The sequence below is a fragment of the Camarhynchus parvulus genome, chromosome 2 (genome assembly GCF_901933205.1).
Source record: "Camarhynchus parvulus chromosome 2, STF_HiC, whole genome shotgun sequence".
NCBI classification, from domain to species: Eukaryota; Metazoa; Chordata; class Aves; order Passeriformes; family Thraupidae; genus Camarhynchus; species Camarhynchus parvulus.
This window is the reverse complement of record NC_044572.1, coordinates 137,569,603-137,630,550: the sequence shown is the minus strand read 5'-3', so window position 1 is coordinate 137,630,550 and position 60,948 is coordinate 137,569,603. Positions and strand designations below refer to the sequence as shown.

At 40.3% G+C, this 60,948-nt stretch overlaps 1 protein-coding gene across 1 annotated transcript; it reads right to left on the bottom strand.

The window, feature by feature from the left end:
• Window positions 1-21,101: 21,101 nt before the first annotated feature.
• On the bottom strand, window positions 21,102-38,258 carry MED30 (mediator complex subunit 30). Its single transcript, XM_030943656.1, has 5 exons — window positions 38,126-38,258; window positions 37,564-37,769; window positions 36,537-36,695; window positions 33,393-33,503; window positions 21,102-23,389 (listed from the first exon to the last, which is right to left on the bottom strand). The coding sequence occupies exons 2-5, from the start codon at window positions 37,735-37,737 to the stop codon at window positions 23,294-23,296; spliced, it is 540 nt and encodes a 179-aa protein (XP_030799516.1). The 5' UTR covers window positions 37,738-37,769; window positions 38,126-38,258; the 3' UTR covers window positions 21,102-23,293.
• Between the last annotated feature and the right edge of the window lie 22,690 nt (window positions 38,259-60,948).

Sequence of the window (60,948 nt, the reverse complement as noted above, 5' to 3'; positions counted from 1 at the left end):
CTGCCAGCTCCCAGCTCAGCATTATCAGTGTTAAAATATTTACTGCATGTGCAATTCTCAACAGCTCTTAACTCTGGCAAATGAAAACCAATTTTAACCGGAACACTCCAAAACACTTCTCTGCAATGAGGGCTATCTATCTGTCTGACAAATTCAGGATTGCTTCCCACAGCTGTTTTGGCATTAGAGCTGTTAAAAAAAAAAAAGAGTTGCAACAATTTTCTGCTTTATAGATGTTGAAAAAAAAATCATTCTCTTTGTATTAAAAGCTGGTGGTATCTTCATGCCAACAAATCAAATGAGATTTCAATTGCAGGAGCAAATAGAAAAATTTCTGCCTGATCAATAGACATTCAAAGTGTTATCAGAAATTAGCCAGAGGGAACTGGGATGGAAATGCCTGCTGATGTCAGCCACTATATGTAATGTCCTGTCTCAGGGCAGTTTGAACCCTGCAGGGCTGTGGATTGATCTAGATTTTAGGGCACAGAACCATAAATCCCTGTGGTCTGCCAAACCACTCACATGTGTGATGCCAGGCATGTGACTGAACCCTATTCCTTCGTACTGAGCACCCAGACACTCACTCAACTCATAGCTGGAACATCTGATAGGCTCTTTGAGGGTCCCAGTCAGCCTAAAATCTGCAAAATTCAGCTTTGGTTTTGCTTCCCACTTAGTTTAGCTTCATTGCTGCATTTGCAGGTTCAGTGTGTGTATGACCAAGCTGTGAAAACAGCAACCAAACAAAATGATACCCTAAGGTCTGATCAGTAGCTCTCTGGGATTTACTTCTTTCAGGCTATCATCCTCAATTTTAAATTGGAGCAGGGAGCACAGCATGGTCATTTTATTGATTGGATTAGAGAAAAATTGAGCTGGCTGATCTGTATGATGACATTATTGAGTTGTGTTTGCAGCTATGACAGAAACAAAGAGTTTTTATTGGATTACTGGAGCACAGGGAGAAAAGAGGAGAGAAAAGGCAATGTAGAGGTGAGCAGGTATTAGGCTTGGTGCCTCTGTGCTCAGTCTCTCCAGCAAGGGCTCTCTCTTTCCTAGCCTGTCTGCCCAGCTCATTGCTGGGCTGCTGCTGCCTTCCCAAACAACCACGTATCCAGAGAGACAGGAATTAGCTGCAGTCCCTCATTAGTGGATGCTCACATTACACTTGTTCATCACCCAGATAAGAATGTTTGTGACTTAAAAAAAAAAAACAACAAAAGCCATTTGGAGGTGAATATCCTCTTTAAGGGATATTTTTGCGCAAGCCAGGTGTTTAGAAATTGTGGTGTTGCATGACACCTACTGACAAGCAAGGCATACCACAGTTCAGTGTGTAGGCAGCTGAGTTGTTTAGTTTATTTTTACTGGTGATTTATTTTTACATTTGTTAAAAGTATATGATTGAAAAGGAAGGAATTGATATTTTGCACCATGTGAATATGTGACAGTGAGTGACTGGCACATATACATATATGTGTGTTTGTGTATAAATGTACCTTATCCTATATTTTCTGTACCTCTTTGCATGTTTAGTTTATAGACTGGTGTTAAAACTACCATGTCCAGCAGCTTTGTTGATTCCTTTTATTGGTGGCTGAGGAAGAATGTTAGTTGCAAATGTTGTACTCAGTACAAGAGAGCAACCTACAGGTTATGCTTCTGAAATGATCATATATGTTATTTATGTGGTGCCTGTCAGTCATAGAAGCCTCCTGAGAAATATTACTGAAATGAAATGCAGCTAAGACTCCATACTAAAATGACACAGTCTGATTCTCCACTGCCTTGCATACTGTGCCCTTAAACTGCTGAAATCAAACCACGTGGAGAAGAAAACAGTACAAGTATGAAGTGGCCTTACAAAATAAGAACATTTTTCAGTTGCTTTGCTCTGGTATGTTTTGTCCTAGTAAATGATCAGGAAGAATTCAGAGCCATGACTGTGCTGAGTTCCTTTTGGGGTTTTTTCCCAGACCAAAACACCCATTATCTTGTCAGTTCTCCTGCGGCACAGGCAAGAGGTCAGAGGGACACATGACCAGGTGTCAGATAGACCCCACCAAAGGCCATCAGCCTGAGTCAGGATTTCACCCAGGAGCTCTTTAAGCAGGAAGAGTTCCTGCATCACAGCTCAGCCCAGCTCAGCACTGATCTGCCAACTGAAGACTCTGAAGGAAATGGATCTTGTGAGGCTCATCAGCACAATTCAAACCTTAAATGAAAGCAACAAGCAAACAAATGAGTTGTAATTTTATCAGGTGGAAATAGAAATCAGAGGAGCTATAAGTTTGCAGCAGCTCAGACTCCACTCTTTAAATAAATTGCACAAAGCCACTGCTGCAACTGGAGTGTTTTTCACCTCAGAAGGCAGTAAGTGGGCCCCATGCCCAAGGAAGAGATATCAACACTGTACATTTTTGGAGATATCATTTCCATGCTGTGAAATTGCCTGTGTGCTAGACTTGTATGGATTTCAATGGGAAAGCTCACCATCAAACCACATGGCACCCAGCCCATGCAGAGCTTTGAAGAAGATACTAGAGATAATGTCAAAATTGCCATGAAAATGGGACCAATGGCTAACAATACAGCCAAAATTGGCCCCATAAGTCATTTAAAATGCTGTCAAAATAATTCTGGAGCTGAAAGAATCTCAACAAGCATTATTATCAGCTGCACTTTTCTTCTAAGAATGAAATACAATGGGAAAAATTGTCTTTGTGGATAACCCACTGCTTCAAGGTAAAAGGACTGCAAAAAATTGCTCCATTAGGATTTAGAAGTTGACACATCAGGCTACAAAACTCCATACAAACAACACAGCTCTCATTTAAAAAGCACAAAATCATACACAGTGATGGCATATTCATCCAAGCTCCCCAAACAGCTGTTTTCCCTAGTGCTGGACACATCTATGTATATCCCTACACGTGTCTGACTTTCACAGAAAATAGGTGCACTGAACACATTTGCTTCCTCAGCCTTGCTGAAAAACAGGTCCTTGCTGCTGCCCAGGATGATCCTAAATCAGAAGTTCTTGGAAATAAGCACACCGGCTTCCTGCTGGAGGAAGGGACCTCATAGCTACCTAGGGCTAGAGAACAGGCCCAGGATGTCCAGAGCAGTAACCAGGCTGGAGGGACTGGGAGTGCCCCCTCTGCTCCAGCAGGCACAGAACTCACCCTTAAAGATGCTGTTGATGTGATCAGTTCCTTACTTAAAGGATGCCAGTGATGGAGCCAGTGAGGAGCAGAAGCATAAAATTTAACAAAAAAAATGTAAAGGCTGGTAAAACTTTGGCATTGGTGAGATCAAATTGAAAATGGCATGATCCTGTCAGAGGTTTCTTGTTTGGTCACTGGAAGAGGTCTGGAAAAAAACCACCAAAAAGACGACTACGAAAAAGAGTTCTGCATTGGCAAGGCATCCTGCCCTGCTGTGCTTCATCCTTGCACTGGTAGGACCAGTTTACTCAGGAGATGTTCACCTACTTAAGTTTAAGTTAAAAAAAAATAGAAGGTTTTAAAGCCTCAGGGAAGAGTTTTGAGCTTAAATATATATTTTTAATTTAATGGTAATGTTTTTATACTGATTCTTTAAAATTATTTGAATGCCCATAGAATATGGTAGTGTTATGTTTACACCAGAGATACTGAGAACACAGCTCCCCTCTAATTTACTCAGTACAACTCCACAGACTTCAAACAGGTCATAGAGGAAGCAAAGGAGGGCAGAAGTTAACCCTGCAGATGTTTGTCTTGCTGGACTCCATTAGTTTATCTGCTGGTGCTCAGCTGGCACACGGCTTGGATTAGGATGAGCATTCCCCTGGCCAGGGACAGTTGAGCAGTGGCATTCTTTGCACAGGGATATGTTAGCTGGAGATGCTTGTCTTAGGACACAGCCTAAACAGTATTTTGGTATGCAGTGGTGGCTATCCCCCCGCCCCAAGGTAGTTTTACATAAACATAGAGGACGTGTGTGATAGTTAATTTAACTAACATGTTTATTTACTGGCCCGCTGTCTTTTTGTGTTTGGAAAAGATGACTCATCTGCTACTTGATCCTGCCAATGTTTATTCTGCTGGTGGGCTCCCTCTTTACTGAGCAATGACAGCAATCCCACTCATATCAGGCCTATTAGTGAACATTCTCTCACAGGATCAGGTCACAGGCTGCCAGTAAATAAAAATATCCACCTCCTCAGCCCCAGCTCGGAGAGAATTTCAAGGATGCTCATGTCCTCATGGCCTGTTACCAGGTCTCAAAGCACCACATTGGCTATGTCCAGTTTTTTTAGGGACATGCAAGGAGGGATTTTGATGTCACTCAGCTGAGCACACAACACTGAAGCTCTCACAGGACTTTCTGCCTCATGCTAGGTGGTGTTCAGGTTCCTCCAGTGCCCAGAGGCACATAAATGTCCAATACAGTGGCTGGCCAGCAAAGCAGGGAGTTGTCTGAGGCTGAGAGAAATAGAGAGAAAGCAGCTGCATGCACAAAAAACATCAAGGTTCCTGGGGCCAGGATGAGGGGCACAGCAAACCCACAGTGCCCCAGGGTGGGTCAGGGCACCTGATGAAGGCAGATTAAAGGCCTCTTCTTCCACCACTGCTGCTCCCTGCAAGGGCTGTACAGACAGCCCAGGACTCTGTGCTGAGCAGCATGGAGTGCCAGGGCACATCAAGGGTAACTGTAATTCAGTCACAGGTGCTTTTCTTTCTTGGAAACCTTTTGGGTTTGTGCCACCTCTGCATCACAGAATGGTTTGGCTTGGAAGGGACCTCAAAAATCATCTAGCTCCAACCCCTCTGCCGTGGGCAGGGACGTCAACCACTGGGTCAGGTTGCTCAGGGCCCCGTCCAACCTCGCCTTGAACACTTCTTAGGCTGCCCAAGAACATCTGGCCACAACCTGGGAGCAGGAATGGTCAGGGCCTGCCCAAGTAGGCAGTTTATACGTGTTTCCTTGCCTCTACCAGCTTTGATGCTGGTTGGCCTTTGTGACACCATGCCTCTGTTTATGTTTAATGTGCTGGACACCTGCAATTTCTACATGACCACTCTTACTTTGGGTTCCACACCAGGGAGAACTAAAAAGTAGCTGTTTCAGTTATTTCTCATTTGTAATCACAGGAGTCTGGCTCTTAATTGCCAACTACATCAATATCTTTGAAAACTTGCTGCCTTTAAGGATCCATCTGGGCCTTGGCTTTTTGATTATACAGATGTTAAGCACCTAAGGACTAAAATAGATATTTAGTACTTTGTTGTGGTGCGTGTGCTGTTTGGTCGAGGGTTCATGGGTTTCCTTAGTTCAATGCTAAATGTTAAATGTTTTATACGTTTTTAGCTTATTTTGTATTAAGTTCTATATGCCTAAGACGGCACCTGTCCCAGGCCTCCCTCCCCCACTTCTTCCCTCAGCCACCCCTGTCAGTCTTTTGGTTGCTTAGTTACTCCCACCTTTTTGTTGCAATTTTTATATCAATCTTTTAACCCCTCCTATGTTGCTATGCCAACCCCCTTGTCCGTCACCCTCTGCCCATTCCCTCAGCTCAGAACCTTCCATCTGGGGCCAAGGGTGATTGGACAAACCCCCAGGTCCCCACCCATGCTCTGCCGCGATTTGTTATTATATTTTGTCTATTATGTGATAATGTTCTGTTATTGGTCTGGGGGCGACCTTCTTCTTCCCCCTGGCCACCCTTTATAAGTTGTTTCAGTCCGTGCCCTTTGGGGCAGATCTGTGCAGCTTTCCTACGTGTCTGTACCCCTCACCTTCCCTTCAATAAACCCCCTGCTGCTGTGACCTGCCTGCCTCCTGTCCATCATTACGTGACTCTCATCAGCTGGTGCCAGAAGGCCTCACTTCAGTTGGGACTGAGGCAGCCTATCCCCTTACGCCGGGAAGGGCTCAGTCTGCATCTGACTGCTGCTGGTAGCACGTGGAACTAGCCAGGCTTTTTCTAAGTGCTACAGCAGTACTTGCAGATAACATCATAGGGTTTGTTGAAAAAGACCTAACAAAGATTTAGTAAACACCAGTGTTGTGCACTTTGGGGCTTTCTTACCTTGAACTTGGCATCATGCATCTACCTAGGTATCCTTGCAAATCTTTTCTTCCCAGTGGAGTCAGATTTGGAATGGGTTTTGGTGTCTAGAAAGATATCTAAGTCCACCCTGAGACCCTAAGTTCACCCAGGATTACCCGGCTCAGGCATTAGGCAACCTCCATTCTCCCAAGTCAGACTACTTGGGAGCCATGGGGTGCCCCAGCCAGTGTCCCTGGAAGGACTGGCATAGCCCAGGACCAGCCACGCTCCTTATAGCCAGAGCACCAATCACCTGAGCACCACAGAGGAGAGGACAGAAACGGACACAGGGCACCAAAACAAGCAAGAACTGAGAATAAGTTTCCAAGTTGTGCTGAGTGCAGCAGAGCAATGCCACTCCTATTTCACAGATTCATAGATTCATAGACTCATATCTGTAGATCCAAGAATGGTTTGGGATGGAAAGGACATTAAATATCATCTAGATCCAACCCCCCTTCCATGGGCATGGAAACCTTACTCTAGATTAGGTCACATGGACAGTCTTTTTTGCTCCTCTCCAGAAGCAGGTTTGGAAAGAGGTTCCTCAGCTGTAGATGGTGCTGGTCTCCAACCCTCAGTCTGCTCAGGCAGTCCCAGCTCTCGCCTCACTTTACCCACTGTGTCTCCCACCCTCCATTTTTTAATCACTCTACCTGCCCCAGAGAAGCCAGCTTTAATTGTGTGGCCCCTGTGCACAAGCTATATGTTTTCCTTTCTTTCCTTACACCAGAATAGTGCAGCACACAATATAATGGGATAATGTGCTAAAATGAGATGCCAGGGCTGTCTCTTCAGAGGGCTAGGCTGCCAAACATTACACCCACTGGATGTTAAATGAAGGTGATGACTAAGTGTTCACACAGTGGCTTGCTTTTGCTGAAGAGTTTGGCAGACTGACGTAAATTGAAAGCCTGCTGCGGGCAGATTTCCTCCTACTATTTTTGATTTCATGCAAATAAGAATTGCAGGACGCCAGGCAATTTCTACCTGTGACTGACATATTTAGTGTTGACAGTCCCACACTGTTTTTATATCTAAAAGTGTGGATTTAATGATACATGCAGGGCAGTTGCTGTTTGCAATATCTCATCACAGACCCATCTCCAGTTCCTCTGCCTCCCCTGTTCCCAGCAGGCTGCATCCAGCCCCATGGCAAGGCTTCCTTGGACACATGCACGGCTATAAAGTGTTGCAGTCTGCTGCCAAACTCCCAAAGAAAACACAACAGTGTAATATTTTCTGCTAACAAGCTTTTGTTCTGTGTGTTTCACTCCCTGATTCTGCTGGATAAAAGCTTCCTGATAGGATTAAGGGGTGGCTTAGTCAAACAAAAATTCTCCATCTTCCAGCTGATCCAGGCAAGGAAGCATCTACTGCTCAAAAGCATTTAAGCTAAACTGAAAAAGTCTAGGAGGGAGGGTCAGCAGGTGCAGGGCTTCTGGGAGAGGAACAGAGGCATCTGCTTTTGGGGTGATGGGGAGACAGTGGGAAACAGCCGCACAGGGGAGAGGAAGCCCCACGAGAATGGAAACTGGAATGTGTTGCAAGAGTCTGAAGCACCAGGTGCAAATGCAGCTTTGCTTCCTCAGCTCTGGGTCACACCCGTGTGTCACAAGAAGTGCAGGGTGGGGTGGCAGTCACGCCCTGCAGCCATCTGCCAGCAGCACTGCTGCCCCCCAGGCCAGGGCCATGCCTGGAGACAGGGGCTGGCTGCAGATACCTTTGGGAAAGCTCACTAAGCTCAGTCCTGGATAAATAACCTGTGAGCTCTTTTATGCTTGTCCCTGTCAGCCCAGAAATTTTCCTCTTTATATTTGAGTATACTATCCAGCCACCATGAAATGTGGTGATTTCACATCATGTTTTCCCCCCAGCAACCAGTTATGAAATAAAATCTCAAGGAGGAAAGGAGACTAGGGAGTCAGGATGGTAACCAGAATAGGTGACAGAGGTTAATGTTCTAATTTCCCTCACTGTCTCATTCAGACCAGGACTTTCCACTGCAGCAATTGCCCATTTGGAGGCACATGCCCTCTCCTTGCAGGTATTCTGCAGCAGATGCCTGTCTTTCCCTACCATGTTTTAAACAAGGCTGAGGCTGTGCCTCCCTGCCTACAGGCATTTGCAACAAGCTGTACGCACACAGCTTGGCAGTGGCACGGTGTGGACTGCAGCCCAAAATTCAGGGGTTGTCCTGGAGGCCGCTGGAAATCCATACATCTACCATACAGCCTCAGTCTCCACCAGGGTCCCCATGGAGGACTTAATACATAATAATTTTTGGTGGTTTTCCCCCTAGATGTTTGAACAGATGTGAGAGTGTTTCCCACAGTGATGTTTTGACTTGAGGAGGAGAAGGGAAACGTCAAGATTTTCTGGGATAGTGGTAACTAATGGATGGTGGACAGATCCAAACTTGGGGAATCTTGTCCACAATGCCTGTGGAAAAGTGTCTCTGAATGAGCTATCCTTAGACAGTTATTTAGTAGTGCACATATATCTGTGGGAAGCTAGAGGGACCTGAGGGCCACAGCTCCTAGCAGTATGAGGCATCCTGGGCACCTCACCTCTCACTTCATAATTCACACAGGCTCTTGAGACTTCTCATCCCCACAGGAGCAGAAAAGCAGGTGCCAAATCAGGCTGAAGGTGTCTTTATTGAAGTGCTTCAGAAATTGTTTCAGCTCTAACCTTGTGGCTGGCACAATGTCCAACAATGCTGTATTCACTTTGATATGTTCACAAGAGCACCTGTTTCCTTGAGCATTCAGGTTCCACTGGGAGAGAACAAGTGGAACAAAAATGAGAAAACTCATAGGTTGAGATAAAGATAGTTTAAGAAGTGAGGGAAAGAGAAAAAAACCAGTTGGATTACTCACCCTGTCCCAGAGGCAATCCAGCAGAGCAATTCAGCAGACCAACTTGGAAGCCAAAACTCCATTGTTCACTTCCTCTACCCATTTTTATTCCTGAGCATATCAATCACTATATAATATGGAATATTCCTTTGGCCATTTTGGGTCAGCTGTGGCTCCCAGCTCCACTGGAAAGCTGAGTCTGACTTCACCAAGTGCCAGCTGGTTCTAAGCACTGCAGTTCAGATAATGGACACAGGATTTCAGTACTAACACTCCATGTGCAAAAGATACACACAAAACAGCTAATGGTCAAACTACCTACACCTGGACATGGCTAAAATGTCTTTTTTATGGCTACATATTTCATAGGAGAACTCTTTCCTATATGTTTGAGCTGTTAAACCTAAACCAGCAAGTCAGGGCTACAATAATGGCACCAAAGACCTCAGTAAGTGTTTGTGTTTACAGTCCAGCTTCTGTTTACATTCTTCCCTTCAGCAGCTGACATCAAAGTGGGAAAAAGAAGTGGGTGGCCTGTCCCAGGGCTGGTACTAATAATTGCAATTAGGAAGCCTCATAAGAATACACCCAACATTTAAACAGAGCATCCAGTGTTTTGTAGCTTTGCTATACTACTTAACTCTGAGTGCTAATTTAACCAAAAAAGGTTGAACTTTTTTTTATCACAAACATCCAGTTTGTTTAGGCTTCTATGGATATCCAAGAGCTCATGAACAAAAAAACCCTGCACTGAATCCATCATGTTCATTATTTCTTCTGATCAACCAAGTTATAGTTTCTTTGAGAAAACAACATCATTTGAGCCCATTGCATGCATCCCCACCAGTGAGAAAACAGCTGCATCCTACCACCATGTCTCTGCCTATCTGTGCAGGCTGTCTCTCTCTTTATTGACATTCAAAACATTGACAGGAATCAGCCCACCTTGCCTCAGCTATGCCCACTAGCTCATAAACTTCATTGTTTTGTACCTCTCCTAGAGCCTGCTGCTTATTTTCCATGCTCCTTGCATCCACATACAGACAGTGCATTAATATTCTTCATCTTCTCTTGTTGAGCTACTCCAGCTTCAGTCTTACCTGTAGGCTGGAAGTAGATGCCAGATTATTTGAGCTGGGTGAAAATTTCCCCTCTTTCCTTCACACTGAATTTTACAGCTATCCAATAATGGTTTTGAAACTGGGGGTTTGGTACCCTGTTCTGGCAGAGTAACATTAAACACAAATTGCTTGTATCTAAAAATAATACATGATAATTTTGTTTTCTGTCAGAACCTGGCACACTGCATTCTCTAAAGGGGAATGAATGAATATGTGAAAACATTTTCAGAACAGTTGCTTGTCTATAACAAGTCAATATAAAATCAAGATAGAATTTATACTTTATCTCTTCATAAACACTGAGCTATGTTTCAAACATCATTCAGCATGAACCTTCTGGAGGCCCAAGAATGAAGTACTTGAACTTTCTAGAGTTTTCTATTCAGAAGGAGACAACACACTTGAATATTCATCTCCTGGACAGCAGGCACAGACTACAAACCTTTCAGAATTTCTTTGTGGAGAGAGGAAATCATGATTGTCTTTCATTTTGCTCTCAATTTCCTGAGAAAATTCTGGGCATAGCAACACGTAGCAATTTCCTACAAGGAGTTCTACACGTTAATTAAATCTCCTGAGAGTCATCTGTCCCAATCTGAAACAAGAGCCAGACATTTGCCAAATTACATCATTTCACCATGAGCAACTTTTCTAAGTCTCACCCATGTCAGCCATGACAAAAATTGTGGTCATGCCCTGATCATTTCTCCTTAAGAGTATTAGAGCCTTCTCTTCATTTTCACCTTTTTCCTTTGCAACCTATTTCAAATGTCTCAGTAAATCATCTGCCTCAACAGCAGCACCTCTGAATTCTTCCATCATCTTCCTTTAGCCTCCTACATTAAATTTCAGCTACCCGTGCTTCCCTTCAAGGATTCCCAGAACACTGCCCTGACTTATAGCACCAACTGCAGCATTTCCTACCCTCATTTCCACTCAGCCAGTACATCACACCCTGGTGACGCCTTTATCATCTCCTCCATGCCCCAGACCATCCTCAAAAATGGAATTCTTCTTGTATGCAGTTTAGAAAGGAATGCACTTCTGTTTTCATACATCCTTTCTTGAAGCACACCTTCCTCTGTGGATATGTGCTCCTCCAGCCCTTCCTACTCCATTATGATATTCAGACAAGGTCAAATATTGCCAAAACTATCACACTCCGGCCACTAATGAAAACCAGGCTTGTGTTTACAATTCACTGGTTAAAAGCCCCTGATGGCAGCAGCATTTTTCAAGCCCTGTACAGTATCCACCTACTTCTGGACATCAATAACTGATAAAAATAAGAGGCCTGGAATAAAGTTCTAGTTTCCTTCTTGTTCTACAGATGGAGCCCTGTTATATTTTTAAAAACAAAGTCCCTTCTGAGGTACAAAAAGAGTCAAAGTGAAGATCAGTTTTTCCTGAGAACTCCTCTATCCTTAACTGGCTGGCTGAGGCTGTGCCCAGGACACTTTTGTTCTCCTGCCATAAGGGGTCTTCAGATTTGGTCCTAGTTGCCCTCCTTGTTTAGAGAACTCCTAGAAGACGAGGCACTGCAGGCTCACAGCTCCAACAAGTGGTGGAGGATCTCATCTGAGTACTGGAGTCCCATTAAACCTAGTGGCTTAGCTATTGGAAAACAATGTTTTTTCCAGCCATACAAAATGTGAATAATGTGAGGCTGGGTTTGTTATTATATGTGTCCACCTGGGCTTAAAACCACAACATTGTGTTTGTAGTGAGAACAGTTACAGGACTCTGCTTCTTATGCACCATTTAGAAGTGTGTGAAGACACCATAAGAAATAGGAAGTGCTGTATATTTTCTACAATGCAGTATTATCTGGCAATTTTACAAGGATCTAGTGAGAAAGTATTGCAAACATACGCCACACTTTAGCCAATAACTGCAAGTTCACTGGCATCACAGAAGCAGTATTGGAATTATGCAAATACTATCTCTCTCTTTTTCCTTTGGCCTTAGCTACTGCAGCTAAAGGGAACACTTGCTCATTCTCTTCTGAAATTTTGGGTTGACCCTGCCTGGATGCCAAGTACCCACCAAAGCCACTCTATCACTCCTCTCCTAAACTGAACAGGGGAGAGAAAATTTAACAGAAGGCCCATGGGTAGAGATAAGGATGGGGAAAGATCACTCACCAGTTCTTGTCATGGGCAGAATAGGCTCAACTTGGGAAAATTAGTTTAATTTGTTACCAATAAAAATCAGAGTAAAATAATGATAAAAAAAAAGTCTTAAATCAGTTTTCCCCCACTCCTCCTTTCCTCCCAGGTTCTACTTTACATCTAAGTTCTCTCAATCCTCCCCCCAGCAGTACAGGGGAACAAGGAATGGGGGCAGTGGTCAGTTCATTACACCTTGTCTCGGCTACTCCTTCCTCCTCATTGGGAGGACTCCTCACATTCCTCTCCGGCTCCAGCATGGGCCCCTTCCACAGGGTGCACTCCTCAGGAACAGACTGCTCCAATGGGAGTCCCTTGCAGGGTCACAAGTCCCGCCAGGAAACCCGCTCCAGCCTGGGCTTCTCTCTTCAGGGGCCCACAGATCCCTGCCAAGAGCCTGATCCAGCACAGGCTTCCCAAGGAGTCACAATCTCTTTTGGGCACCCACCTGGTCCAGACATGGGGTTCTCCAGGGGCTGCAGGTGCATCTCTGCTCCTCCATGGACCTCCATGGGCTGCAGGGACACAGCTGCCTCACCATGCTCTGCTCCACGGGTTGCAGTGAAATCTCTGCTCCAGCACCTGGAGCACCTCCTGCCCCTCCTTCCTCACTGACCTTGGGGACTGCAGGGCTGTTTCTTTCACATATTCTCATTCCTCCAAGCAGTTTTTTCTCTTTCTTGAATACATTATCTCAGAGGTGCTACCACAGGCTGACGGTCTCAGCCTTGGCCAGCAGCAAGTCCATCTTGGAGCCCACAGGCGTTGGCTCTGTCAGACATGAGAGAAGCTTTCAGCAGCTTCTCACAGAAGCCACCCATGTAGCCACCCACTACTGAAACTGCCACAAAACCCCAACACAGCAGTACTTTCTACTTTCCCCTTTTCTGGATCAGCTATTTTATTTGCACTCAGAAGCTGTAGCTTCTAACAAATATAAATTATGCACATAGTCTGTGTCATCTGTTTTCATGCAATACATGTTTGCCTTCTCTCTCTACAGTGAGGCTTCTGTGTATGCAAAAAAAGAGACTTGCATATGAGAGCACACCTTCCAGACACCAAGCTGGCTCCTTTGAGGAGGACTCACTCTGCTGCACCCCTCTTCACCTCAATCTGAGCCTGATGTGCTCCCAGAGATCAGAGACCTGAGTCTGGGTCCTCCGAGGAAGGGCTTTAAATGCCAGTGGGACGGGTGCTGCATCTCATGGTGTAGTCTCTTGTGCCTCACTGACAAAATGCCCACTAGTGGCAGTTCCCAAGAGTGAGAGGTGATGAAAGGGTCAGTACGGGACTTTTGCCAACATTTAGATCTTATCCAGGGATCACAGCAGCTCGGTCACATCAAGGCTTAGCAAGCTTACGAGTTCCTGTAAGCAAAACCTAGGCTTCAGTGTTACAGTAACACAGATATCTACAGGCTAAATGGGATTTGAACACAAGATTTGCAACGAGTATTGGTGGCATTGTTGGACACTGCACTCGAAGCAGACATGCAACTTTTGAACTACTCAGCGTCCAACACTTAAAAACAAAGTAATTGCACACATGAATGGCCAGAATTAGCCAGGTTTCATTACTTGCTGTGTTATGTACTGATGCAACATAACACCACAGTTATTGTATGTTACAAATTGGTCCCTTCACAGTTGTTCCAGAGAGAGATGTAGGCTAATGAAGCAAAGTTCTGTCATGGACTCAAGAGGCAGAAACGTCTCCACAGATATTTTAAAAAGACCCTTTCTTGAAGAATTAATGTTGATAGAATAAAATGGAGATCAGCATAGGCTCTCTAGTCAATCAATTCTTCCTATTACAGCTATCCTTCAGAAATAACATGTATGTCCTAAAGCTGTGCCTTCTGGAGATTTTGAGGAAATTTATGGGCCTTAAAAGTCAATGTTCTTAGACATCGTTAGACACAGAAGAGAGGCAAAATACAGAACAGAACTCTCTCAATTAAATGCTTAAAATGTTCCAGTAACAAACTCCCCCACATTAAACGAGATGACAACTAACTGAGGCATTTCTGATGTGTTCAGCTGCTTTGGTGCCACACAAGCAGATATCATCTCTAGAAGGTACGAGATCCAGCCTACAAAGGCTACTTTGTGCACTGTTTCTCTGAAACAATTTTTATAGCAATTACTTAGAAATTATGTTCCACTGCATTTGCCATTAGCTTCAGTGGAACCAGGCTTTCATCCATTTCCTATCAGCTTTAGGGTTGTTTTTTTCTGTTTTCCTATTTCTGGCATGATCCAGTTCAAAGAGTAGCTGCAATCTGTCATCTCTTGTATGAATGTATGTTGGGGGGAGGCAGGGGAATTAAAAAAACCCCAACCTGCCAAGTCTTTCAGCCTTCAACCTTTGGTGCAGTACAAGGTTTACAAGATGATTTAAAATCTGCATGTGTAGGAAATAAGGAAGATGGGCTGACTCTATAGAGAAAATGGGTTTGGGACAGACACAGATTGATGGCTTTGTGACAATGACACTAAAGTTAATAGCTGATACAGGCAGACAAAGAGTCTATTTTAAATTTCAAATTGAACTCTGTGTCGCTCACAGCATCATGCTGACCATTCATTGTTAGACCTAATTTTTTTCTGCTAATGACTACAAGAAGCAGAATAGATAATGATGTGCACTGCTGAACACTTGGGAAATGGCATTAAATTATTCTCCCCCCTCCCCTTCCTGTTTTAAAAACAACTATTTAATGGTTACTAGGGGTGGCTATCCTTGAACACTCCTGAAGGGTAAAAATTAGTCACTCCTCTGGGGACATCTCTGTTGCCTTTCCTTTCCTCTTTGGAGACAGAAGGGGTGTAAATTGTGCTTGCAACAGACTGGGAAGGCTGAAACTGCTAAAATATAAGACCTTGACAAAAACCCTGGAGATGATGTATCACCAGTCTCCTGGGCAGTTGCACTCCACATTCACATTTGCACACTGCAGATAATTCCTGCCTCTCAAAAGCCTGAACCCAAACTTCAAATGCAAATTGTCTTGGAGCTGGAAATGGAAACCTGCATGCACTGAGACATTTATTCACATATTTAAATAAAAAGCTGACAAACAAAAACCAAATCCTTCAGTCCAGGGGGAAGCATTTCTTTGCTGTCTGTTTCTGCCATTAATTCCTCCTGTTTATCTAACCTGCACTTCAGGGGCACAGATACCCATTGGTTTTGTACATCTCCACCCATACAAACAGAGATCTTACTTGGCATACCAGTACATGGCTGATCACCAGAGACTTGGCTTTATTACATGTCAGTGAAAGGCCTTTAAAAAAGCACACCAACCATAATACAAGGGGCTTCTGAAATTTTATATGCATGGCACATGGAAGCAACTGAATTTGGGAATAAATATTTGTGCCTCAGAACAGCCAGCACACATGCCTGAGGTGAGTGTTGCTGGCCTTATGCTGCAAGTCTGGGCTCTGTCATTGAAACAACTTCTCTTGGTAGGTGCTGTGTTAATGTGTGGCAAAATGTAGTAGTGCATTCCATAATTTGCTTGCAAACTGTATTTCAAAGTATCAGCAGGCTGAAATTTCCACCTGTCTTCCTTACTCCAGTCTGTGACATGTTTGCACATCTGAAGGATTTACTGTTTCTCTGCCTAATTTTCTGTTCAACAGGAAAACTAGCTGAATTGTTCACATCAAGTTCAAAAGCTCTAATATGAAAGCCACCTACTTTTTGCTTGAATTAATTCCAACCCCACTCTGTCTTTGTAAAACTAATTTAAGTTATAGCATGGTCTGCAACTTCCTGTTATAATAAAGTAAAAAATTGTATGTGGCCTTATTACTACCATGGATCTGCTTATTACTTTCTAAATAGTATGGTGGGGCTCATAGTTTCAATAAAATCTAAGCTACAAAATTATTTTGATGAGAAATTGGGACTGTGGCAATCATAAATATACATGTAAAAACCCATTTTGTTTTCTGAAAGGAAGTGCAGTGCCTATGTTCTATTTCCATCCCTTACTTCTGTCTTCTGTGAGTGCTGGAGGATATTAAAGATGTGGTTGCTCAGACTATTCACAATCTTTAAAAAAGTTCTTGTCTCTAGAAAGTAACTGAAAACTTCCACATCAAACAAAAATATATGTAATGTGTGTAAATGCTATAAAGTAACATGTGGTTTACATAACAATTTTGTAATGCTACTCCATATCTGAGGCAAAATGTGATCAGATATTTTACATGCTTAGATCACCCCTCTGTGTCTGTTCTCTCCTGGTGCAGACTGTGACACCAGCTCATGCTGCAAGGCATGCAAACACTACAGTTGATTTTGTTATAAGATGGGGAAGGGTGCAAAAATAGCAACACGTGTCCCATTAGTAAAAGGCTTCCTAAGGTCTACTGAGTCAACAGGCAGTAATCAGGTATCAGCTACTTCACTAGGAAACGCATCAAAACTAGGACTGGGAGGGGGATGTGAGGTGGGGAAGCAAAGAGCGAGAAGCAAGGTTGATTTCTTTGTCTGCTCCAATTTCATTCCTCTAATAGAAATTCCATGAGGGCATGTTAACCTGAAGAGGAATTTCAGCAGCAAATCATCACAAAGAAGACAGGAAAGCCTCTTTAATACTTGCAGGTGCCATCCAGTCCAGGTGCTCTCAGGAGCTCATTATCTGACAGTCATCTGATAAACATGCTTTACAACTGTACAGTCTAAAGGTGGAAAAACCAGTCAGGTCAGCTCAGTCCACCTCTTGCTCTGCCAATCCAAGACAGGATTCTTTTTTTTCATTTTCCCAACATTTGGTTTAGCCTTGTTGTGCTGTTCAGCTTTAAAATTTCCAGGTAACCCAAGAGGTATCTTCTAAACTGCAAGGGAAATTAGTATTTCATATCTTAATGCTAAGAGGTTTCCCTCTTCACTGCTGTTTGGTGAAATAAGTTATTGTTTACCTTCTTTCACTGTTCTATAGTAGAGCCACTCTAAATCACTCTAATTACCTCCCCTTTGCATCTACCCAAGAATCTCTATATTTGAGCCTTGTCTTTGCTTTCACAAGTTATTCTAATCATTATTCATATGGGACCACATCAGTATTCTTCTCTTCTACTGTGTTAGTATCATGCTGACCCCAAAACTAATTCAGTATTTCATGCAGAATTACAGTATCAATGGTTTCAGAGCAAGAGCTCTCACGCTCCCTACTAAGCAATATTTGGACAGGCATCCCAAAACTGCAATTTCCCTCTGGCTGTTTCCCTCTCACTGTATCCAAATTTATCTTTAATGCAGGTTTAAAATGTGCTTTCCCAAATCCCCTTTCATTGCCTATATGTTATGGCCAGGGGGTACCCACCCAAGTTTTGATTGTTGCTGTTGTATTTCTTTATAATTCCCCATTAATTTTTGAAAGTTTTCCCACTCCAACAATGTATTTCAGTAACAGACTGTCTTCATGAACTTCCTCCCCCTTCTCCAGGACTGTAAATACCACTAAACCCACTATATGGCTATAGAACAACTGCATTTCTATCCACTGCTACTCAGACAACTTTAAAATCACAAATCTTTCTTTCTATTTAGGCAAATCTGAATTTATTTTTCAAGCAAGATTTCATGATAAGCACACAAAGGCGCAGGAGAAAATTTTAGCACAGACATGTATGTAATTCATTCCATTCATCCACTCCATTTCAACTTCATTCTGGAACATTGCTCTGTAGCTTTGGAGCAGGGGCAGTCAGCTGAAAGTGAGAGCCCAAGGGGCCTAAGCACATCAGGTCTTTCATAGGATTTAGGCAAAAAAATCAGAGTTTCTGCAACTTCAGCAGTGACTATCAGATACCATCAGCTGCTGGGAACATGCGCAGAAGCAGAACTCCAAACAAGCTGAACATGGAGGCATTCAATGAGCTGTGATGCTCCCAGAGTTAAGGAGACACATGGAAACTTGCCTCTGTTTGTTTACCTCAAACACACTGATGGTCTTTACTGGGCCTAGTCTGGTCAGAAGTGCTGGAAAACGCAGATTCTGCTTCTTACTAAATTCAATCAATACAAACACTGTTGCAAATGATTCTTCACAGTGTTATTTGTTCTGTAGTGTTGTAACAGATGCCAGAATGCCCTTACGCAACACAAGCAAAAAAAATCCTTAAAATTTACACAGACTTAATTAACAAAAGTTTTACTGTATTGTATTTATTTAGCTCTTACATTTCACTTATCCATTACATTTTGTTAAACAAAAACTGGCATTGGTACATATTTTCTGTCACTGTAATCAATATCCTGCAATATGTATCAGTCAGCTTGTTCTTTTTACCTATGGAATAACTTTCCAAGTCAGGAAAACCTCTTTCGCTTTTAAAGCCCTGATGCTCTACCACATCAGACTTCATTACTATTACGTAAGGGGAATGAGAAAACTACTCACTTCCTTCCCCAAACATTATTTCTGCACTGATGTATTTGTAAATTCCTTTATAATCCCCCATTTCCTCTGCTAGCATGAAGCAATTAAACTAATCCATCCCCTGTCAACCCCAGCCAACTCATAGTCTCTTTGGGTGACACTGTACATTTTTAAAGTTTTTTTTGAACTTCAGGTCTTTGAACCTATATCTGGAGTTTACTGTTAGCAGTAGTCAGCTACCCTTCAGCTGTAGTGCTTTTGGTTTATGCAGCCATCCTGCACACCAATGAAATCTTGGTTCCTGTGAGACCAGAATGCCTGTCCTCCTCCCTCTAAATCCATTCTTTAGTGATTAATTTGAGTAGCATTTGTGCAAAAGTTCCAGCTTCTCCATCAGTAAGAAATACTACAATCAGAGCAGGGTTTTTCTCTGGGACAACAAGAATAGTCATGAATTTGGCCTTGCTGCCTCTATGGAAGACAAGAGGCAAGGTAAGCTCCTTGCATCTTTCCTGAGCAAGGCATAAATCTGCTCTGAATTTGTGTATTTTTATGTAAGCAAAACCTTGGACTTTGCATAGTGCCTAGCAGGCGTCTTCTGTGCTGTGACACTGCACCACACACTCAATATCTGTTACCTTGTCTACAAAGGTGTTGGATTAATGGTAGTTTTTAGAGTGTGTGTTAACTTGGACTATTTTCCGGCAATACGCTTTAAATTATTCTGCATTGTAGCTCTACTCTCCCAGGTTCTATCTGGGCAAAACAATGCCCCAGGAAATCCAAACCCCTCAAATATTTTTGTATTCCAAAAATGTAACGATCACACGTTCTGGTATTTGCTTTTGGAAGTGTCAGCATCTTTATCCTGCTTCTGCCTTATCAAAAATATAAAAATAGCCACAGAATCATAGAATAATTTAAGATGGAAAAGACCTTTATGATCATTGAGTCGAACCATTAGTAAGCAGCTAAACATATTGCCAGTCACATGAAAATGATGCTCCAAGTGAAGAGGGGGCACTTGCAGAGCCAGGCAGAGCTCTGTGGGTTCAGAAGGGACAGCAAGCCCAGCACTGTTGCAGGCAGCAATTGTGAGAGCCACAAGCCTCATGAGGAAAGCAGGGGAGCACCAGAAGCATGAAGATAATTTCAATGATATATAATGATATAACAGTCAATGATACATAAACCAAACACTGAAACATCTGTGTTTGTATTGCTTTACCGGTATTCGTAAATACCTCATCTGGTGCCATTTCATTAAGCAGCAGTTTAAGTTCAGTTAGCATTAATAAAATATTAAATTTCAGCACATGTTGACGCCCAGTAATTCATTCAAGTGTTTCACATCTGAGGAATCACCACTTTTCTTCAAACTGTCATCTTCTTGGCCAAATCCTATACTTATTCATGGATCTGATAGCATTTGAATTATATTCACTACCCTTACCTTCATCTGTGTAAGTCAAAGTGTATGGTTTTGGTCCAACACCTTGCACAGTCCTGCTTTGACAGTATTTACTGTGATAATTTACAATTCTGTCTATTTCTGCACTTTGCAATTTAGCTACTGCCCATCTATTCTGGTAATGGTTTGAAGTGTTTCTCCTCTCTCCCAGATGAAAAACTGTAGTACAGACCTTGGCTACTGCTAGCAGCTGCACAGAGAAAACTGAATATTTTATCACCCAGACATCTACTTGCAATAGCTGCACTCTTACATTTTGGGTTACTTCTGTACTGTTTGTGTGTAATAAAAAAGTCACCAAACTTCAAATACATTTAGTAAGAAGACCTAGATGCCGTATGAGCTGTACAGTGACGTCTAATCTCCATTTTCCATAATTGTTCCAAAAATAGAACAAAAATATGAAGAACTGAGAATTTTACATAATTAAGATGATGGTGCCATTTCAGAATCCACTTCAGATACTTCTTCTAGGCTACTTGCATGCTTATGCATGCACTAAACAGAAAGCTGCCACTACAGCTTGCAAATAGATAAATGCATTTGCATTTTAAACCAACAACAAAGTAAAATTTCTACTTGCAGTCATCTCTTTTTCAAAAGCTTTGCATACGAAATAGTTACAACTCACAGCTGCAGAAAAAACTATTATTTCTGACCAGCAAATCTGCCATACTGGTGAATCCAAACAGGGAACAAACAATTCTGCTGCAGCCTTTGCCACAGAGTAAAAGATCTACTCTTGCATTTGTGACATGGGAGAAAAGAGAGAGATCTTATTTGTAAGGTGTTTTGACATCTACACGCATCTGAATATTGTCATACATACAGCCCACTTTCAATACCAGGTAAACTAATCAAAATCAACATTTTCTACTGTGGATGCCATGGGACAGAGAGAGAGAAACAGCAAGCGTTTCTCACAGCGGCTTGTGAGAAGCGCTTGCCATTTCTCTCTCTGTCCCATGGCATCCACATTCTACCACTTTATTTCCAACTGTAAGATTAAGACTGGATGCCCATTCATTAGTATTTACGGCCTTTGAAAAGAGAAACAAAAGACAACTATATTGTATTTTCAGGGAAAAGTCACAGAATGTTAACCAGGTGTGATTGGATCTGTTACCAGTGATTTTTACCTCAAGGAGTAGACAAATGGTTTGAAAATATTAAAAAAACAGAAATAAAGAGACTGATAGAACAACAAAACACCTGTGAGGGTGGTGAGACACCAGAACAGGTTGCCCAGAGAAGCTGCAGATGTCCCATCCATAGCAGTGCTCAGGTGAGGCTGGAGGGGGCTCTGAGCAACCCTGTCTGTGGCAGAGGTGCTGGAACAAGATGATCTTCAAGGTCCCTTCCAACACAAACCATTCTATGACTCTATGAAAATCAGTGTAACATTTTAAAATCCATGAATCTCAAATCAGTAAGCATTCATTATCAAACCATTAGACTGCAAAAAAGGTAGCTTTTAAAAGGATATCATTTAACTGGACACTTCAGGAGTTTCTGAACAAATCTTTCACACAAAACTACTATGGAGTCTGGCTGGGCATGGAATAAGAGTTAAAAGTGATACACAAGAAGCAAGTAGAGGACGGCTAGTTTTCAACCTGACAAATACTAAAGTGCCCTATGGATTTATACTGAAACTGTTGTTTTATGTATCTTTTAATCTGAAGAAAAAGACACATAGTACACTGGCAGCATCTGTGGATAATAAAAATTTTCAAGATTATTTTCAGGGCAAACAAAAATTGTGAGGAGTAACAAAGTTAGAACAAAGAAAGATGAAGGTTTATGATTAACTCAAAATAATGAACTGCTCATATACTCCAAAGTTTACTACGACTGATAGTCACAGGAAAAAGATTAATGAGGTCTTTATTCAGTGCATTCTGATAAACAAAACCAAAGTATTCCAACCATACATAAATACAGAAATACACCACCAGTCACAGTTGTTCAGAGCCAGCATGGCTTCATGATGGGGAAGTCCTGCTTGATGCACCTGATTTCCTTCTACAACAGGTAAACCCACCTAGGTGATCTAGGAAAGCCAGCAGATGTGATCTTTTGGGACTTCAGCAAAGCTTTTGGACACTGTCTCTCACAGAAGCCTTCTGGACAAAAAGTCCAGCACGCAGCTGAATAACTGAGTCATATGACAGGTAAGAACTGGCTGACAGGCTGGGGACAAAGTGTTACAGTGAATGGGGCACATCAGACTGGTGACTGTCACAGTGAATGGGGCACATCAGACTGGTGACTGTCACCAGTGGAGTTCCACAGGGCTCCATCCGTGGCCCTGTGCTCTTCAGTGCAGGACAGGAAGGAATACTGAGTAAGTTTGTGGATGACACTGAATTGGGAGGAGCTGTCAACTCCCTTGCGGTCAGAAAGGCCCTGCAGAGACCTCCACAAATTAAAGGGCTGGGCAATCTCCAACTGTGTGAAGTTTAACAAGGGCAAGTGCTGGATTCTGCACCTGGGATGGGACAGCCCTGGCTGTGTGCACAGACTGGGGAATGAGAGGCTCCAGAGCAGAGATGTGGAAAAGGACCTGGGGGTCCTGGTCAATGGCAAGTTGAACATGAGCCAGCAGTGCCCTGGCAGCCAGGAGGGCCAACCCTGTCCTGGAGGCATCAGGCCCAGCACTGCCAGCCAGGCAAGGGAGGGGATTGTCCTGCTCTGCTCTGCACTGCAGATAATATAAAAAATATTGCAGACTGAATTGCAGTATCTGGTTGCTTATTTCAGCCCTCTAGTTTTCTGGAGTAACTTTCCTGTCTTGCAACGTTTCCTCTCTGTAAAGGCTATTTGCACTACAGAATAAACTGCATATAAACATATGTTTTTATAATTTTTAATAGTATTATAAAGAAAATCCAGACACACTTAATTTATAAAACCCCTTTCTGTATAGGAATCCTAACTACTACTGTACAGCAGAATCACAGAGGTAAAACTTATACAATGAATCTTCTATAAAAACAACCCCAAAACCATTTACATTACTAGAAAACAACCCAACATTTTAATCTTTGAGACTTTTCAAACATCACTGCAATATAATTGTGGAAAAACATGTTACTTCTTAGAAGGAAGTTAAGTATATCCAAACAGATTTGTATCTTCTTCAGTTACAAAGATTGATTTTCCTCGTTCAGTTCCTCATTGCCAACATGGCATTTATGTCCCAAATAAGATTTCGTAACTGATCCATGATCTGCTTCAGCTGCTGATTCTTCTGTTTCAGTTTCTGTGGGAAGAGTTTATTAGAAGTTTTTTTGTGAACAGTTCAAATAGTGCACTCAAAAATTCAACAAAAATTACAGTGCTATGAAATGCTATATAAATCTTTTTCTCAGTTGTCAGTGAGCACTATTAGTGGGATAACACATCCTCTTTAAAGCGCATTCTAAAACTACAAGAGCGCCTCAAAAGTTAAGGACCATTGCTAGAGGGGGAATACTGTTTTTGTTTCACAGCAGCCTTTTATCAGAACACCTGACACCTTCAAAAGCTGGAGGTTTGTGGGGATCAGTCCTCACTTCGAAAAGTCTAAAAGAGAGCATCCTAAGCTGGAAGAAAAAATATGGGGAGCAGGTAAATTTATGTGAATATGTGTTTTATAAATTTGGTTTCAAGAAAAATGAGGCATTAACAGTACAAGTTTGAACAAAGCACAGGGTATAGGTGAAACAAATCAAGCTTTTGCAGCCCTTCTGCTATGTAGGTCAACTGTAATGCTTTAAGTCCTGTCTTGAAAAAGGTTTTCCCAAGCATGCTGAATTTTTAAAAATTATACATTTGTTTTTGCAAACTGCAGAAGCATTTGAGGGAATAGGAGAACAGTAAACTAGCTTTTATTTGGTTGCATAGCCAAAACTTAGAAATTATGTCTCTACACAAGAAAGATCAGGGCATCGAGACATCACACAATTTCCCTAACCTTTCATGTTTCACAATAATACCCATATTTATTGTTTAATTTATTCATTTTCCTGCTCAAATCAAAGCTGTTGAGAACTAAATTAGGTTGTTGTTAACAGTACCCAGTTTGTCCTTCATTTCATTCTGATTTGATAAGATGTCAGCCTTCCAAGATTAGAGATCAAACTATTTATTCACTAGGGAAGTCCAGAGTTCCAAGTAAAGTAAAAGCCCAGGAAAGACTTGCTTCCATCAAAACAGAACAAAATCTTTCAGGTTTGATGTAACTTTGTTATTTGCACTACACAAAAGGCAATACATTAAAAGCATGACTCAAATCAGTAATACAACTGAAGTTACTGGAACTGTGAGAAAATGAAGCAGTATCCTGAAAATTAGTCTCCTGAATTTTGATGCAGTCAACACAACAATATTTTTAAATTGCCAGCTGGTCAGCTGGGAAAGAAGTCCAGAGAAAAAAACTAAGCCTATTCACTTCAGACTCGTAAAAAACAGTCTACAGTAATATAGTAATTAGACTTAGATTATATGGGGACCATAGTAAGGGAAATAGTCCTAAATACAGACTTTGCAGGACACTGGAAGAGACAACACTCAGATCCAGACTCCCAAGAAGGATTCAAAAACATATGCAGGACAGCTCATGTGCACTAACATGGAATTCCTAACCAAGCATTTGACAGGCTGCAAAGTTTTTAAAGAAAAATATGTGCATTTATCTAATGCTTCTTCCTTTTCCATTTGCTGATCCAAGACTTCACAATATAGAGCAGAGATTCACCTCTTAACTAAAGACAAGAGAGAAAGCTAAGCAGCATGTAATTACCACAGCACTGAAATGACAGAATTGCAAGGATCTTCCTACCAAAAGTCATAAATGCAAGATCCTGATGCTTGAGAAAGCACAAGAGGGATGAGATAAACAAGCATGCTCATACCTGTGGCATATTTAAACACAATTCTGTTTGCCATCCTCAACATCCAATCCTAGAGAAATCAGTGACTGTTACATCAAAACTACCAGTTTAATGTAGCTGAGTTTTGATGCAAGCTGTAACTCACTCATACTGAGGCCATGCCATTTCAAGGTATTTCAAAACCTTCATCAATGAACAGTTGGTGATGATAATTAGAGTCACAGACAGAAGTAAGAACCATTGGCCTCTGAGAAGTAGGCTGTTTTCTCTCTCCATCCATGTCTAATTGTAGTGTTAAATACTGTTACTCACATGAACTTTGTGTAAGCTACGCCCAAAAGGCTCATTCTGTAATATTGTTTTCCTTTCTTGTGGAATATTATGACACTGTAAATTGTTTGATCTTTATTTGATGCTGCTAGACAGGAGAACGTTTAGACAGGATTTTGTTTGTTTTCAAAGCATCTGTAAGGACAAGAAGTATAAATTTGTTTATTTATCTGAAGATAATTTTAGATCCTTATCTTTAGTGAGGAGCTAATTTCTTAGCTCTTCTACTTATTCTGGAACCAGAAAAAACATCTAAGATGAAGCACCATCCCTGGGTTGCTAGGCTGTTGAAAGAATGAAGAGAGGAGGAAAAAAATCTACTTCAGAGAGCACAGTCTCCTAATTGAAATGCATACAGTGATCTTTGTTACTGATCTTTGACAGGCAGTGGTCCACACCACAAAGTACTACATAATTAATATGTTCTGCACCACTGGAAGTGCTGGCCTCTGCTTAAGACTTTGCTGAGCCAGTAAGAACATCTCAACTCAAGCCTAACCTTGAGAAGATAGGTGAAATGGCCTTCTTGGGAAATGGGCAAAATCTTTAAGCAGCTTTTGCAGCAGTGACAAATTTTCATTTGAACAGATTGCTTGCAAGTTGTCTCCCACTCTTTCCTCCTTCTGTTGAAATGACTTAGTTGAACTCTAGACTGCTTCTCAGGATTAACAGTTGTATGAAACAAGAAAAAGTACTTCATCCTACATACATGCTAGAACTTCTGATTTTATCTGTTTTTAGATAGCACAGGGAAAATCTATGAGGCAGTTTATAATGAGTTTAAGAGACCTAAATTCAAGTTACATCTGTCAGGCCTGTTTCTGTTAGCCCCTCCCTGTCGGAAAAGTGATCTGACTGAAAACCTACCCTAGGGGTTCTTCTTTGGTGATATTAATTTTCAGTGGGGACCATTTTGACTGACCTTGCAAGTATTATGGCCATCATGATGGGGCTGGCAAGGACTGCACCTTCCAGTAACCACCGAGACCTTGGCTGGCTTAGGGCAGTAGGTCATTTATGAAAACATTTACTGAAGCACAAAACCCACATAAATGAAATAAGGTGGGAGAACCATAACAAAGATTCAGAAAGCTGTCTTTCAAGGAAGAAAAGCTGCCATAAAGAACCTGCCATGTTTGATACAGATTTCGGTTCAGTAGGACACAGTAATTTCAACTTTGACTGAAATACATTTTTTACCTAAAGTCCTTTTTGCTTCACTTGCACTTCATTAGAAATCAGTGCTGTCTAGACCAATTCACAACTTACAACCAGAGATGTATCAGAACCTTCCTTTGCACAGTGCTTTTGACTCTCTCCTCATTTTAAGCTCATGTACCCTTCAAATTTTAAAACTAAAACATCCCTGTGAGTCATTATGCTGCACTCAATCCATTTGTTAGAAATCCCTTATTCGGGCAAAGGAAATAATGTAAACACCATGGAAGAGTAAGATCATATTCCAAGTAGTGCTAGTAAAAACATCAACAGTACTTGTCTAAGTTGTACAGGCTCTTCTTCTGCTTAAGGAGAAAAACAAGAAAAGATCTGTTTCCATCTTGAAAATCTTGTATTGAAGACCATTCTCCTGAATGCTGTGCCAGCTATGGTTTTTATCTGCTCTATTCAAGATCTACAACAGTACAGGCCAGAAGGACATCTCAGTGTCTCAGTGTAACACTAAATATTAATAACCACAGTACTTTTATTTGCATAAATCTTAGCAAAATTTTAAAAAATCATGTTTACATTTTTGATTAAGAGTCTACTACACAGAACTTGGATCACATTCTTTCCCAGGAGTATAAAATCATGGAACAGTTTGGGTTGGAGGGGAACTTTAAAGGTCATCCAGTCCAACCCTGCAATCAGCACGGACATCTTCAATTAAATCAGGTTGCTCACAGCCCAGTACAACCTGACTGTGAATGTTCCCAGGGATGGGGCATGTACCACCTCTCAGGACAAGTGTTTTATCACCCTCAGCCTAAAAAATGTCTCCCTTATATTTCATCAAAATTTGCCTTATTTTAGTTTAAAGCCATTACCCCTTGTCCTATCACACTAGGCCCTACTAAAAAGTTTGTTCTCATCTTTCTTCTAAGGCCCTTTTAGGTACTGAAAAGCTTCTGTAAGATCTCCCTGGTGTCTTCTCTCCTTCAGACTGAACAGCCTCAATTCTCAGCCTTTCCTCATAGGAGAGGTGCTCCATCCCTCTGGTAATTTTTGTAGCCCTCCTCTGAGCCCACTCCAACAGTTCCATGGCTTTCCTGTGCTGAGGAGCCCAGAGCTGGACACAATACTCATGTTACTCCTTCTGACCACTGAACTGCTGTAGGAAGTGATTCTTGAAAGCCTTATGAAGGTGACAGTGGCCTCTGTGTTTCCAGGTAAGCCAAGCCCAAGAAATTCCTACAGAAACATGATGTTTGTAATAGGAAGGTGACATTTATACTGTTCTTTTTTAAAATTAATCCTTCATAATGAAATTTCTGAAGTATGAAGGTGGAAAAACTTGCTTTTTTCCTTTGCTAGTTAAGAGACTATCACAATGCTATATGCATATAGCATGTGTTATATGCACATAGCTGGAAAAAAATATGATGGAAAAAGTGCCCTCAACACTTTGCTCGAACTCTCTGAAAGCTGCCAAGTAGCGTTGTAACTTATGGCTGCTCAACTGATACCAAGGCTTATTTTCCATCATAATAAATGCATGTATCAATTTACTAATAATTTTTTTCCAAAGGGATAAAAAATATTCATCACTAATGCAGTAACTGCTGTGCAATTAAACGTTAACACTCACTGTCCAGTATCTACAGCTTTTCCTGATGTCACCCACAGGCATGTCTGTTCTACACTTAGCAGAAATGAGAGACCGAATTTTCTGCCTTGCACCTCACTTGACAGCTGAAAAGAAAACTGCTCCTTCTGCACGTGTAACCGTGTTCCTGAAACAAACAGAAACACCAGCAACAGCCTGTGCTCTGCTGCAAGCTCAATACTTTTCATCTATTGACCTAGACAGGACTGTATTTATGCACTGATCTGTTGTTCTGAGAGGAATAAGCACCTCATTCAAATAGATGGATGTTTGCTTCATACCAATTACTTATCGTTTGACAATGGGGTCTGAGGTCTTATTTACTGAGTACCATCTAAGCTCTGTAGCTTGTAATGCAATTCTTCATTCCCCAAGGTGCTTCTCCACCATACTTCTCAGTGTTACATCCCCATTCTTTATATGAAAATCCCACAGATCTACGATCCTCAGTTACAGATGGCAAACTCAGTCACATGAACACTACAGATAAAACTGCAGTGCTGCCAACTTTGTCCAAAGATATTTAAGATTCATGTTCATCTCTAAATTTTGTATTTTAACAGCTTCTCACATATTCGAAGCTACCATGAGCCATAAGGGGAAGAATGAACAACTACCACAGATAATTTGTGGCAGAGAAAAAAAAAATTCAGCTCCCAAGAGCTCCCTTAGTTAGTTACTCACTACACACAACAAATCCTTCCTTTTCATTCCCAAATTCCCTGCTTACTCCATAGCCTAATGTCATTAGGCAATTCACAAACCAGGATTTTTATAATCTTATTTACTATAATACTGATTCAATCTGAATATTGCCTCGTCTGCCACAAAAGCAGAATAGTTCAAAGAACTCTTCCAGAATAGAAAGTGGGAAGGGGGGAAGAGGAACCAAATGTGGCAATGCAATAAAGGTTGTATAATATACATCTATATGAGGACAAAAGGGGACAGTTGGGATTTTATAGGCAGCTTTATGCTCACCTTTTCCTAACTTTTTTCAACTTTGTACTTGTGATATGGTTTCGATATGGATGCAATGTGAAAGAAATTGTGTGCAACATTTTATACAAAACTCAAAAGGAAAAAATTAATGATCTGGAATAAAAATACATCTGAATGCTGAGAAAGCTGGTTTATGACACAACAAGACCACCCTACTTAATTTTCTATTGGAGATGGGAGATATGCCCCTGATTAAAAAGGAAACATTTCAGCTCATTTCCAAGAAAGACAAGGAGGGGGATCCAGAAAACTACTGGCTACTAAGCCTAACTCTTGACTCCAGAAAGACTGTGCAGCAAATCCTTCAGAAAGTCATATCCAGACACATAACGATAAGGCAACCATTAAGAAGGGCCCAGAAAAGACAGAATTTCAATCCTTACAGGTATTTGAAATGCTGGAGCATGGACATGACTTGGAGCAGCTGAATCTAACTTTGCTGGTTGACCCTGTCTTGGGCTGGGGGCTGAACCAGGTAATCTCCAGACCCCCCACTGAGCCTAAATTCCTCTGATTCTGTCATTGCAGAGAGTCAGTTTGGTACTCAAAAATCCATGGAATTGTCTCCAGTGCAGATTAATCTGCCCAGAAGGCGCCCAAGTAACTAATTCTTCCCCTCTCCCCAAAGCGTTCTTTCGTGCACACTCATATTTTGGGTGAAAAAGGACTCTACACATATCAAACCAATTAAAATAAATGCAAATACTCTGAAAAGGTCGTTTAAAAGGAATTTCATTTTTCTGCGTAGTCCTAAACAGCATCAGCTGCAAGGCACACGAAAAAAAAGCCCAGAGCTAAACTTGTTACTTAAGCTTTACTTAAAGTCTGTCATGTAGATTGTCTTTTTCTCTCGTAGCAAGATCGCTGTTAAACACTTAACAAACACTAGTTAAGAATAGCAAATACAATTCTTTTCTAAGGGCTACCTGGAATGTCCAAATGCTATTTTGCTTTGTTTCCACCCAAACATACCTCCACTACTCATTATACGATGGTTTTCCTAAGTGCTTCATTGAAACCAGACCTACAGCATGAATGAAACCTAAGCTGTACTTGCTCCATTTCTAAAAGTGAGCAGTAAAGAAAACTGTTGATAGGGCAGCAAAACAAATCAAATCATTCTCAAATTCTGATTTGGTATTTCTGTTTCAAGTCCTGTCAAATGTACTACAAGACCACAGACTGAAGGTGAGCCTGACATCTTGAAAATAATACTGATGATTCTATACTTTAAAGATAAAAAACTTAATAGGCAGAACGTTAAACACTTGAAAAACATGAGCAGAAGAGAGGAAATCTTGGTAACATCTGCTTGCTGCAAATAGATTAATTTCAATGAAAACTGGATCAAGACATGTACTAAAAGACCAATTCAAGAGCTAAACTGATTCTGGAACAGTAATTTATTCCGAAAAATTCAAGCACCTCAACAATTTATAAGCTCTGAAAACATATACAGATAAAAAAGAATAAGCTACATTTTTGGGAACTGCAAGAGAGAATTGTTTAAGACAAGAGATAGAGGTAGCCAGTGCTCAAGAAATTGTTTGTTTTGTAATAATGGTAGAAGCTTCTTATTGTGGCCAAAACTCCCCTGTGCTTTAAAGCTTAATAGGTTTTATTTAAACCCACAGTTGCTAATTATTACTGGATTGCTAGGACAGAAATTCATTGCCTTGTAAACTAATCTATATTTTAAATTAACAGACAAGTACTTACATAGCCAAGGTCAGCACATTAGACTTTCTGACCTAAAAGGTAACTCTAAAATAGCAGAATAACTAAGTAAACCAATAAGAAAAGCTCCTGCAGTTTTTAGGAACTCTGTTACATCAACAGCTTCTCCTGCCCCATGAACGAGATGGTGAGCACAGAAATACCTGATGCTCCCCTCCTCCTCCTCCTGAGGGTGCTCCCTTCCCAGACACCTGCAGTAGCAAAGGAAAGCTGCTGTTTTTCCAGTCAGTGGTTCATGGAATGAGGACATTTTGATGTGGGAACATACGATCCACAAGGTTTATAAGAGCTACTACTAGTTTTGGCAGTGCTCCACACAGTGGGGCAGTTAGTGTCTTTGACACACATCCAGAGCCACCAAAGAAATCACACTGGCTGGGATGTCATGGCAAGAAGGGCGAAATTAAGAGATCCACAGCAGGTGTAAAACTAATTCAAATATCACAACAGCGTCAAAGTCTTGGGATATTGCAACAGTGATTTTTTAGTACCAATAACACATAAGACTGAAAAAAATAATGCCTATCAAAGCAAAAAGGATTAGGTGAGAATAGGACAAGGAGCTGAAGGAAGATTTGGTCAAAAATATAAAAAGCTTATTTAACTACCATGTTGGTTTCCCTGTCACAGTATTCTCATCAACATTTTGTATTACTGAAATTTTCCTAAAATTAATTCATCAAATTGAGTTGGAGGTTACACATTACACACTAGAGAGGCCTGAAGAGCTGTCAGATGTGCTAGCTAAGACCAAGAGCAAGCCCTCCTCGAACCCAGCAGCTGGTGTTAGAAATTAGGGCAATTATCTGATTCTAGTGCTTTTTCTTTGCAAAAAAAAAAAGAATTTATATATTTTTAGTCATAAAAGGATTACCTAGTCTGTAATGTATTAAAATTTGAACTTTGAAAATGGTAGTAGATGTGCTTATTCAGCTGGAGGAAGACAAAAGAAAAAAATCAGTGAAATTTCAAAAAACAAGAAGTTTAACTTTCTTTTGCTGCAGTTACTAAGTATTTGTCCACAAGAAAACTAGAGAAAGCTCAACTATCTTGTGAAGATTTCCTGTGGAAAATCTGGAAATTAGGTCTAGGCATTCAAGTATAAATACAGGATTTTACCCTATATTTACGTGAAGATTTCAATGCATTCTTAATTACCAGTTTGCTACCAATGGTCCTGCAACACCATCAACCTTTTTAAGGTTCAGAACTCTTCATAAAAATTTATGAAATTATTTTCACAAGATCACACCAAGGAGGTTTAAAACCATATTAGCATACAAGTAGAACAACAAGGGCAAAACCATGTCAAAGAACTACTAAAACCACAGCAAATATGGACATTTAAGCTTATTAATACTTAAAGATTGCAAATAAATGTGCATTAATTCACAGTACAACATTACATACAATATAATATATTCAACCCTGCTACATCAGCAGTGAAGAGAAAGATTACAACAGGAGAGCTGACAACTGCATTTCTTTAAATTCACATAGTCCTCATTTTTTCCTGTACAATAGACATGGATTTTTCTAAATAAATGGGTTATGAAAAATTCAATACATGTATGATTGTGGAAGACAAATTAAAACATTGGAAATATTTTAAAAGCTGAAAATCCATCAATTATTCATTCCATAAATAAACATTTTATCCATTTGTTTCTTTTTTCAGTTATTTTTGTGGATTATAACTCCTTCTTACTGAGCATTTGCAGATATTACAGCTATAGAAATATGTATTTAATCCTATCTTTGTATTTTAGAGATTGAAGAAACAATGTTCAAAATTGTGGTCTGGTAAAACTATGTATTTTTAATCTCTGTATTACATTAGCTTTTACTACAGCATAATTGTTTTTAGATTTGAATACCTCATCACTAATTTTACCCAGCTGCATAATGCCACTCAAACTGAAGATTTAACATTTTAACTCATTTAACTTTTATAATTCATAGTACATTTTTTTTCTGAATGTGCCAAGATTCAGTAAATGTTCCCCTTTACAAAGGAACACTCTTCCTCAAACTGTCAAAATCCAGAAGTTAGCCCTGAAAATTCTTTACCAATTCACATAATTGTAATAATATTTACATCTGGTGTTCAATTATTTTTACACCTAAGGTAAGTTTTGAAGATAAATTAGTTCAATGGGCACCTTAGTTCAGTTTGTACCGTCAATATCTAGTGGGTTATACATAAACACAACACACTGCATTCATAAAAATAAATGTCAGTTTTAAAAGAGACAAAAGTTAGAATTGTTAGGAAATCCAGTTGTTAGGAAACTCTACTGCCAGAGGTACAGCTAAAAAATAGTTGTTTAACTAAAAGGTCAATACTGAAATATTCATAAATACAAAGCATTTATCTCCAGTTTTGATGGCAGTCATCACATATTCTGTATTTAGTACAGCAATCTAGAAATTTAGGCTTTGTAACATGAAAATGACATTTCTCAGTTTATGCAAATTATTTTCAACTTCGTTACCTTATTAACTTCCATGATTTCCCTTCTCTCTTCACTAGCAAAACGAAGCTGACTTGCAGCACCACGATCATCATGCTTGGAGCCATCTTCTTCAACATATGGAATAAGTTGCTGTGAAGACAAGAAACATCAGCTTTAGTTAAAAAAAAAAAAGAAAAAAAAAAGAATAAAAGGAAATGAAAAAGGAAAAAAATACTCAAATCCAGGAAATACATAAGGTACTACCATTTTCTCCACAGGTTCTAACTACCCAAGAGAAAGTGGAGACAAGCCTGCTTGCCACCTCAAACCTCAAGGCCTTGCAATGACCTCAGTTGGTTCTCCAGGTAAACAATTTGCTTCCAAAAGACACAATCTCACACATTACCAAGCCTTGACCAAAGAAATTTTGTAACTGCAGGCAGAAGCCAGTCTTTCCATTTTAAGATGTTTGTCATAGATAATCCTTGCAGTTGAATTCTGCAGATTGAGGTTTTAAAATTTACTATTCCACACTAAGAAATAAAACCACAAACATAAAGTTCTCATTATCATAAGTCGTTTTAGTGATATCCTGAATATAAATATGACTGGCTTTACATAGCTACTTGGCTAATACTCTAGTTATGATTTGCTGTTTTAATAAGCCTCTGTTTGGCAACTCTTAAGACCAGGCCCACAGTTACCTAAAAGGAGTTTTTCTGTAAGTATTTCTCACCGTGGTCTCCTCAGACACACAGAATCACAGTTTGGTTTAGGCTAGAGAAGACCATAGTGCACTGTCTTTTTTGTAAAGCTTGGACAAAACCAAAACTCCTTGATGTAAAATTTCTAAATGAATACTACTATATGTTTCCTTCCTAAAAAAACAGATCAAAAAGAAACATACTAGATACAAAACAAATACTTGTTTCTGTGTCAGAACACTCCCAAGCTATTAACAATTTCTTAAAGGATAATACCTCCACAAAGTCCATAGTCTGACATTGTTTTTTTCTGTCCTGCACTATGCAAAAGTACATCCATGTTCACAAACACATTACAGACAAATGGAAGACTGATATTGATAAAAGTGAGCAAGAAGACATTTGTTTAAAAGCCTGGGAGCAAGTTGCTCATCAAGTGCATATGAACTTCTTACTTAGGTTGAGGTGCAATAGCACAAAGTGTTCAGTGCCTCCAGCACCCTGATGGAAAACTTACTTTGATTTATACCACTTAAAAGGTAATTTCCTTCTATACAAAAATTTTTGCAGCCATTCTGATTACGCTTAGCAAAATGGACAAAAGCTACCACACTAAACTCTGCCATGAAAAAGTGGCAAATGTTGACCACTTACTACATTTGCAGACCATAAAGAGGAAGTAGTAGGGCTGCTATATGCTCTTGGAAAAAACTCTCTGATGGAAAAATAAAGTAGCACTCAAAGAAGAACATTTCTTTAAAGCCTCTCTATCTTTCAGAAAAGATGATAGATAAAAAAAACTAAACAAAAAACAAACCTACCAAGAAAAGCTGAACTATACCTAATATACAAAAAAAAAGCAGGAAATTTAATCTTTGTAGGCAGATCTCCTTCACAATTATCTCGTGCCTTGCTATGTTGGTCAACAAAAAGTTAACAATACTTATTACACATCAGTACACATTACCAAAAATTATGAAAACATTTGTATTGATAAAAATGGAATAAGCAATTCTAGTAGGTATAGACTTCTCTTGACTGTGCAAAAAAAATAGTTTTGATGATATTCTGTAAAGACATGGTTAGAATACCAGCCAATAAATAATACAATTGAGACTATTACTGAACTACTGGAAGAAGAATTTAAGAAAACTGATCCAGGAGGAATGGTGTGCTACAGTCATTCACTCTAACCAATAAAAACATGAGGAGGTAGACATCTACTAAGTTCAGAGAAGAAAAGACTAAGAAGATTGAAAAAAACCCACCCAACTATCAATAAAAAACTCTGCTGTGACTAAGTTATCAGTGAAACCTTGCATTTAAAAAGCCTGAAGTGACTACTTATTTTCTCTATGGAGATTCTTTTCCATCCTGATAATGGGAAAAAATGTGAAAAGTGATAGGAAATAAAACCAACCAAATGCCACATCATTTCACTGTTATAAGGGAAAATAAGACATATTAAAAGCTTTTAAAGAGGACACAAGTTCAACACACTGTAAAAATAGGATTTATTTTCTTAAATGGGAAAATTAACTTACTCCCCTGCTTGCTGTCAGGTTTCCAGATACATTTTTCTGAAAACCTTGTCAAAAGTCAGCAACTGCAAACTGAAATGGCAGTCTAGAATGGACTTCTTCATTTCTTTACTCCTATTCAGTTAAGAGACTCACACTTCAAATATAATGCCTGTATGATTAAAATTCAATGGACAATCAGAAGGTTGCCTCAGAATCCAGAGGTCAGTAACTAAACAATTTCAAAGTTCTGGTTAATATGAACAGCTCAAATTGTAGCAAAACGCAGGCTTATATTACCAGAAATTAAAAACAACTTATGAGGAAGATAGCATTTAAGATTTTATGAATAACAGCAGTATTATTAAGAAAAACGTTGGCAAATCCTCCTTCCCAGAAGTTTTATATTCTAACTTCTCTACCACCACTGCACATTTAAGTTTGGTTCACACTGCCCAGCAGGTTAGGAATAGCTGAGTGAGGGAACTATGGAGGCACAGATTATTGGCTAGAGAAGGTAAATAATACTTATTACTCAGGAGCCAGGCTGACAGGTGAGAGCTTGAAGCAGGCTTTTTACCACTTTTTTCCACTTGTAAAAAATTTGCCCTGATCCTCTTTTTTCCCTATGGGAAACAAATTGGTGAAAGTACCAAAGAGCCAGAGAGAAAAAAAGTTAAAATTTTAAATTAAGTTTGCTTTCTTAGAATCACAGAATCAATTAGGCTGGAAAAGACCTTTGAGAGCAAGTCCAACTTATGACAGAACACTGTGTCAACTAGACACTAAGTTTCGCAAACTTTCAACAAGATCTAATTAATAAAAAGAATTCAGTCCCCTGAATAATTCCAGTATCATTACAACTTGTTATGAGTCTCCTGCAACTGAGGAAGATGGAAGATTTGCTATCCAGAATGGTTATTCTGATTTAGAATTTATACATAAATAAAGATACTTACTTCTATGGGAACAGGATCGAGCCCAGCACAGTTTTCATTACATTTGTCATAGACTAATCTCAGTTTTCTGAAGAGTATTGATAGCTGACGGAGATGTTCCTGCAGCTTTGCCAGTCTGTCTTGATATGTTGCAGTATGATAAGTAACACCATTTGGTAACTTAGAGAACCAAAACATTAAAAATATTAAAGTTTCTGTCACATGAAATGAATAAAGATATCAGACAGGTTTTTGTATATTTTAGAATAAGACAATCACACTTCTGTTATAGCAATCACTGAAATTTTAATTTTCTTTTACCAGCAAAATTACAGATTTTATGTGCTCAATCACTGCTGTCAAACACCCTCATGTATTGTACATTTTTGGTCATCATCAATCCCTCTGACTTTTCAGTGAGTGTCTTCACAATGCTTAAATATAACGCTGCTGTGACTGGGGTTGAGACTTTGTGTCTCAACCCCAGGCCACTCAATTCAGTGACACAAGAGTTATGAAAATACAGAAGGAATGGGAATGATTATTTATCTTGTACTCTTCACAGAGAAAACACAACAGAAATTTGTACTTTTTCTCAGTAAGTGGACACAAATAAGGATTCTGTTGTTTTTCTTAACAAAAAAACCCAAAAACAAACAAACAAAAAAAAAAGTTTTAGGTGAAAAATATTACAGAAAAAGATCAATGAAAATTCCTCTACATTTACTCCCCATACATTAACATAAGCAGAGAAACATAACTGACATATGAACAGACTTCATTGTACATAAAAGAAAACATAGTTACTAAGCATATTGAGAGTTTTTTTTATTGGCGGGGCAATGACAATTCAGTATTTCTGAATTTCACTTGATGTACAGGACTAAACAAATATATTAACAGTAGCGCTCATTTCTTCAACCAATTCTCCTTTTCAGAGCAGTTTGTAGGGGTTTTCTAAACGTACTAAGGTGTCTCCTGAGTCTATATATATTGTGTGTCAGTGATAAAAACATGGACGCTGAGTGTATGAATAGTTGTTTCTCACCTGCATGTTCCTCAGTAACTGGAAGATTTCCATGGTTCGAAAGACAATGTCCTGCACGGTCTCCTGGCCGATGCGGCAGAGCGAAGCCGTGTTCACCTCCCGGGCAGCCTGAGCCTGGGTCCCGGAGAAAGCGCCCGGCGGCATCCCTGCCCCGGCCAGGGGAGGGGTCGACATCTCCCGGCCTTGACCCGTCACACCAGGGCAAGCTGCACAAAGAGGTGAAGATGGAACGATCAAATGCTTGTTTGAGTCTATCCCAGCAAACTTCTGCAGGGTGGCAATCCCACTCCTTCTCCCCGTACGCGGTTCTGTCCGACAGCTGAGGCCAGCTCAGGGCAGCATCCATTGGACACGGCTCCCTGAGGCACCGCAGCTTTGCCGGGCCGCGGAAATGGGGTTGCCCCTCACGCACCTCCCTCTCCTCAGAGCGATCACTGCGCTCGCCCCTGCCCCGATCCGTCCCAAGGGGAACATGAGAGAGGTTTTTGCCCAGCTCCAGCAGGCAGAACCGCAGCCCTGGGCTCCGGCACCCGCCCGACCACTCCTCCCTCCGCTGACCCACCGGCTCCCGGGGCGAAGCGGTGCCCCGGCCCCGCAGCCTTCCCCGGCCCCGCTCCGCGCTGCAGCCGCTCCGGACGCGCCCGTCCCGCCGCACTCCCGGCCCGGCCGCCGCACTCCCGGCCCGGCCGCACTCCCGGCCCCGCCGCACTCAGGCCGTGCCCCGGATCTGCCGGCGGAAGCGCTTCCCGGCGCCGTCACAGCCGGTGGGCGGCAGCGGCAGGCGGGGCCGGGGCTCTGTCGCGCCGGCTTGGGGCCGCCCCTGTACCGCTGCTCTCCATCGAATATCTCGCTCGGGAGCTGGGGCGTTTTCCTGGCATGCCGAATGCAGTGCGGGTTTGCGGGCAGGTCAGCCAGCATGCGGGCTCTTGAGAATCCCCGGGTAGATTCACACATTCCTACCACCCCTTTGTCAGATTATAGAACAGTTTGGGTTGGAAGTGACTTAAAGATAATTTCATTCCAATCCCCCTGCCACGGGCAGGGGCGCGTTCCACTAGCCCGGGTTGCTCAGGGCTCCGTCCGCCCTGGCCTTGAACGCTGCTGACAGGAGCTGGGCAGCCCCAGCTTCTCGGACACCCTGCTCAGTGTACCGCCGCCCTCGCCGCTAAAGATTCCTTCCTAATGCCTAAACCTACTGTTTTTCAATCTGAAGCCATTCACCCTTTCTTATCACTGAAGTTCAGGATGAAGAGTCCCTCTCCACCTTCCCTGCAGGCCCTTTCACATACTGGAAGGCTGCTATGAGGTCTCCTCTCCTCCAGGCTGAGCAGCCCCTACTTGTCTTTGTAGGAGAGATGCTCTATTCCCAGTCACACTGATATATGGCTGAATATCTGTTTTGTGGGATGAGTATGTATTGTCGGTATACACTTTAAAACCTGTGCTAATTTTATAGCTTTATGGGTGCACTGCTTTTATCTTCCTGCATAGATACATTATTGCTAGTACAGAAAAGCCTCAACGCTTGTCCTTCCAGTGTCGCAGTATTTGCATGCATATAAACCAGCTCTGAGTGCTTGTACCACTCTAGTACAACTGAGGCATTTTTGAAGCACCGACAAGGCCTCCTATGTGAGGGAGAGGGAGCACCCTCAAAAAGAAGCCAGGCAGGTTCTGTGAGGCCTGACAGGAATGAGCTGTTTCTAGAATAGCTAATGCTGTCTGCCTAACAAAAACAATTCTTCATATGCAAAAATCAGTAATTACCAGAGTTTCACTGTCTTTTCCAATTGACATCATATCTAGGACTCTGTATTTGAGTGATTGTAGTAGGTATCTGAATATGCAGAAGGCAGTAAGTATCTAAATATGCAGAAGAGGATATTTATGTACCTGCAACTTCTAGTTCATTCTTAGTACAGTAAAGGTAGTTGTGCTGTATTAAAACTGATCTTACAAATGATCTTTTGTGTGAAATGTTTTGCATTTGTAATGCTGTAAAAATAAATCAGAAGTTTGATGCATGGTACACAGAAAAGAAAGAAGAAAGCAGTCAATGAACATTCAGGAACAGAACCATATAAACTTGCTGTCAGAGGCGTTTTGCTTCATAAAACATTTTTTACTTCAGAAACAGACTACTGAGGGGAAAGAGCACCCCCTTTCCTAAACTGGAGCTTTTTGCTGCCTGGCTATGTTCTCCCTAGTACTCTGCCTTACTCAAGCTGCAATATAAATAACTATATTTTAGCAAAGATCTTAGCATAAAGGATACAAATGGTTTCTTAAGCAGAGAGGAGAAATGGTTTATGGAAATAAGAGGAGGATATTTTCAGAAAGCAAAAGAACATCCCATGGTGTCTAGCTAGACAATGCTTGGAAAGAGCAGCCTCTGGAGAACTTCAAAGGGCTTGTTTGAAGGTTTGTTTCTTATTTCACTGTACAGTAAGAAAATGATACAAGAATTGTTCAAGTGTTGAGCACAAAGGATATTTTTTTCATCTTCTGGTTGCATGCCCAAGAGTTCTGCTCACAATGCTTAACCTGCTGCCTCAAATCTGATGGCATAAGAGTAATGAGGGATTCTGACCACCTACTGTTCAGGGCTGCTGACAGACTCCATACAGAGTGGTAACATGCAGTATAGGGCTGCCATGTACAGTACAGCTGAAATACAGAGCCGAGTCTGCACGTGGACGGTGCTGGAGAATGTTCCTGGGAGGCCTAATATTCTTCATTGCCACCCTCTGGAACTGTCTGAGTCTGGGATTTCATTCCCAGACAAAGGAATCTTCTTTTAGATAAGAATGTTTTTCTGGTCGAAAGAGATAAAGATGAATTTGCTTTCAAAAGCAATCTATTAAGCAACCACTCTCTGTGTTCAGTTTGGGCCAAGTGCTTTCATCTGGAAATTGTCCAAATCAGAGATCATCTTTTATATCCATTACAATTTTTGTGGCATCAGTTGAAACCAGTGTCTTAGGATTCTGCTGCCTTTGTTGTTGGGTTGTAGAGAAGCTACCAGAAACCTAACAAAGAGCCTATGTCTGCATGTAATACTCTAGTCCCATCAACTTTCACCCAAAGTTGAAATTAGGACTCTTTAAAGAGCAACTACTTCAGTGACTATAATTTTCACCATAATAATGGCTTTTGAAATGTTTTTTGTATTTTACAATATACCCTAAGCAACTCCAAAGATGGTTTTGCTGTGCTCTATAAGGAGAGTAAAAATCCTCAGAAGCGAGGGAAAAGGATAATTGTTGCTTTTGTTCAAATAATTTTCTCTAAATCGGTTGATAACACTTGCGAGGTGATGTGAATCATTCTGTTTAAAAATAAACAGAACTGGTGAAATTCCTGGATTATCATCTGTTTTCCTCTAAGAAAGAACGATTTACTCCCTCACAAGTCTCCTCACACTATTCCTTAAGCAGTAGTGCTTTGTTACTGCTCTGGGGTGACAGATGGGCTTAGGGGAAATGTGTTAACCACGGAAGGACTTTCATTCTCCACCCTGTCCCATTCAGTGTTTATGTGTTCATTCAAGGAGAAATAATAGGACTTTGTGGAACCTTTGCCAACAATAAACAGACATGGCACAGTTTTACTGTTACCAAGCTGTGCTAGATAACAGTATGGCACATAACTTTTTTTAGTATGTGGCCAACACTTAAGGTAGGTGGAGTTTAATTCAGCAGAGATTCTATTTATAGACCAGAGGAAACAGTTAATGGCTGTGATTAGGTGAGGAGGACTGGGTGCTTGAGGAGTTTTTTTGTGTGACAGGGGGGTTTTTGCAATGTTTTTTTCCACATCCAGGCAGATATTTTCATGAACTATGAAAGCATCCATTTAGAGGGAAGCAGAGCCATCTGTGGTAGTGCTATATAAGATGGGATAGATTAGACAGGCTCAGAGCCCAAAGCAGAGAGCGATGCTCCATGCCCTTGCTCAGTAGGGGGTGAACACAGCTGTTTTCTGGACCAAGGGGAAGCTGGAGTTGAGCCATGAAGAGCTCTCTGCATTTACAGGATTCTCTTGCACAGCCCTTTAGTGCTGAAGGTGATAGAAGGACAGCAAGGAGAGTACGATGGAAGGGGCTGAGCCTTGCTGCTTGCCTCTTGCTTCTGTCATCTGTGTATCCATAAGGAAACGTGTCTATATGTTGTGTGTGTTAATGGCACAGTCTGCTGGGCCACTGAGAAGCAGGGTCATTTGCCACAGCCCAACCTCTCAATGTTCATAGAGTGGTTAGAAAAAATGATCAGGAAACCACTGATTTCAAAATGGCTTTATGTGGTGGGGTGGCTGCCAGGTGCCCACCACACCACTCCACCATCACACTCCCTCATTCTCCCCATCTCCCTCCAGTACAGGGGAGAAAACAGGATGAAAACCTCATGGGTTGAGGTCTGTGGATGCATATCCTCCCACAGACTGGTCCAGATGGCGCTGCTGGGCTTAGACACTGTCGGGCTCGCATTGACTCCATAAGCCAGGGTCAGTTTGTGGGTTACTATATTTACTGTATTGGTTTACTATGTGCCATAGGATAAAAATAAGCATTAACAGAATATGGGGAAGTCAGTGCAGTGTGACAGTCCAGCCTTCATGTGGGCTGTTTAAAACATGGTGCAGCTTTTGGTTCTCAGTCTGCAGTGGGTCCTACACACCATTTCTTGATCTTGACAGGCATGTTGTATCATCAGTTCTCTACTTCTCTGAACTTTCCTTCTTGACATTCAGCTCAGGAATGTTGCCCTTGGCCCATTTCATGTTCCTTTAAACACCAAAGAACTAGTTTTGTAGTCAGTTGTTTCTGGCATGAAGACTGTTATCCTTCCCCATGTTTTACATGTTGGGCTGTTATGCCCGGCAACTGGTGCTCTCCCTGTAACTGTGACAGAAGAAAAAGGAGCACCAGGCTATCACAGTGCAGAAACATCATCCTGATAATTTTTCTGCTTTTGCAGTTGTTCATTTGCTTGTCTCCAAAGAGACATGTGGAAGTCTCAGCATAATCTTGACACTGTGGCTTCAGACCCAAACTCAGAAGCAGACGTATCATGTCTCCTTTGGTCTCTCACTACCCAGCATCTCTCCTGCAGCCTTCAATCGTATTGGTACTCCAAGTGCTGACACTGAAAATTTTTTAAACAGAACAGTACCAAGTTTCTCTCCTTGCCTCAAAATAGCTGTGGGCAATCTGTGTCTTTTTGTACTGGGCATTCAGACATTTCCTCCCCCAGTCCTATTTTTCTTGAGCAAATGGTCTCATATGAGATTAGCTGTTTGGAAGAAGAGGCATTCCAAATCAAAGTTTATATGAACTCTATGTCTTCATCAGCTAAATGTGCATTTGTGATGCCTGTGGATAAATTTTCAGCATGCTTGTTTGATGACTTCTCTTGGGGCTTGCAGAAAAATGGCTTGGAAATGGAACATTTGCAAAGAAGCGGATGCTGGCAAAAGAAAGCATTACAATGAGATGTAAAATATGTGCACTGTAATTTATACAGGCAACTAGCTTCTGGAAAACTTGACCTCTGGCCAGTAGAGGACAGAAACATATCCAAAGAGACCACTGAAGCAGTGACTGGTACCCAGTGGGATAGAGATGGAGGGACTAATTATATTTTCACAGCTGTTACACCAGTGCTGGAAGTATGTTGATGACAAATGACTTTGTGGTGGACTTCACAGTAGTTAATACAGGAGAAAAGCTAGTCTGCCCTATCGTTTGACTGCTTATGTGCTATTAGCATTATAATCAGGAGTGCAAGGGTGGTTTTTCCCTTCAGGGGTCATTGCCAGTATGCAGTTTCCCGTTGTTGCTCCACAGCTGGAGGCATAGTTCTCATTAAGGCGTTGACAGATGATATTCCTGTGACTCACCACATAGCAGGACAGACAGAGAGATCCTGTGCTTGTTGTGTTCCTAAAACATGTCCTAGTGTGCGAGGGGATCCTTGCTGTGCTCTGTGGTACATGGCTTTTTGTCTTAGACCCTAAAAAGTGCAGCAGCCCAGGGCTTCTCTCTTCATCTGCCTCAACTGATGTTTTATTTCTCTCTCTGACTGTAAACCCCTATCAGTAGGTGAAAACTTTTTCTGTGACTTTTCAGAAACAAACCCACCTCACCCACTGTCATTTGGGGGAGAATTGAGCATCTGTCAGTGGATTGCAAAGGACATTTGTATTCTTGAAGTATAATAAGGCTCATTTTTGTTTCTTGTATCTGTGGTACAAGATGTTTTCTTTCACCTTAACTTCCTTCTTATGAGCAAAATTGTGATTTATTCAGTGTCAATCAAGCTAGATTCTTTAGCCTCGTTTCTTATTCACAGGTTCCACAACCCTTTCTGCATATGAATCAGATATTGCATGTAAACACGGGTGGCATGTAAAATAGATGTTAACAAGATCAGCCATTCTGGTGCTACAAATCTGGTCCTGGGAATTTTCACATCCTGGTCAGTAGCTCCCCTGCATGTGTGACCATCCATAGACTCATTCTGTGTCCTTCACTCCCTCATTGGATATTCATGCACACAATATATTAATCCCAAGATACATTTTGCTGTCCTTGTTTTCTTCTTAGTAGATTTAGAATGATTTAAACAAACACCGACACATGTGATTGTGTCAGATGCATTATGGTAGCAGCAGAAGACTTCAGGTAAGAGTATAACCTCATTCTGCTGAGTGAGTACCGAAGAAAACAGTCCTTGTCCTTGATGGTTTATGATTCAGAGATTGTATATTTCACAGCAAAGAAGTAGATAGATTAAAAAGGGACCTAATAGCTCCTGGATAAGGAGGTTGGAGTGTCCTAATTTACCATGAAAGGCATCAACAGTATAGATGGCAATGCAGAAAAAATTATAAGGGCATGAAGGATGTATAGTGCAGGTCGTGTCCACAAAAGCCATCATCACTCGATGCAAGTCAAATGCCACTTGTGTCTTCCCAGTGATATAAGACTATGTGAAATCGAGAATGGAATAATAGATAGGGAAAAAGCATAGCTGGAGGCAGATGTTTGAACACAAATCATCCTTCTAGGCTGATGCATTATTGCGGGGTTCCTGGATTGACTCACTGACATTATTTATGCAAAACTTCTGGCCACATTCCCTCTGTGCAATATTACAAGCAATATATTACAGAATGGAGGATGTCCTCTATTTCCCCAGTTTTCCATCCTGTTCTTATATATCCTTACAGATGTATATCACAATTACCAGAAGCAGTATATTTCTCATTATAACCTGAATCTATACACAACATCTGGACATTTTTACTGACCACATTCCCATCTAATGCAGGCTTGGATGATGGCAAAACTCATAATCTTGCTGGATCTGTACTGATTGCACATTAGCTTTTAGACTTTTTTCTTAAACATTGTGTATCCTAATTTCATTACTATATGTTGGAAAGATTTTTGTAGCTTGTAGGTTATGGTATGTAGTGAAGCAGATGTTCAATAGACTCTGCATGACTGCAATTGTACTAATAAATTAAATCCTCATCAGGCTGTTCTCTGGGTGCAAGGCCAGTTGGCATTGAACAGTCTATATGAATAATATTTGACTCCATTTGGAAAACTGTAGCCACACACACACACTGCCTGCTGGAAAGGATTGTTGTCTCCTGGTACCTCCCAGATGGTTGGTGTAGAGTGCTACTGACCATGGTAGTCTAGTTTTCTTTTTGCAATGCAGTCTTTCCAGTATGTACATCATAACAAATGCATTTTTTAATTTGCTTTAAAGACCAGTAACTTTGAAAGGCAAAATGAGATGGAGGAAAAGCAAGCTACTAAAGAAGAAACTTCACAATCTTGTAATCCATGCCATTTTTAAGAGGATAATGCAATTTGGTGAACTTGTTTGTTTTTTTAATTGTTATAGGGGCTTTTTTTAACATGAAATGTGACATGAGCAAGTGCTTTCTCCATGAACTGTGTGAAGTGAGTGAGAAGTCTGGTGTTATTTCAGTTTCACAGGTTTGTCAGTATCTGGAACAAGGCTTTTCCTGGAATGAAAATGATAATTAGTGATCTGAGATCTAAGTGTGTTCTGAGGTTACAACTCAAAAAGGCTTATTAGCAGAGTGAACATACTGTCAGATGCCATGTGACAGCATGAGGATCTCCAAACATGGAAATGCTTGGAGAATTTGGAGAATTCCTGCTTTGGATGGCTTACTTCCAGTCATCTGTAAGTAGAAACTTGGCCATAGCTAGTAGCAATGCTTTTACTGAAAATAATGTTAACAAGAGGAAGAAAGGCGTGTCAGCCCCACAGAGCTCCCATATCAGTCTCTGCTGCTGTATCAGGCTGTTACAGATGAGAAGTACAGTGATGTTACTTGAAAGGAGCTGCCACAGACTTGTGGGTTATGCTGCTTTGACAGGCACGGCAGAGGAGCTGCCTCAAACCTAGGAAAGCTCTCATGTCTGCATCTGTCTTTACAGATATGTGGAAAGCAGGAGTGCAGGCAGACAAACTGTAAGGGTAGAGAGGCAGAATACATTAAAATTACATGGGTACTGTAGTGAAGGATTCTGAGAAAATCCAACTGTTTTAAACCAATGCAATGAATTGCCAAAAAAAGGAGAAACAGAAAAGCACAACTGCCCTCTCATGTAAAGCCTGACTACTGAATCCTTCAAATGGGTCTTCAGCTCCTCTGCAGAACTCCCAGGAATCTTGCTGCGTTAGCAGGTGGCATGACATGGTTTTTATTTGCACTGGCAGCGCTGACAAATCACCTTGGCTTCACCACTGTATACTGTGACTGTTGCAGCAGGGTGCTACCCTCCTGTGCCTCCCTCATCAAACTGAAAACAACAATTGTGGGGCTCTTCAACTGCAGCTATCTGCTTCCTGGAATATGGGAAGGTTTGATCTGGATTTTAAAAGACCCCATTGAGAAAAACCCCATTGAAACAATTACAAAGGCCTTAAATGTAGGCCTTAAGACAACAAACTATGCCAAAAACCAATGAAAATGTTTTCACCAGATATTTTCAATATTTAGAGAGAACCACACATGTGATAGAAACAGAATTTGTTAAAAAGCCATATTTTCCTCATTCTCAGCTCTTTCCACTTGATCCCAAATTACTCCAGTAAAATGGTTAAAATTATTTTTGCATGTTTTTCAATGAATTTTTTTTTTTTTTACTTCTGGAATGTGAAAGAGGGACGTTTCTTTTTGAAAGTGTTCATCTTTTAATATATAACATGAGGAGTAGCTACAGATGTTTTCATTTAACTGAATAGAAGCTTTCAATTAAATGAACATTTTTGATAGAAAATTTCTGGCCAGCTCTATCTGAATGATATATCACATGGCTCTGTGATAATAAAAAAAAAAAGTGAAACAGACCAGAAACCTGAAAAGGAGAACATGACTAATTCGTTTGATTGTTCAAGCAAAGAAACTGCAACAAACTAAGATAAGCAAACCCCCAAGCTTAGTATTTATTGTGCAATTAAAAGTCTGAAAGTTATTCCATTTTAATTCTATAAGGGCATTAACGGGAAGAGTATTGCAGCTTTGGGGGGTAAAAAATGTGAGTTTTAAATGTATTATTTTAACTTATACTAGCTCTTTAGAAGATGCCCTTTAAGAAGGCACTAGCAAATATCATCCAAGTGTCATCAACAGAAGAAGGACTCAATATGCTCTCCTGGTGTGAGGCTGGTAACAATAATAACAATCCATGCATCACTGTAAAAGAGAAAATATGAAAGTAATGTTATTGTAGACTTTGTAGACTTCTTTTCCTATTTTTAATTTCTAGAGGTATTATCCTTAGCTCTCATTGTTTGAGCTGAGGATCTTCAGACCCAAATGTCTTTATTTTTCATGTACAGGTGCCAAATTACTATATAGAAAGAAGGATTACATAGTGCAGAAAGGAATATATTTTTTTAATTCAGAAAAATCTCTGAAATCCTTTTTGCAGCACTTAGAGAATGAAGGTCTGGGTATAGAAAGAATGTTTACAGATAAAATCTGTGACCTGTTGCTACTTCTACAGCTGAGATTAAGGAATTTTTAGTTTTATGTAGAAAGATTGTAATTTAGCAGCATGTGTTCTACACACTATAGGACAGTCCTTCCCTTGGACCTGTAAATATATATCTTTCAAATATTTTTTTCCTTCTGTCAACCTGTGCACATCTTCCCACTGGAGATGCAACACTGCCATCTTTTCTTCTTAATTTGATATTTAATGATAAAAATGTATTTAGGGGTGCTGCTTCCATTAGTACCAGAAGTGACAGAGCAAACATACATATTGAGGGTGTAGGGAGAGGTCCTTTCAGCAGCTGAGATCTGCTGAGTAATAGCTGCAAGCATGAGAATTAAAAGCTTATACTCAAGCATGAAAAGAAAAAAAGGTCAGTTCAGTGTTTCATCATTTGTCATTTGAGTGAAACTAGTTTTTCAAATCCATATCCTCTGATAGCATGAAATGTGAAGTTTTCTAGGTGACTTATCTTTTGTCTGTATGGCACTATATGACAGCAGTGGCAGCATCTAGTGATTCATGTCTTCAGGGAAGTGGATAACAGGAGGGGAAAAAAATGAATATTGGGTTGATGGCAATTGTCATGGTTCCACTGACGTCAAAGAGACAGCTATCAAGTGGCAGGAGTTGAGAAAATTTACATGAGTTGAGCATCTGTGCCATCCTGTATTTTATTAACTGGCAATCCTGGCTGAAAACTAATGAGGGAGAAACTTAAAAAGATTTGATTCACACAGACTCAAAATGTGAGCTGCAGAATTGAAGCCTAAGTGTGGAAGATTTTGGAATATGGGATTGATGAACTTGGTCCAGTTCTAGTAAATACAGGGCCATTTCCAAGAGATGGAAATTATCTTTGCTGGGATAATTATTTGAATCCCAGACTATGAGCACATTCTTCCTATATTATCCAACACAAAGTTAGTGGGAGAATAATTCTTTACAGGACACCTAGCTGCTGGTGAGATCTTCATAAAGAATGTCAGAGAAGAGTCTTTCTCTGATTTTACATTCTTTAAATACTTTTGTTTATGGTTAAAATTGTTCAGAATTAATTAACCTTATCATTCAGCCTTCCATGACCAATAGAGTTTAAAAGTTGTACTATTTCAGCTAAATTAATTAACACCAACCCAAGTAATACATTTCAGATGTTAATCACATCAAATCCTCAGGCTAAATGAGAAAAAAAAGACATTAGGGACAGAACTGCCACTACTGAAGTAAAGGAAAAGGCTGCATTAAATCACTAATGGCCTAAACATCAAGTCTGAAATAACAGCACTTCTCAGACTTGTAATCCCACAGGGACCAACAATCTTTCATCCTTATAAAGTAAATATAATGGGAGTCAGTAGTTTGCTATGCCTCAGTCTTTAGCCTTAGAATTTAAATATCAAGAAGTTGTGTTTCATATGAACAGATCTTATGGGAAGAGCATGTTTTAGTTCACCCAATTTGCCATCACTTTCACCATTTTTAAAATCTGCATATCCCTAACTCTGGGCTTTTCAATGTTGCAGTAAATTTAGAACAGGAAGAACATAGGAGCTCTAAGCACAAAGCAGGAATCTAGACTAAGGGCAGTGCTGGCAGCTATTGTACTGAAAACACTGAAATAATGCTGCATGCAATCAAAAAATTAATGTGTTAAACCAGTTTAAAGAATATAGTTGATAATTTATCATCATGTATTTACAAAACTGTTTATATTGACTAATAGATGATGCTGTTGCATCACTCCAGCTGCACATCTGCAGTGGGTTTTTGTTTTCTGAGGGAACACCAGGCTTGGTTTCTGTCACCATTCTAATGTTTTTGCAGTCCCTTAATATGGACAGAAGTGGTGAAAACATGTATGCAGTCCCCAAAACTGCAAGACTGCATCTGAATCTCCCACTTGGCCCTTTCCCCACTGTTAGGGCCATATTAAGATTAGCAGAAACCAGTGACAGTCTTACTATTACATGTGGTCTGACAGAACAGAGACAGGATCTTACTGGGATGCCTTTAGCAGATCTGTCTCCTGACCACAGCTTCTTGTCATGTCCAACAGGGGCAGTTATTGGTGTCTCTTGTCTTCTGTTTGTTTGTGTCCAGTCTCTCTGTGTAATCTACTTAAAAATGTTCAGTGGCCATTTCCATGCTAACATCTCATGGCTCTACCTTTAATGAAACCCCCATCTCAGCTGGTTTTTTTTGGCTCTGATCCGGGCAAGTACTTAAGTATATACTTAGCTTTGGGTTTATTGGCATTCCAAACTCAGACTAACATCCCACTTTGGAGAGTTGTAAAAATAATAACTGAATTTCTTACTGAAAGTACCATACAAGGTTGATATAAAATTTTGATTAGTATTGACCTACTAAATAAGGTATGTTATAAAGTTATTCAAGACAGAAGTGATTTCTGAAAAAACTGAACAAACTGACAACATAAATAAATTTAAAAAGAGTTATATGTATCTGAATGCCATATTTTAATAATATTACAGTACAAAATTCTGCATTTAGGAGAATATGTTTATAAAAGCATATGAACCATATAAACTAATATTTCACAATCTTGCATAACATGTTAAATGTGTATATGTGTGTATCTGTATCTGTTTGTATGTAACTGTATCCATATGAAATGTATACATCTGCGCAGTAATCTGTGTGTTGTAAACCATTGTATTAAAAATGTAGATGAAATAAGTAATGCTTTCTGACACCTCATGTATTTCAATTGCTTGACTGAAATTCTGAGAATTGTCCATCTGTCTTCAGACTAAGATAATGATAGCAGTTCTTGTCTTGTCTGGTGGTTATTTATTAAATGTCAAAAGGATAATTGGTCTGTAGGAATTGTGCTACTTCTGGTAAGGCCTGTGCTGTGATGTGTATGCCACGAGAAGATGCCAGTGCATATTGGTTGTGTTTATACCGGGAAGAACACTTTCAGAATGAATTTAAGTGTTCCTTAGCTAAAGGAGAAAGGAAGAGTAGAAAATAGCTTCAGATGAAATGTTCCTTAGGCACAGACAGAATCCTTATTTGACCATATAAGGCTAGACCTAAATTTGAGCACAACCTTCATATGAGCCAGGAACAGATTGTCTTTCTGGCAAAAAGTGAGTGCATTGCTTCAGCAGCCTCTCTTTTTTATGTTGTTCCTGATGCCATAAACTTTGTTACAGTGATAATTGCTTTTTTCTGGGTTCCTGAATCTTCTCAACACTGGACCAAGAGTGGAGATCAGCTCAGGCCAAACTGCCCAATGCTCCTGATCCTTGTGACATTAACAGGTCACAAGATCTGAACTAGACCACCCTACCTTCTTACCCTCTGATTAAAAGGGTGAACCAGGTGCTAGTGGGAAAGTCTAAGCTATGGTGGATAAATCCAAAGCATTTTGGATCTCTTCTTAGGAACTGACTCTTGAATAACTCAATAATGTGTTAGTTGGGCTTTTCTGAATTTCGGATATTTACAATCAGATAACTGGTGTGGATATGGATTTCATTTTTAACCTCAATTTTCATAATTGTTAGAATTAAAAAGCTCAATTACAAGTGTCTCTGAACATTCAGAGCTTTGTGGATTTCTTCTGCTCAAGATCTTTATGTCAAGATGAGGAAATACGAGGTTACAGGGTGAAAGTGGTGAGAGTGACATCTGAGCATAGCAGGCCAAAAAATTCCGTATTTGGAATGCTGGATCTATGCTGTGATACTAAAATATTTAGCAAGTATGAAAGATTTGCAGAATAGAAGCAGAATATAGACAAATCAAAAGGCCATTGACAATCATTCTCAAGGCTGACAGAAGAAAGCTGCATGGATGTGGCCAAGCAGAGCTCTCCACCTGCCCTTGGAGGGTGGATGTGTCCTCCTCTCTTACCCTGATGTCTGATAGCACCTAGAGTGGTGCTGCAAACTTTCCTTCAATGGAAGCATGCATAGTCCCTCTTTCATCTAACTGGGCACTCTTTGAATACAGAATATGAGAGTTACAACATTATATAGCATCCTGAAGAAGGATGGCTGGCAACAGGTGGAGGAAGGTCATGGTTTTTATTACCATAGTAGAGATCTGGGGAGGAGAGCAGGTAAGGATAGCATTTCTTTGTAAATATTGGCTATCTGAAAGCTGTGGTGTGGAGGCTGACCCTCTTGTCCAGACTGTCCCACTTTTCAAAGGAGAGTGCAAGGTACTTTACAGCAAGTGAAGTCCCTAGGACTGCTGGTCATTCATCTGTCTTGACTGTAGAGAGCTTAGACTGAACAGCTGAGTCAGCGAAGGCGAGCCCCATTCCCAGTGCCAGAGGCAAATCTCCTGGAGACAGCTCTGTCATAGCTAAAAAATGGAAGCAGGTATCCAGAATCCTGTGTCGTGTGTGCAGTGCTGTTCTTTATGTTTAAAGTTGAATATTTGATGACTAAGAAGAATCAAAGTGGAAGATTTCTACTAAGGAAAAACTGGGGTCATCAGTTAGATCTGGAGCTTAATCTTGAGAAATCATATCCATTTCAAAGTTTGAAATTAATATGAAGGCTGTATGGAAAGTGAAGAAGTGAAAATGTGGCTGTGAGGCAGAGAAAGTGTGATTAGTTAGCAGACAAGCAGGTTTTAATTACAGTAGAGAGCTGAATGTGACAAAACAGACAGTCCACTTGGTGTTCCAAAGATGTCCTACTGTGCCATATGACAATGACAGATAAGGGGAGTGTCATTTGGAAAAATATAAATTGAGAAGTGGTTGCTTTGTGGGTCTGACTGATGAAACCACCCAGAAACTGAGACTTCATCCAAAGAGGATTAGTAATTTAAACATAGGACTTGGTGTCCTTCAAAGGGTTGCAAAGGTGAAAGGCTGTCATACCAAAGGAAAAATGGCACTTTGCTACTTCGTCTCTGTTTTCAGAATGAACTATAGGCAGGACAAAGGAGAGTGAAGATGTCAAAAAATAAAAATGTCAATAAAAGAGTAACAAAAGGAAAATAATTGTAAAGGCATTTTAAGTTCATCTGTGATAAAATAGAATCTATTTACAGAAATGTCTACAGCAGCCTTCTTTCATCTGAAAATCCATAAAATCCTGCACGAAGCTGAGGTTAATGGGATTTATAGCAGAGTAAGATTTGATTTCTATGCAGGAGCAGTTTCTTTGATACAATTGTATTTGTTTTCTGGTACTGTTTGCCTTGCCATGTCCTTACATTCAATTTTGTTTTCTCTGGAAATATTTTTTTCACATGAGGATTTCCTTTTGTATCAGTGTCATCACCAGTACCTTGTGCAGCCTTTGTTTCACTTCCCCTGTCTTGTATCACAAAATGCTTCATCTTAAGAATGTCTTAAGGGGTCTAAAGGTGTGATTTGATTCACTGATTATACACCTAGACTCAAATATCTTTCAGGAGCCAAATGCTCTCCCCTATAAGTACTGACTTTTTGTATGCCAGTGGCTGGAAGCCCTCAAATCCAGTAATTCTAAAAGCCAGCTCTGAGAGTCTTGAGTTTTGAAGTTTGAAACAGGATCCCTAATTGTAGTGCATATGGTGCTAAACAAAGGACACAGTTTGTGTTTTTTAACATGTTTTCATTATTTAACTGATACACCTGGCCAAAGCCTGCACATCCCTTGCGTGTCCTGCCCCTTCCCTCTCCTGGCAATGCACTTTCAGTCCTGTTCATGTCAGGGATTCAGTTTCCATTCCCATGCTCCCTGTATTGACAGATCATTTCAGATGAAAGAGACAAAGCAAAGGCAACAGGAATTCAGACAAGCAACTTGGAACAGCAGGAGATGCATGTTGCCAAATGCCCAATCTATCACTATCAGCATCACTGAACCCAACATCTTTCCACACTTTTGAATCATCATGGACTTTATAAACTACCCCTCTCCCAGTTTCTAAATGTCTTTGTTGTTCTGTATAATTTTTCTTTATAGTGGATATTATTTCCTTGGGTTTTTCTTTGCTTCCACACATATTTTTATGGAAGTCAGAAAAGATGTTTTGTCACCTGCAGCTAAGCTGCTGACTGAAGCTGGTTGGCATATGCACATTACGCCAGGAATCTGCAAGCTTCACTGGCTGCTAATAAAGTGTTAGATTGATGTTAATGTTGAGATTGTCTGACTTTTAAGTACCCATGTATAGAGTCTTGTTAGCCTTATTAATTATTTATATAGTACTAAAGGTATACATAGCACTTAACTAACAAATTAGTAGATTAGGGCCCTCCATTGAACACTTATGGTGGCTAGTTTGGTTTGCTGTGATGTATAAAAAATTAGTGGACACATGCAGGTGTAGGGGCAAATAACACTGAAGAGGAACTGAATCATGGAAGCAGCAAAGATACAATGCTGTTGGCTTTAAGGATGTCCTTTTTGGTGCCTGGGGGTAGTCTTTGCACTGCAGCCCCAGAGAGCTGGATTTAACAGCTGAATCCTCAACAGATCTTCTGCTCAAGCCTTAGCAGTGCATAGTGTGTATTGCTGTTGTGCTGCAAAGCAGGGTCTTAACTATGTGCTTAGCTTTAACTTTTGGCATCTTGACTTCAATAGACCTGAGGCAGCTTATATCACCTGAGGATCTGTGCCAAAAATTAGAAATCCACAAACTACCTACCTTATCTTAGTTCTGAAGAGACATCTGCAAACAGTTGTGCTGTTTTATCTGATGTCACTGGGGTTTATTTGTAACTTACCTGCATACAATTTCCAGGGCAGGTACAACAGAGACTAAATCACTGCTAACATACTTTGTTTTTTCAGTCTTAATGTGCATTTTCTGCTGCTATTGTACAAGACATATGAACTATTTCAATCTTTATTTTTCTCTTGTTGACGAAGCAATGAGCCGGTTCTAACGCTGATCTCAAAGGTATGCAGACATCCTTTTCAAGCAGGCAAAGGATTTGTTTATGACTGCTTGCTATTCTTATCCCATTGTTCCACTTTCTGCCTTATCTGTTGATGCTTCTTTCTTCACATTAGACATTTGTTGCTGGTGGGCTGTTATCAAGTGCACTAGGACATCTTAGCTAAAGGCTGCATCTCTCATGAGCAGCATGTCAGAGGGATCTTCAAAGAAGTCTTAACAAAGGATGCATTTGAAGCAAGAGAAGTCTGGCTATTTTAACTATTCTTCCTTTTGATCTCCGAAAGTAGATTGTGAATATGACTGCTCTGTATTTTCCTGTTGAGTCCCTTGACTCTTTTTCTAAAAGGTTATGTTAGTTATTTTCTACTCCAAAGAGGCTCTTTCCCATACTAAATGCATATCTGAAAATGTCAGCCAAAACTCCTCCACCTTCTATTCTTGTTTGTTTTTAATATTCTCGGTTTCCTATAGCCTGAATCTCAGAGCACCATCAATTTTCAGATCTTTCAAACTTTTCAGAGAAGTTTGGTGCTACTGAATGTCTTGTTTGTCCTTGCCACTTTGCTGATTGACAGCGAAAGTGATTCACGTTTTGGATCTTAGAATGTGGCTTATCACTTTATTATTACTGTTACTCCCCCTCTGCAGCTTCTCCTGCCCTTGTGCAACAAGCAGGTTTGAAAATCTGTTTGTCAGGCCTTAGTTTTCTTACTGATTATTTTCTTAAATTTTCATGCTTTCATTTAAAAGCAGCAACAATTTATCACTCTGTTTCAAGGTGAACTGAAATACAACTTATTGTTTAAGACTAAAAAGCAAAATAATTTTCATCTCAGTTTTAGTGGGTTTTGTATATAAATTTCCTGATATTGTTGAATTAGGATAGGAAGAGCTGTACAGGAATTGATTTACCAGGCATTTTATTTTTCCATTCCGAATCAGAATAAAAATGGCAAATTAAAAAAGTTTCCATTAATAAAATATTTTATTCTGGTCCACCAACACATGACTTTTCAGTGAAATCAGAAATTTATTGTCAGTTTTGACAATCCTAATTTTCCAGAATTTGTTTAAGGGTCAATGTAATTCAAAAAGTTAAACTAATGTATTTATTGCCCCAAATGAGAAATGTTCAATTTTTACATTGTACCCAGGCTTCTTTTTTCTTAATTGAACTGTCGGCTCTAATAAAGTTTGTTACATCTCTTTGCAAACTGATTCTGTGATGGATCTGGGTAACTTTTACTTATTTAAAAATCTTCACTGGTGTGCTGTTGTCATGGTTTAAGCCCAGGTGGAAATTATACACCACTCAGCCCCTTGTTCAACTCTGTCCCCTCTCCTCCCGCACTCTGGTGGAACAGAGAGGAGAATTGAAATAAAACTCATATGTTAAGAACAGTTTAATAATTGAAATTTAAGTAAAATTCAATAATAATGTTAAATAATGATAAGGAAATAATAATCAAGTGAAGCACAATGCAGTTGCTCACCACCAGTTGACCAATGCCTGACCCTTTTCCCCAGCCCAGATCAGCCACACTTCTGGGTAAGTCCCCCCAGTTTATGTCCCAGGCATGATGTTCTGTGGTGTGGAATATCCCTTTGGTCAGTTTGGATCACCTGTCCTACCTGTGCTCTCTCCCAGTTTCTCTGTGTACCTCCTCACTGGCAGAGCATGAGACAAAGGGAAAAAAGAGTCCTTGACTTAGGATAAATATGATGTAGGAAAACCCAAATCATCAGTGTGTTATCAACACCATTCTCATTCCAAAAGCAAAACACAGCCCTGTAACAGCTACTGGGAAGACATTAACACTACCCTTGCTGAAACCAGGACAATATCCACCCTTTACTCCATGCCATTTATGTCATGCCAAGTTTCACATTCCTCAATATCCCATCACCTTTCCTATTTATCTGTTTTGATAGATATACAAACATCATTCTCTTAGTCTGTGGAAGGTGTCTGTCAAATGTTCATAAAATGTTCACGCATGTGCACACACACACAAAGTTTGTTGAATTAATTTAGTCCATGACTTTTGTCATTTGTCCTTGGTGACTGTCTTTCAAGCAGGAAAATGATGTAAGGTGTTGGGTTGTGGCATGCTGCACATTTGACTCAGTTGTGATTTCAGTGCAGCTGTGTTTGTTCAGTTTTAACAAAGTTCACTCTTCATTGGTGTGGGTGCAGTGGTCAGAGGCAAGTCAGGCTGGGATGCCCAGAATGCTTCTGGTTAAGATCGATGCTGTGAGGTGCTCAGTGAGGTGATGCACACATAGCCAGCACTGAAGTGGTAATACACAGTGTTGGATAATTATTAACATAATGCAATTTAATTCATTTTTGGTCTTTCACCCAAAATTGAATTCCCCTTAGGCACACACCAGATTTCCCCATCCTCCTGTATTACCCACCAAGTGCACCCAAGTTTGTGAGCAAAAGCAATCCCATGGCTAATTTTGCCTTTGCCTGAGCCTGGAATAATCCAGACTGTTTTTCCCAGTATGTTTTTAATGTTCACCAAGGAACTTTATCTTCTTGTACAATTTATATACAGTAAACATAAAAATGTATAAACTTGCTGTAGTTTTATCTGTGTGATCACTGCAATGACTAGTGTTAAGAAAGGTGAGGAAGTGAGATGGTATTCTTAAAAGCTACAAGAATGTTCATGAGGGAGGGTATACCCTAATGTGGGGACTTTGGAATTAAGACTAAAATGGCTGTAGGCATACTGGCAAGTGGGCTTGCTTCTGTGAAATCTAAGTACTAATGTGGATTTCTTGTCAAGTTGTTTTATTAACTGTTTTCAAGGTGGCTGGTTACTATATCTGATGAGAAAATCTCTTGATGGCTGTAATCTGCCACTTGGCTCTAGTCAAGTGCTTCCCTGGGACTGCTTGATTCCATTTCTTCCCGCTTCAGACATCAGAGACAGCATAGCAGGAAACTACATGGATGACATGGTTAATCCATCCAGAAGGGAAATGAGAGATGGGAGGAATTTTAATAAAAGATGTATTGTTCATAATACAAGTAGTTTTTTCATTTTTTATTTTATTGCAGCTTTCCAGTCAACCTGGAGCTGATTCCTAGCCTAGTAAGGCATAGTGGTGATCAGTTTACTCAGGTGAAATTGGAAGGACACAAAAGAAAACCAGTGTGTAGAACTAAAACATAGTATGAGGCATCTTTAACATATGCTTGTAGGGAAAGAAATCATGAAGAGGAACAGAGGTATTTCCACTTTGTCATGGGGAGTTTGACATATAGTCAAGATGACAGCAGAAATGAAAGGTGGCATGATCCAGGCATGATTTCTAGGGCCCATTGTAGCTCCAAATGATGTAAGCAGAGCACACAAAGCCTGTAGTGACTATTTTACTCCAAGTAGTGTGGGACTTACAACTTGTAAATCAGAGTCTCTACCTGTGTCATATACTTTGCTGTGGATTAGTTATATCTTGAATGCGTTTGGAAGTACCAGAATTCCCAATGCCTTAAACTAGACACAATTTTGCTACCTGCATCTTCATATTATATCATTTTGTCTCACTCCTATTCTGTCATTTTTAAGGAGAAGACAGTCACAAACAGAAACATGAGGTTCATTCCTGGGGTACCATGGAGCAGCTCTCACAGAAGAAGGAGAATCATAGGGTTGGGAGTTTCTCCATGAGGAAAGACACTCCTGCTGGAAAGTCACTGTGCTAAAAGAGAAGATTCTCCACTAAAAGTAAATCCAGACTCTTGTTTAATAAAAGTCATTAACAATGCGAAAGAGCTAGGAAGGATCTCAATATGGAAGGCTCTACCAAGTTTTAAGAAGATGCACACCTCCTCCCACCCTTTTAAATAATGCCAAAATCTATCAGCTAATCTTGAATTTCTATCCAATCCAGAAACATCACGTTCATGTAGTAAAATGAAGATACTTTTACCTCCTTAATCTCAGAAAATTATCTCACTATTTCCAATGTTGTCGATATATGAAAAATGTCCCCATGTGTGGTATATAGGAATGTCAGAATATGTTGTTAATGAAATATGATTATTTTCTTTTTTATTTACAACAAAGTCTTTTTCCAAGCTTGAAAGGCTTGAAGAAACAAGCAGGCAAACATTTGTTTTCAAATCTTAAAAAGAAACATCTCCAAAGGGAAAGGTCGAAACTCTTTACAAGAGGAAGGAGATGCTTCTTTACCCCAATCTCCCTTTTGAATGTCAAATCTAAGGGTGAGAATGGGTTGCAATCAAAAGGGGTGATTGCCATTAGTATTGATACACCAGTTTGCTTTTCAATCAGTGCCTTTGGATCTGAGGAGAGTTTGTGAAAATTTTATCAGACTTTATGCAACTGTACCATAGGGCAAGATGCTGTTTGAGTACCTGAGTATGATCTTTATCTCACCTAATTATAGAAAACAACTCTAGAAGGGACCCTGACAAGTCCTCCAGTCCTTCTTTCACTGCTCTTCATTCTAAATCAGTCTCACTTGTTCCTGAAAACCGGTGTCATGAGGTCTCCAGAGTCACCTTGTACAATCATTTCAGTGCCTTAATCTTTTTCTAACAGCACTTTCTTTACTGCCTAACCTAAATAGCCCTTTATGGTACTTTTGGTCCTATTCACAGTGAATGCAAAGGGCCATGTATCCCTACAGTGCCTTGTAAGAATTTCTCATGTGCATGAAAACTGTTAGTGTGTGTCTCTTTTCTCTCTTTGGGGCTGAACGTCTAACGGTAGCACAAAGAGAAATAATGACAACAAAAGTAACCACGAGGTCCAATTTGCTGATATGTCCTTGCAAGTTATCTGCATTGTGTATTTTATTCCTTCGCCCTGAGATTGCCCGAACAGAAGCGCTGTTTCGGGCGCGGGACCGCGGGCCGGTGGTGCCACCTGGTGCCAGCCCTGCCCGCATCGGGACGGGCGGGGATGCCCCGGGAGACCGAGGGGATGGCGGGGGACACTCACCGAGCAGCTCAAGAACAGCCTAATGAAAATATAGTCACTAAAACAGCAGGTAGGAAAAATCCCATTGCTGTCCAGAAGTCCAAGCCTTCGGTGTTTAATTTCTTTTTTTCGGTAGCAGCATCTGGTTCTTCCAGACCAGAGCTATGAAAGGCTTTTAAGAGTTAAACATTTTGCTAACTAATTTGAAGTCCACATGAGACACGGGCATACAAGCCTCAAAACAAGGAAAATCTCCAGGTATAATCCCTGCCTCCCACTCTCCGATGTCAAGATCTTATCTTAAACTAAGCTGACTTGACACCAATTAGCAAGCAAACAGCTAAGAAAAATAAGAATAGATCTGAACTTTGTGATCTTCCTCCAGTACAGCACAAAACTTCTGAGAGGTTTGATTTGGCCTGGAGAATAGCAGAACATCAGTATTTTCCAGCTAGTGCTGGTTGGGTCATGGTGTTAACCAAGCTTAACACCTGGTGTTCAGGTTCTGGTGCAGTCTCTAAAAGAGAATAAATTACTGTTGCTATTGACGACACTCCAGCAGGGTAATATTAAACATAACTGGACGTGGCAAATAGTTTCTATTAGAAAGTGCTAATTTCAGGAAATAAAAATGCTAATTAGATGTATTGGCTGCTAGATTTTTTTAATGAAAAAATTTTGAATCAACTTCTGGCAAAGTAAAAATATTTTACATTAAGGTCCCCAAAATGTACATATTCTATATGGTTACATATTAGAAAAGGTTAAGAAAAAGGAGCAAAAACTTCTACAATACTGAATTAATTTACTGAAAAATCTTCTTAGTAATTTTCTTTCTACATTCCTAAAACTTGCATGGCACAATGAAATCAAGAAATGTACTCAAAATTTTTTAACATCTTTAACTATGGAAAATCCATATTCTTTAGGCATAAAACTGGGCAAGTGGGAATGGGAGTTGTTGCAATCACATGGAGAACTGGAAGCAGTAAGACAGAAGGGGAGATCACAAGAAATTAAAAGATGGGTTAGACAGATAAAAAAATAGAACTAGCAAAGGAGTGAAGAAGGAACAAGATCATCTCTGAAAGTCCATGGAGATTACTGTTGTACAATGTAGTAACTCAAATATGTTCTTCCGTTACAGTTATGAATTTTACATTAAATTTACCCAAGTACTGCTCTTTTTTTTTTTTTTTTTTTTTTTTAGGTATTTAAAGACTCAGCAGCAGCAATCAATTCCACTTCTGCTATGTACATGCACTTTTGCTACGTGCATCCAGCGGCAGGCTGGGAGCAGAGGTAGGCTTTAAAGGTTCCATATGCAGCTATTCCTGTATATGCACAAATGCCATAGAAACTGCACAGTACCCCTTGTCTTGGTTACTCTCTGACTATCTAGAACATCCCTGGCACAGTGAGGTTATCATACAAAGTCTAGGGAACAACAGACTTTAGTCACAAGCATGAAAATACCAAATTAGC

Excerpts from the sequence above, each read along its gene's own strand:
- MED30 (XM_030943656.1), bottom strand. The coding sequence starts at position 37,737 with ATGTCGACCCCTCCCCTGGCCGGGGCAGGGATGCCGCCGGGCGCTTTC. Across the intron at positions 33,504-36,536 it reads TCGATCCTGTTCCCATAGAA|CAACTTATTCCATATGTTGA; the intron begins GTAAGTATCTTT and ends TTGTCTTCACAG. Across the intron at positions 23,390-33,392 it reads AAATCATGGAAGTTAATAAG|AAACTGAAACAGAAGAATCA; the intron begins GTAACGAAGTTG and ends CTCTTCCCACAG.